General features: G+C 47.4%; 3 protein-coding genes across 5 annotated transcripts in view; all 3 read right to left on the bottom strand.

Annotated features, from left to right (window-relative positions):
- Positions 1–10,914: 10,914 nt before the first annotated feature.
- Positions 10,915–22,670, bottom strand: LOC120933601 (zona pellucida sperm-binding protein 3-like). 2 transcript variants are annotated; one of them, XM_040346891.1, is made up of 8 exons: positions 22,157–22,670; positions 21,546–21,658; positions 15,526–15,629; positions 15,274–15,451; positions 15,067–15,187; positions 14,893–14,984; positions 12,124–12,257; positions 10,915–11,160 (listed from the first exon to the last, which is right to left on the bottom strand). In XM_040346891.1, the coding sequence occupies exons 1-8, from the start codon at positions 22,643–22,645 to the stop codon at positions 10,931–10,933; spliced, it is 1,461 nt and encodes a 486-aa protein (XP_040202825.1). In that variant the 5' UTR covers positions 22,646–22,670; the 3' UTR covers positions 10,915–10,930. The 2 variants fall into 2 exon arrangements, with proteins under 2 accessions (XP_040202825.1, XP_040202826.1); XM_040346892.1 differs by having other exon boundaries at positions 10,915–11,148.
- Positions 22,671–28,953: 6,283 nt separating this feature from the next.
- Positions 28,954–42,149, bottom strand: LOC120933592 (zona pellucida sperm-binding protein 3-like). 2 transcript variants are annotated; one of them, XM_040346879.1, is made up of 8 exons: positions 41,620–42,149; positions 40,895–41,007; positions 39,907–40,010; positions 39,650–39,827; positions 39,443–39,563; positions 39,270–39,361; positions 31,825–31,958; positions 28,954–29,191 (listed from the first exon to the last, which is right to left on the bottom strand). In XM_040346879.1, exons 1-8 carry the CDS (start codon positions 42,118–42,120, stop codon positions 28,974–28,976), a joined length of 1,461 nt encoding a protein of 486 aa, XP_040202813.1. In that variant the 5' UTR covers positions 42,121–42,149; the 3' UTR covers positions 28,954–28,973. The 2 variants fall into 2 exon arrangements, with proteins under 2 accessions (XP_040202813.1, XP_040202812.1); XM_040346878.1 differs by having other exon boundaries at positions 28,954–29,203; positions 41,620–42,148.
- Positions 42,150–67,369: 25,220 nt separating this feature from the next.
- The window catches only part of LOC120933595 (zona pellucida sperm-binding protein 3-like), an 8,078-nt gene continuing 3,855 nt past the window's right edge, over positions 67,370–71,592 (bottom strand). Inside the window, exons 7-8 of the mRNA XM_040346883.1 lie at positions 70,463–70,596; positions 67,370–67,619 (exon numbers count right to left, since the gene is read on the bottom strand). Coding sequence (XP_040202817.1) covers positions 67,390–67,619; positions 70,463–70,596 — 364 coding nt within the window. The 3' untranslated portion in view covers positions 67,370–67,389. The remainder of the gene's footprint in view (positions 67,620–70,462; positions 70,597–71,592) is intronic.

The raw sequence follows: 71,592 nt of genomic DNA, 5'->3' as shown, positions 1-71,592 counted from the left end.
GACCCTCATAATGAGCACACCCTTAGGTCTGGTATGGATTTTGAGCGCAACCATACGCCAATATGTAAAAAAAAAAGTGGAGTCCCCCAAAAACCATACCAAACCCATATCTGAGCATACAGCCTGACAGGCACCGCCCTGAAACATGCTAGGCCACATGCCCTCAACATGGGGGGCCCTGCCTCCCACCCCACCCCAAAGAAGTTTTTCCGCATGTTGATAGGGACAAGGACATCTTCCCCTTTTGGTAAGCCTCAGTCCATGTGGTGGCGGATCACGTTTATGTTATCATCTTCACACTGGGTGTTGTTTGTCCTGGATTTCACCGTTTTGGACTCTAATATTGCATATGTGCATGTATTAAGGACCTATTTGCACATATATTGGTGCGATTTTTTTCTTTCTTTTTTAATTTGATTATTTATTTGTGGATACACAAAGGACTTTACCCTTTCGTCTTCCAGGACAGCCCTGTAGATGTAGCTCCTCCCTCCGGGACAGGAAACACAATCACCCCCAATCATAAAAGGCGGTCCTCCAGGTCCTCTCCTCAGTTTTTTTGTGTTTCCTGCCGGACGGGAGGAGATACAATCAGGGAACGTATTTTTTTGTTTTTTGATGTGAGAGAACCTACCTCAGCCTTCAGCACTCCTCTGGCCCTAGGGGTAGAGAGCATAGCTGGAGTCTCCTCCGCCGTGAGCTCGGCGAGAGTCGGACCCCGTTGACGGCGGGATCCGTCCCCTGTAGTGATCCGGGTGGCGTGGCTGCGAGGGTGAGAGACGCCATCGATTCGGCGCGCCACTTCCGGTATTCGATGAGGGGGCGGGTTCCATGCGTTCCAAAGAGAGGAAGGAGTATTCTCGGCGGAAGCGCGTCATCAGGGGGCGCCCGGAAGTATCGTTCCTACTTCAAAAAAGGGCGCGGAGGAGACTCGAAGGACCCGGCGCTGGTGTTTGTTCAGGGAGACTGAAATCGATTACACAGGACCATGGAGGCAGCAGCGGCTATTTCCGATCCTGGTCCAGCAGGCACCGGTACCTCTCAGGTAAGGCCTGGTGACGGCACATGGCTTACTCTGATAGGTAGGGGATTGTTACCCCAGATACCCCCCCCCTAGGTGGTGAACCTGTTTGGTGGAGGTTTTTCTTTTGCACCTTCTAGGAAACCTTGTCACAGTGGTGAATGAAGGTTTAGCTGGTTGTAATGTGGTCAAACTGTGTTGTTTATTTTAACAGGTCAAGGCCCATGATAAGAACCAGCCTCCTAGGAAGAAATGTGCAGTGTGTGGGACAAAGCTAAGTTCTAATTGGGATAAGCCTTTATGTCCTGACTGTGTTAATAGCTTGGTTAAAGAAAGTTCGTTAACCACTTGTAACCAAATGTTATCATCTTTTAAAGATGAGATGGCATCCACATTTCAGTCGTTTAAGGGACTGATTGACAGGATGCAGGCTCCAGCCCCGTCCCTAACTAGGGCCTCTAGTACTCCTTCCTTACAAATTCAGGAGGAAGAGGAGGAAATTAGAGACAGAACTCCCAGATCAGTTGTTTCCTCTCAGGCAGGTTCAGCATCTGAATCAGAGGGAGAGGAGGATTCCTCCAGGGCGGCCAGATACAAATTATCATTAGATGATGTGGGGGATCTCCTGAATGCCATCTATGACACTTTGGATATCCAGGAGGAACAGGTTCAGCTCTCACGGCATGACCTCATGTATCAGGGGAATGCGACCAGAACCAAGGTTTTTCCGGTTCATAAGTCTTTGATTGATATGATTCTGCGAGAGTGGGAACAACCTGAAAGAAGACCATTTTTTTCAGGCAGCCTCAAACGTAGGTTTCCATTCGAATCAGATGTGTCTCATCCTTGGAACAAGGTTCCTAGACTGGATGCCCCTTTAGCCAAGGTCTCCAGGAGGACAGATTTGGCATTTGATGACCTAGGTTCCCTTAGGGACCCAATGGACAAAAGGGGGGACCTACTATTGAAAAGAGCTTGGGACGCCTCTGCGATCAGTTTAAAACCAGCTCTATCGGCTACTTGTGTAGCAAGAAACTTAGAGTGTTGGCTCACCCAGTTACAGGCACACATCTTGGCCGGTACCTCTAGACAAGAGCTTTTAAAATCTTTTCCACTCTTGTTCAAGGCAGTGGGTTTTCTAGCTGACGCCTCAGAGGAGTCAGTAAAGTTGGCTGCCAGGTCAGCAGCCTTGGTCAATGCAGCCAGAAGATCAGTATGGCTAAAAACTTGGACGGGAGATGCCGCCTCAAAATTAAAATTGTGTGGTCTTCCGTTTTCAGGAGATCACCTTTTTGGACCCGGCCTCCAAGAGGCTTTGGAACGTACTCAGGACAGGAAGAAGGCCTTTCCTGAGAAAAAGAAAAAAGCCGAAGGAAAGAGTTTTTTTCGTGGCTTCAGGGGTTCAAACTTTTGGCAAAACCAGAAGAAGGAAGGCCAACCTAAGAAGCATTGGGCAGGCCACAAGGGGCGTGGTAGAGGAGGAATCCTGTTTAATCCTCCTCAACCCCCCCCAAAACCACAATGACTCCTGTGTCCCCGTGGGAGGAAGGTTGGGGCAGTTCCTCCCACAATGGACCAAGGCAACTTCAAGCCCGTTCATTCTAAATCTAATAGAGAACGGATACAAACTGGAGTTTGCGTCACTGCCTCACTGGAACTTCAGGGTGACTCATCCACCCAGGGAAAAGGCAAAGGCAGAAGCTCTCATGCTGTCGCTAGGAGAATTAGTGGATCAGAGAGTTCTAATTCCGGTACCCCTGGAGGAGCAGGGACAGGGAGTATATTCCCATGTCTTCATAGTAAAGAAACCATCAGGGAAGTTCAGGATGATCCTGAACCTTCGGCCCCTGAACAGATTTGTAAAGTACAAAAGGTTCAGGATGGAGTCGATCTTTACAGTTGCAAGATGTCTGTTCCCGGGGTGTTACATGGCGACCCTGGATCTCAGGGATGCTTATCTGCACATCCCTATACATCCAGATTACCAGAAATTTCTCAGGGTAGCAGTGAGGGCAACTTTAGGGATTCAACACTTCCAGTTCCAAGCTCTGCCCTTTGGTCTATCCTCGTCTCCGAGAATTTTTACCAAGGTTCTGGCAGAAGCTCTTGCCCCTCTCAGAGATCAAGCTATCACGGTAATCCCATATCTGGACGATCTACTGTTTGTAGCCAGATCGGCTCAACAGTTAGGAAAGGATTTACTGGTTGCACAGGAATATCTCTCCTCACTCGGGTGGATAATCAACCGGGACAAATCCCAGTTGGTGCCATCCCAGGAAGTGGTTTACCTGGGGTACAAGATATCTTCGGTAAAGAGAAAAATTTATCTCCCCGAGGAAAAGGTTACCAAAGTAAGTCAGGCCGTTGCCCAACTACAGTCCAATCAGTGGATTTCAATCAGAGAGGTAATGAGAGTCCTGGGGTTCATGACATCCTGTTTCCCTGCAGTTCCTTGGGCAAGACATCATCAACGCCCATTACAGGAACTTATGCTCCGTCTCTGGAGTGGCCAAAGTCAAGATTTAGAGTCGCTGATTCCAATCTCAGCCAAAGTAAAAAGGAAGTTGTGGTGGTGGCGAAGACATCACAACCTGAGCAAGGGTCTAGACTGGTCCTTCCCGGTGGAAGTAATAGTGACTACGGACGCAAGTGCCTGGGGCTGGGGAGCCCACCTAGGGGAAGCAGTAGCCCAGGGAGCATGGTCTCCAGCGGAGGCAAGTCGTTCTTCCAACCAAAGAGAGCTGTTGGCAATTCTAAGAACCATAGACTCATTTCAGGGAAGGTTGGTAGGACATCACCTGCAAGTTCGTTCGGACAACGCAGCGGCTGTTGCGTACCTGAACAAGCAGGGAGGGACAAGAAGTCCGGCTTTGCAAGAAATATCCAACAAAATCCTCTCCTGGGCGGAGACCAACTTGTTTTCACTGACAGCAGTCCACCTAAAGGGTACTCAAAACTCTCTGGCAGATTACTTAAGTCGCCAGCCAGTGAAACAGGACGAATGGTCCCTGAACGAAGAAGTATTTGCTCAGATAACACAAAGGTGGGGTCTTCCGGAAATAGATCTTTTTGCCTCAGAAAAGAACAGGAAAGTAACCCAGTTCTTCTCAATAGATCCCAGAGATCAGGCCTTAAGGATAGACGCATTTTCCAATCCCTGGAGGTTCAACATTTGCTACGCCTTCCCCCCAGTAAGGATGATAGCAGCAGTGCTCCAGAAATTTCGGTTGGAGGCGACAGACTTGATTTTGATCGCGCCCTGGTGGCCAAAGAGGCCTTGGTTCGCAATCCTGAAGGAACTATGCATTTTTCCTCCATTTCCCCTTCCAATCCGGAAGGATCTGATCTCGCAGGGTCCAATCCTACACCCGCAGATAGACAGATTGAGTCTAACTGCGTGGTATCTGAGGAAGAGTTATTGAGAGCAGACTGTTTCTCAGAGAAAGTAATAAACACCCTATTACAGTGCAGAAAGCCAGTTACAAGAGCAATCTATGCCAAATTCTGGAAGAGATTTTGTTCCTGGATGAGAGAACAAGAATTGGATCATCCAGGTATTCCAGCTATTCTAGATTTTTTGCAGGCCGGGGTAGATCTGGGTCTCTCCCCCAGCACTCTAAAGGTACAGGTAGCAGCCCTGAGTGTCTTCTTGCAGTGTTCCCTCCAGCAGAATTCATATGTTAGGAGTTTTTTCAAGGCCTTATCAAGATCTAGGCCAGTGAGGGTCTCGACCTGTCCTTCTTGGGATCTTTCATTGGTGCTCAGAGCACTCTCAGGCAAACCTTTTGAACCTCTGGAGGAATCCATCCTGAAATGGGTCACACTTAAAACGGTCCTCTTGGTGGCAGTGACCTCAGCCAGACGGGTGAGTGAGCTACAGGCTCTTTCAATCTTGGAGCCTTTTTTGTTGATTTTTGATGATAGGATTATTTTGAAAACAGACCCCAGTTTTCTTCCTAAAGTTGTGTCCAAATTCCATAGGACACAGGACATTGTCCTTCCTTCCTTTTGTTCCACCTCAGACTCAGAGGGAGCACCCCAAAACTTACTAGATGTTAGGAGGTGCCTTTTAGTTTACTTAGAAGCTTCCAAAGAGTTTAGGAAGAGTGATTCCCTTTTTGTTAATTTTTCAGGTAGTAAGAAGGGTCATAAGGCATCAAAATCCTCTATTGCCAGATGGATCAGAATGGCAATAGAGAAGGCTTATGAGTTAGAGGGCCTACAAGCCCCATTTGTTAAAGCACACTCGACTAGAGCAGTTTCGAGTTCATGGGCCGAGAGGGGCGGAGCCTCACCAGAAGAGATTTGCAAGGCGGCAACGTGGTCAAGTTATACTACCTTCGCCAAGCACTATCGACTGGACTTGATGTCTGAGAAGGATCAGGCATTTGGTAGGAGGGTCCTCCAAGCAGTAACCCCACCCTGATAAGTAAGTTTCTTGTCTATCATCTACAGGGCTGTCCTGGAAGACGAAAGGGTAAAACCGAAGTTAGGCTTACCGGTAACTCTGTTTTCAAGAGTCTTCCAGGACAGCCTGGCTTCCCACCCGGTGTATATTATTCTAAACTGGAAATGGAAGTTTGTACTAACGATGTGTTGGTAAGATTATGTTTTTCAGAGTCCGTCAGGAATTCTTGGATGAACTGAGGAGAGGACCTGGAGGACCGCCTTTTATGATTGGGGGTGATTGTGTTTCCTGTCCCGGAGGGAGGAGCTACATCTACAGGGCTGTCCTGGAAGACTCTTGAAAACAGAGTTACCGGTAAGCCTAACTTCGGTTTTATTGCTTATTACTTGGTTGGCGCAATTTTTTTCTTTTTTCTTCAGTATTTTGTGTTAGGTCACGCTATTGCTGCCTCCGTATTTATTCACTTAACTGATTCATTGTTTTGTTAGCTCAATTTTTTCTTTTCCATCTTCCCAAAGATCCTGGACTGTGGGGGTCTGCAGGCAGGGGGCTTATCAGAATCTGGAAGCCCTCTTTAACAAGGGAGCCCTTAGATTTCAACCCCCCTATACGAATGAATATGGGGTACATAGTACCCCTACCCATTCACCCAAAAATAAAGTTTAGTATAAGAAAAACAGGAGACAGTTTTTGACAAGTCCTTCCTTCATTAAAAATGTCCCCCATGATAACTCCAACATTAATCACGATAACTGTCGCCGACACAAAAAAACACAACAATAAAGTCTCCCACCGTTTTGGCAGTGCCGGTGTCTGACAATTCTTATATAGTATGGGGTGTGGTAATATCATCCAGAGACCCCGTCCCTTGCAACATCACTAACTCATCATGCTCAGGCAGTGATGTCACATGGGGTGGGGTCTCCGGTTGACATAACTGTTTGGCCACATCCAATAGCTATATAAGAACTGTCAGAAGGGCGGGAACCTTCATCAGGGTAGGAGTGTTTTTTTTTAATCGGGTCAGCGGACATAGTGATCAACGTTGGAGCTACCACGGGGACATCAAATTTTTAATAAAGGAGTTGTCAGAAACTTGTCTTTACCTGATTTGGGGGCTCGATTACAGTCAGGATCGGCACAAATATTAGTAGAGTGTATTACACACAGGGTGTACGCTCTCACTGAATGGCAAGCTCCCTTTTCTGGCTGAAACATACCTGATGCACTCTTACATTGGGGCTACCTGTGCACTGTTCCTTCGTCTCCCCCGGGGGCTTTGGGCTACACGTTCCATGTTTCTCAACTGCAATCTGGTAACAATAGGATCTTCTGAGAAAGCTGCAAAGCGAAATACATAGCAATCCCTCTGTACTCCGATTTCCTCAATGTTTGCCCCGATATGTAGGACCTTCTCTATAGGCCCACCATAGATTCCATCATATCTATGGGTATACACTCAGGTTCTCTTAGGACACATTTATTTGGGACAATACCATGTATATACATTGAAATACTTGTTTTCTATGTCTGTTCTTACATAATGGTTTTACCATGATAATAGAATACAAATCAAATTTATTGTATAGAGTGCTCTCTTTTATTTGGGTCTACCAAAGTCCATATTCACCTCTGGTTCTTTCTCTGAGTTGCCAGAAACTGTCTCCCATTTTTCCTATACTTTGTTTGGGTGAATGGGTAGGTGTACTATATACTCCCTACACTTTCACATGGGGCCCCCTTTTTCTGGCCTGCCAGGCTGCATACTCGGATAAAGGGTCTGGTATGGATTGGGGGGCGGTCCATCTTTTTTCTAATACATTGCCTCTAAACCAGGGGTCTCAAACTGGCAGCCCTCCTGCTGTCGCGGAACTACAAGTCCCATCATGCCTCTGGGAGTCATGCTTGCAACTGTCAGCCTTGCAATGCCTCATGGGAATTGTAGTTCAACAGCTGGAGGGCCTCCAGTTTGAGACCACTGCTCTAAACACATGTTGCAAATTGGATCAGTTAAAAAGGTGATCAGACTTCCATTAAATGCAATGGGCTGAAATTGGACCCAAGTCAAACCAAAAGTAGTGCAGTAACCTTTTCAAAAGTTAGACCAGTTAAGACGGCTCTCATAGGGAACATTGATTTTATATGTCATGCGACATGTGCTCTCAAAGTCGGAGCGCATGTTGCACCAGTGTGAACTGGGCCTTACTCAAATCCGTACCAATACATTGGGGGAGATTTACCAAAACTGGTGCAACTGTGCATAACCAGCTTCTAACCCAAGCATGTTCAATTGAGTCTTTGACAACCTATCAGCTGGTTGGTTACTATAAACAGCTGCACCAGATTGTGTGCACTAGTTTTAGTAAACCTTAATTTAGTTAATTTATCACTAAAAAGGCCTTGTGTTCATTTCCTGGCACAAACTCACAGCCAAGTTAAGGAACAACTGGGTACAGACGCCGTACAGTCCTGCTGCCCCTCCATCACATATTTGTCCCAATTCTCTTAACCTAGTTTTCAGAGTAGTACTGACTGCAGTAGTAGCTGTAGGTCTCAGGTCTGTTGACAGCATTTCTCTAGGGGCTGAATTCAGCCTGGTCAGGCCACACCCAAGTGGAATTGGGGTTCCAGTATGAATGGTGTGTCTCTACTTGTCTGAAACCTCTTCCTGATGCCAAGCACTGTCTGAGACAGGTGACCTGTCCCTACGTTATCCACAAGGATAATGTGCGCCAAACCCAGGGTCTTGATAAACTGCCTGACCCAAGATCGCCTCAGACACAAGCATCTAATCTGATGCTTCCTCTAACCAAGGAATGAGGTTCCCTTCGATTTCACCTGCATTGAGGCTACATATGAATGCCACCAGTAGTGGAGAATAGACTACAGACCTAAGGTATCCTACGATTGTTAATGCAGATCCTCTCATTACTCGCCTAGCAACTCACCTGCCACACACCATGACATCACCCGACACACAGTGCGGATTTTCACTTGCCACCTGCTGTGTTCTAGAGTGAAGTCAGGCAGCAGAGAGATGATGCCCATGGGCGAGTGTTCTGCCCACATGCTCCTGTCACCTCGGCAGCAGGCTCCCTTCTCACAGTGGGATAAGCAGCAGAATGGGCTGGCTGATGGATGGCAGTTCTGCCACTGATCTTGGACATCAGTTTGCCACCCCCCTGAAAGTGCCGCTCAGGACCCATTGTAGGGCCGGCACTGCCAATATGGGATGACATTAGTTATGGGGAATTAATGAAATTGGAAGGGTCTGCGGTATATAGCACAATCATTTCAGAAAGACCTTTGTACAATTAAGTATATAATACGGAAGCCCATACCAAAGATTTTTTTTTTTAAGTCTCAGACATAGCCATTCCCATGAACTTAAATCTATAAATATCACTAGGAATGGGATCTTTGCTTTTTTCGTAAATTAGGGAAATTCGTAATTCTGAATTTTTGGATTTCGGAAAAAAAAAAAAATAATATTTTTTTGGAAGTTCTAAAAAAAAAAATTCAGAAAATTTCCCCATTTTCGAACTTTAGATTTTTGAATGTTACAATTTCGAAAAATCGAAAGTGAAAAAAAAAAAAACATAAATTCGAAATTTCTAAAATTCAGAATTTAAAATTCGAAAATATAAAACGAAAGTGTTCGTATTTCCAAAAATCCGAATTTACGAAATACGGAAGTCCGGAAATAAAAAAAGTTAATACAAAAATTCGGAATTAATGAATTTCCGAATTGGTTAAAAAATGAATTAGAAACTAAATGAATTGCACATGTCTAACCAATACCCATTTGTGTGGAGACCCCCTTAAAGTCTATGCCAGACCCAAAGGGCCTGGTATGGATTGGGGGACTCCATGACACACACACCAAGCAGCAGCCCTAGTTGGCCAATCAGCAGCCATCAAATGTACTGTGATTTAACAGTGCATTATGGGGAGCTCTGTGGCTGGCAAACTTGCTGCGAGCGCCCATATGTTAGTTTGTTCTACGAATGAACGCCAGGTGTTTGAGTCAAACTTACATGGGACTCAAACATCAGGACCATCCCTAAATATCACTACTGGATAAAAATACAAAACATGGTCTCACTTCACAATATGGTATACTTAATAAGTTCCAAGAAATCGATGGACTTGCCATCAAGGACACATTGGGTACAAGACTGGGGTCTATATCAGATGACCAATGGGCAGCAGTACCATCAGCAGTTTCCATGGTCTTTTTAGCCCTATGCAAAAATCTAACAAAGGACATATACACCCGAGAAGCTTTTTCAATGGAAGCTTAGAGACACAACCCTATGCCCTAGATCAGGGGTGTCCAAACTTTTTTCAAAGAGGGCCAGATTTGATTACGTGAACATGCGTGAGGGCCGACTATTTTGCCTGACATTCTTTGAACCATTAAAATTCGGTCTAAGTGTGTTCGTCTGAGCACTAATACACTGCCCAACAAGAATTCTCTTGCCTTTGTGGCTGTGTGTGGTGAAGAGATGAGCTTGGGCGTGTTATTTGGATATACTGTATATATTTTTTTTGTGGCCCCAACGAATCCCAGAGCGCTGCTTAGGACTAAGGATGAGCTTGGGCGTGTTATTTGGATATAGCGTATTTATCGGCATATAACACGCACATGCTTACCATTGCCATGAATGCAGCCTCACCATTGCCATGAATGCAGCCTTACCATTGCAACCTCACCATTGCAACCAATGCAGCCTCACATGTGGCATGAATGCAGCCTCACATGTGCCATGAATGCAGCCTTACCATTGCAACCAATGCAGCCTCACATGTGCAATGAATGCAGCCTCACGTGTGCCATTAGTGCAGCCTGAACGATGCCCATCTGCAGCCTCGGAGGGCAGAGGGAGGGGGCGGGACGAGGGCTGACAGATTACAAACAGGAGAATCTCTTGTTTACCCTGTGGCCTCTTTAATACAAAGTCCTGCCTCCTATGATAGACAGAACAGTCGTCCAATAGCATCCCAGGAGACGGGACTTCCAATAGAGACGCTGCTGAGTAAACAGGAGATTCTCTTCATCTAATCTGATGGCACTTGTCCTGCCCCCTCCCTGTCCTCTCCAAGGCAGTGCAAATAAATACAGTATATATCTTTTGTGGCCCTGGGGGCCACAAACAATATATATATCCAAATCCCCAGGGGGGCCATATTAAATCAACAGGGGGCCCGCAATTGGCCCCCGGGCCGGACTTTGGACATGCCTGCCCTAGATGTAATGAGCGCCCAGCTAATTTAATGCTCGTTATGGAGATGCCCAGACTCCATTGTTATTGTCAGGGGGTTGTCTCTACTATCAACAGCATCTTTAGGCCAAAGATGCCGATCGAACCAGGTATATGCCTTTTGAGCATGTTAGACAAAGCTAGGGACCCAGGAAAATACCTTTATACCAATAGTAAGAAGTCCATTTCAGGCTCGCAAGCTCATAGCATTAAAATCAATAGGATGATTAAATGAGTTTATTTTTTCACAGACAGCACATAATGTGGCTTTTTCAGAGATTTCCCAATGAACACTGCACACACCATGACAACAAGAAGACTAAGACATCCGACAGCCACCAACACCCAGAGCTCCGCAGGGGCAGACTCTTCCCTCGTCACTGCAGCCGCAACATTCCTTTGTGAAGGTCCAATCACAAGCAGAGGTCCCAGAGTGGTCACAGTTTGTCCCTCTTCTGTGTGGGGTTCTTAAGAAAAGAGAGATCAATAGACACATTTCTGTACAATTCCATGCAGGTTAAGAGCTTGCAGTCAACAATCTAGCTTTTACACAAATCTCCAAAAGTTAGCACCCATTTTAGACCTTCATATACTAAAATTGTTCCTTCAGTGAATATTGGACAGAATTGGGATGAAACTAATGCTTAACTATCTAGGTTGTGGTATGGAGTGTTGGGGGGGGGGGGGATTTCCCCCCCCTATTCTAGTTAGAGTAGGTAATAGTTACACACCCCCCCCCCCCCCTCTATGGCAAAAATGTAAGAACTTGCAGTCAACAATCTGCCTTTACACAAATGTACAGAATTTAGCACCCATTTTAGACCCTTAAGTCCTAAAGTTGTTCCTTCAGTCAATATTGGACAGAATTGGGATGAAACTAATGGGTAACTTCCTAGGTTGTGGTATGAGCAATTGGGGGGGGGATTCCCCATTCTAGTAGGGGATAGTTTGCTTCCCTCCCCCTCTATTATGGCAAATTTGTAGTCTACCCCCCTTTCAGATCAAGGTGGGGCTTCATTTGCATATGGCATTTAATGTGGCAAGTCAGCACACCCCCCATGCTCCAGCACCTCAGTTTGGGACAAAACTTGTCGGTAGAAGGGACATGCCGACCTCACCGTGCTGCTAGAATCCCGGAAGGATGGGAGTTTACACTATAGCCGGCCTTTTTACACTTGTGCATTACATTTTTTAATGAATGTCAAATTGATCTTCACCCTATGGCGAGTCTTTTTTCCTTTCTGGTTTAAGTCCCCCCCATTGTTTATGTTCATTATGGACTTTATAATTTTAGGTAAATAGCGCATCTTTTCTTTACAGCACAATTTGAAAGTCATGTCAAAAGTTACTCCAATACCACTTAATGTTCTTTAGGAGACATCACCTACATTCATAACATTGTAGCTAGCAGCTGCCAGTTAGTAACTCACCATCCAAGACGTCCCTCTTGCCTCTTGGTCTTCCAAATCTGCCCCTTCCTCCAGAAACCAGAGCAGTAGGGTTGCTGCAGGTGCCTGTACCACAACACTGGCAGATACCGCTGGGGCCCTCAACTGCAGACCAACTAGAGAAGACAATTGTTAGCCAAGTCTACATTTAGAAGCAAGACTTGAAGTTCTGGTGAACCAATGCTGTAGAGTAGCATTTGTTAACTTCATGGGGCCAATGCCTACCAGATGCAATAGTGCACTTGAGCTACAGCAACAAGTGCTAAAGATATGCTTTTTTTAAAAGGCATTATAAACCTTACTTTCACGAGTGCATAGATCATGTAGTTTGTGTTGGCAATACAAGATTCCCCATTCCTTATAGTTTGTACTCAAGACATGGCACTATACAGGTTAATGCATGACCTCTGTAGCACAGAGACCTGATATTTTCTAAAAGATAGATATATCTATCCATCCAACAATTCCTGGACCTGATTTTTGCAGTGAAACTAGTAAATTGGATATGAAACCAGCACAGCTAGAACAATGAAGTTCAAATTAAAGCCCCATGAGGCATGCATACCTCTCAACTTTGAAATGGGAATGAGGGACACCTATCTGCAAAAGTATGCAGGCATAGGACACACCCCTTGCCACACTCCCTTCGAGAATTTTCCAAAAGAAAAAAAAAAAAAAATTGGTTAAACCCACAAGTGCTTTTTTACCACTACTATTCCTTTATATTGCTCTTGGAATTTACAGATGCAGCAATTTAGAAATCAGATGAATGTTTTACAACGTTCATGTGATCTCCAAGGTTTTGATCACGTGGCATCTGTGGATGGACTTGGAGCAGCATACACATCACAGCAGTTCACTGGCAGATCGGCCAATAGCTACACTTGGGGCAGCAGCCATTTGACACCATTGTAGATGCCTTTTATCGCCAGTTAAGGAACTGAGTGATTTTTTTAAATCTTGAAACTGGGCTTACTGTATGTTTTTACACTAATAAGAAGCGAGCAAAATGTTGTTCTGATTGACCACATTACAGGTCTGCCTAAAAACATTAGCTTCTGCAGTTGCCTTCAAGCATTGGCAAGACAAAGTAGTAGAGAAACACAGGTTTAACATCCTACCCAGGTTTGCCCTTTCCTAAATATATTTTGCTTTACCAACCCTCTTCCCCAATCCAGAAAGAAGTGCATAGGCAATTATAATAAATAGCTAAAAGAAGCTCATGTCCAAATGGTTGTTTCTAGACATGGCTGCATGCCCTAAGACGCAGCTAATGCAGGGGTCTCCAACACCCAGAACATTATTGGTCTGTGGCCTGTTGATAACTGGGCTGCACAGTGGCAGCAGGCCCGGAATTTCCCACAAGGCCAGGCCTCGGGGCGGCAGGGTGCCAAGGGGGCGGCAGTGGCATGGAGTCCCGACTGCCGCAACATACAGTTGAGGGCGGTAAGTTGCTGTGTGGGAGAATTGAGCGGGGGAATCCGCTCGCTAAGTGATTGCGGTGATGTCACCAAAATCACTTGTGAAATGTGTGCTGCCATCTGTCCTACCCTCCCCCCACATACCTTTCTCTGCCTTCGGGACTCCTCCGTCCTCCCCCCAGCTGCAGAGTCTGTCTCCTGTCCCTGCCGCCGATGTACAGTGAGAGGGGTGAGCTGTGCTCTTCACAGGAGTTCTAGCACAGCGCTAGGACTTCTGTTTTGGAGGTGACAGGGTCAATAAAGAGAACCTGTCACCTCCAATTGCCATCACACAGGGAATGGTTTTCTTTTGTGTGAGAACTTTATTGCCAAAAGAAGAAAAAAAAAAAAAAAAAAAAAAATTTAAAAAGTAAAGCATAAGAAAAATATTCAAAATAAGAAAATTACACAAAAAAATATATAAAGTAAATGACAAGCTACAAATACAAAAACAAAACAAAAAAATATTTGAACTAACCGTGCCACCCCTGTCCCCTCCGGTTGCCATTCTCCATTGATTGGGAGGGTTCAGTTGGCAGGGAGGGGGTGCATTGTGGAACCTGGCCTTGGGGTGGCAGGGAGAGCAAATTCGGCCCTGAGTGGCAGGCAAGTGGCGATCATGGCCTGACTGCAGTCACCACTCCCCTAAGGCCATGCGGCAATGGCTGTCTTCTGGATCATATTAACCTCTCCTCCTGATCTGCAGCTCCTCCTGCCCCCGACAGGAGGACATTGTTGGCCAGGTGGGTGACCCTGTTGGCCAGGCTGAAACCTGTCTCTGCCCTGCCAAAGCTAGGACTGCAAGGGAGGCAGAGTGTAAAAGGGGCACCAATTACAGAGAAAAGGGGGCATGACTGAAATAGGGGACTGATATGAAGGGAACTGCACTGACGGACTCTGAATATTCCATCACCAACTGCCCCCACTGCCAGGAGATTAAAAAAAAAAAAAAAACCTGCAGCTTTAAAACCATCCAGTGTGCATGTGGGGGCGGCTCCAATCCTCTTGTTGGGAAGTGCTAACACCAAGGTGTTTATCCTAAAAAGCAAACACATGCTACTATATGGATCATGCTGGCAACAGGTATTACCATTAGCCCATGGATGTTTTTCTCCATATCTTGTAAAATGATCGCTGGCCAATTTTCCCATAAAATCGGCTGTTTATACCCATTATTTCAGAAAGCCACCATGTTATTGGTTCACAAAGTCATTGTTCTAGGCCTAGTGCCAGAGAAATGTGTGCAATAATCCATGGAACAACAAGCAACCATTTCAGGTTACCATCTCACCTTTGTGTGGCTTTGCTATAAGAACAGGCCTTGTTCATGGCATCAGGGACCTGGGTGGTTGCAGCAGCTCTCAGGTAACAGGTTATGTAGATCTGGATTGGGAAGTATTTAAATTAGGTTATCAGTTCTTACAAGGCACCCCCATCTGTATCAGTCAATGCAAACTGTCCTCACCAGAGAGGCATCATTTCCTAGAAATCGGAAAGCATCCACTGTGAACTGGAGCTTGTCTGGCTCAACCCTCGGGGTGATGAAGGCTGAAGAGGAGTCATCTTGCATTCCATCAACTAGACAGCTGTAGAAAATGGTCAGTTAAGAGTGGGGTCATTATGGCAACAAACAACCCCACAACCCCCACCAGGAAAAAAAAACACCCCATACCCATTTTCTTCAATGAGGCCATAATTAGGAGAAGAGGTGGGATCAGGAGATATGGTGGTCACACATCGGTCAACATACAGGATCAGTCCAACGTGGTTCTGAGTGTCCACAGAGGCCTCTATGTAGAGAATATCTCCAAGCTGATAGATGGGAGAACTTCTAGGGCCACTCCAGTCCTCTATAGACAAGACAGGGGATTACATTGTAAAGTTCAGACAACACTCCCCCCTCCCAATTATTTTCTTAACTCACCAGTCATTAGCCTCAAGGAGAAGGACAGCCTCTCTTCTATGGACACTGTGGTGCTGAATGGAACCCATGTTGGCTCAATGGCTTTGCTGCTTACATTGGCATGCCTATACAGAGAACAGGAGTGTCAGTAACGAAATCATGTTAATTCCAGAGATCCATATTAACCGTATAACCACTTGCCGCCCGCTGTCAAAGGATGGCGGGGTTGTTTGGCTCTTGTTCTGGGACGCCGTCATATGAAGGCTGTGACGGACTTTTTACCTATATGCTTCAGTTTAATCCTCCCTGCTTGTTTAAGGCTGTTAATTGTAATTACTCTTCTGCAGCTAGCCCTGTTTCAAATGTTAATTGTTCTAGCCCTGTGTTTACTGGTTACTGTGATTAGATAAGTGGCTTGTGTTAATTATGCTGATTGCTTCCTTGTGATAATTATCTCTCTATATGCGGTGCCGAACCGGCTAGCTACTGAGTAGTTCAAAGAAATATCTTTATTTCAAAGGAGCTGTATTGAAGACCCCCCACTGTGTGAGGGGGGCGGAGATTTGTCATTGTAACAGTTGTAACCACATATAAGCTCTGGTTTCTTATGATTAAAACTCTGTGTTGTTCAAGCAGTAAGCTGGTCTCATGTGTGGCTTTCTGGGCGATTCCAGGGATATCCCTCCTCGTGGAATATTGGGGTGATTTTCGTTATGGGAAGAAGGGAACGTTGACGGGGATATCATACCGATACCGTCACAAATTGGTGGCAGCGGCGGGATCTTCCCTTCTACTCTCCTTTACACCCGGATTCCAAGCAGACACTGGAAGAACTACTGGAAGTTTCGTGGAAGGATTGCTAGCAACAAAACCAAGCGGGTCATCATAGCAGAATCAATGGAGATAGACCAGGAGGACGGGATTGCAGCAACGCCAGCAGTACAAGAGATGGAGACACCAGTGATTCAGGAGGAGTCACCAACCAACAAGCTAATGAGAGAGAAGCTAGCGTGGTTCGGCCCGAACCCAACGCCGGATGTGGTGCTGAAAGTGATGGACCTGTTAGCGGAGGAGGCCAAACAAATAAGAGACGCAGAGCTACAGAAGGATAAACAAATAAGAGACGCAGAGCTACAGAAGGCTAAAGAAATAAGGGACGCAGAGCTACAGAAGGATAAACAAATAAGAGACGCAGAGCTACAGAAGGCTAAAGAAATAAGGGACGCAGAGCTACAGAAGGCTAAAGAAATAAGGGACGCAGAGCTACAGGAGGCTAAAGAAATAAGGGACGCAGAACTACAGAAGGATAAACAAATAAGGGACGCAGAGCTACAGTTAAAACTGGCAGCAGTCCAACAAGCAGCCGCACCTTCTACGAACAGTGAGTACAGCACAGCAGACACAAGGAAGATTCCGTTTAGCGCTTTTAAAGCTTTTGATGAAAAGGACTGTGAGATTGATAACTTCCTGGCGGATTTTGAGCGACAATGTAACCTGCACCGAATAGCTAGAAGAGAGTGGGTTGCAATATTGTCAGGCAAACTGTCAGGCAAAGCTTCTGATGCTTTCCGGACCGTGCCAGATCAGGATATCCATAGCTACGCCCGGGTTAAAGAAGTGCTCCTGGCTCGTTATGCAGTAACCCCAGAGTCCCACCGACAGAAGTTCAGGGACTCACGCAAAACCACGAAAGACTCTTACGCGGAATGGGCATGCCAGCTGTCCCTGTCGGCCTCTAACTGGGTTAACAGCAGCCAGGCCACCACCGCAGAGGACATTTTGCAACTAATGCTCCTGGAGCAATTTTACAATCACATCCAGACGGATGTCAAAGATTGGGTGAGAGATCGCAGGCCCATGACTCTACCAGAGGCCGCGAAGTTGGCGGATGAATATGCGGATACTCGCAAGACAAACCAGGTCACACCACGGGTACAACCTCCACAACCAACGTCGCCCTCACACCCACCAGCCGCTAGATACCAACCGCCTAACAGACCGATGACATCTAGCCCTCGCTATCCACGCCAGGAGGACAACGAACAACGCTGCTTCCGGTGCAAACAGTTGGGTCACTTCAAGCAGAATTGCCCCATGAATGACAACACCAGGTCAAATTGGTCTCAACCTGGGTACCGCCCGCCAGCAGCAGCCCATTGTGTAGACTCGGCTTGGGATCCCCAGGAGCTGGGTCAGGAAGAACCATTGGGCACCCCTTACGAAGCCCTCATGGTACAATCTGTTATTACGGACAACAGGGAACACCATTGTCAGCTGGTCATGGGCGACAGCCATGAGCCGGAGGGGCCCTGGAGGGAGCTGGGCAGAAAGAGGCACCGCCAGCTACCCTCCAAGAAGAAGAGGTCCTGGAAGTCATATAACCAGCGGACCTGGGAGGAGAAGAAGCGACTGGAGGAGATGGAATCGCAGCGGGCGCCCCAGATGCGGGCCGAGATGTTCGCCAAGGGCCCACCGGTGGCCCCTTACACCACCACCCAGTTCCTGATGATGAAGGACCACGTGGAGAGCCTGCAGGACATGAGCAAGCAGGATCTGATCCGTGAGTACATAGAGCTGGAGGAGTGCATAAGCCGCATGGAGGAGGAGAACAACCACCTGAGGTCACAGCGGGCTGACCCCCCCAGGCTCCATGAACTGGAGATGGAGCTGGAGAAGCTCAAAGAGGAGAACCGGCGGCTGCGGAGGGAGCAGGGGGTGGCTGACCTTATGGGGCTCTGAGTCCCCTCTCCCCCCCCCCCCCGGACTCTGAGCACCAGTGCTACAACATTTCAACAAATATAACTTTTTCTTTTTATGAATCTCCTGTGACTGTCACTTCAGAGCCATAACCTGCCCCTCCCATAGTGGGACACCTAGATGGTGGCGCACAGACCCATTCGCCGTCTTCACACTGACTTCTGGTGACTTTGCAGATCGCACAAAGACTTGGGGGACTGACCGGCGTGTGATCTGACGACCCGGTGGCATACCTGAGTCGGGAGCAGTTGTCAAGGGAGGTCAGTCATGCCAAATGGAGTTAACCTCGGACTTAAAGCTCTGAACCCGTCAACCCTACTGGACCAGGGAAGGTCCAACCGGGTTTGCCGGAGCAGGGAGAAAAAAGGGGGCCATTGTGACGGACTTTTTACCTATATGCTTCAGTTTAATCCTCCCTGCTTGTTTAAGGCTGTTAATTGTAATTACTCTTCTGCAGCTAGCCCTGTTTCAAATGTTAATTGTTCTAGCCCTGTGTTTACTGGTTACTGTGATTAGATAAGTGGCTTGTGTTAATTATGCTGATTGCTTCCTTGTGATAATTATCTCTCTATATGCGGTGCCGAACCGGCTAGCTACTGAGTAGTTCAAAGAAATATCTTTATTTCAAAGGAGCTGTATTGAAGACCCCCCACTGTGTGAGGGGGGCGGAGATTTGTCATTGTAACAGTTGTAACCACATATAAGCTCTGGTTTCTTATGATTAAAACTCTGTGTTGTTCAAGCAGTAAGCTGGTCTCATGTGTGGCTTTCTGGGCGATTCCAGGGATATCCCTCCTCGTGGAATATTGGGGTGATTTTCGTTATGGGAAGAAGGGAACGTTGACGGGGATATCATACCGATACCGTCACAAAGGCATTCCAAAACCGGCACGCAGCGCGACTGCACCGTGTTGCTAGGACATGGCACGACCGATCTCTGTAAATAGCTGCAGGTCTTTAACCATGCGATCGACTGTGTCCAATCGCAGCCGGTCACTAGTAAAACACAGATGCCAGTAATCGGCGCTCCTCGCCTCACAGCATGTGGCGAGGATAGCTGATCAGCAGCATCTTTTGCATGGGGACAAACATGTAATCAGTGCCCATCATTTCCAGTTAGTGCTGCCCATCAATGCCACCTCAGTGAAGGAGAAAAAATTACTTATTTATAAAATTTACTGACAAAAATATTTTACCAAATTTTTGATTTAAATAAATTAAACCCTCAGCAGTGAATATCACCAAAAGAAAACACTATTTGTGTTAAGAAAATGATAAAGATGTAATTTGGGTACAGTGTTGCATGACTACACAATTGTCATTCAAAGTGTGACAGTGCTGAAAGATGGCATGGGCAGAAGTGGGGTGTAAGTGCCCTGTAGGCAAGTGGTTTAAGTGGTTTTAAAAAGGAACATAAAGAACAGCATCATGGTAGCTGCCATTGCCAACTTAGTTGCAGATTACAGGTTGTCATCCTGGAAACAGCCATCTAGCAAGTTACTGACATAACTAGTATGAAGGATGGTAGTTCAAAAATGGCTCCTTCCTTTCGCTGGAAAGCAACTCACAAGATAGTGACGCCAGTTTCAGTACAACATCCCTGAAGCTTGTACTTCTAAATTCAAGTGAGCAAAAGCATATCCATCCTCAGATTCATATTACCTCAACATCTAGCCCAGGTTACTATAGTCACTCTTACACCAAGGAAAGTGGAGAAACCAGATAGACAACTGAGCACTGCAATCCGCCATGATGTTTGCTTAAGCCACGAGGTCACCTAATGGTATCCCATCATTGTCAATGCTGATCCTTTCACTATCACACTTTTGCCCAACAGAGGCCATTGTTGATCACTGCGGTAGAGATGCCAAGTTGTAGGTACAGGCTACATGTCTACAAATACCTACATCAGTACAGACCAAAGTGGAGTTCAGTTGTACCTAAAAGCAAAGACTTATGGACCCATTTAGACTTTAGTATCAAAATGGTTTGCCAATACAAAATAAGAAATGGCTAAACCTCACGTGGACACCAACTAAAGTTTATTGGAATAACATTTTTCTCACCAGGACGACACCAGCAGTGGTCAAGGTAGACAAGTATAACCAAATGGGTTGCCAATACAACCAGCCAAAAATCAGATTTAAGCCAAACCTCTGGGTTGTGGTGCACGGCCTTCAGCCATTTGGTAGGGGGGCATTGACCCCACAACTGATAAGTGAATAGGCCACAAGTTTGATAGCTTAGAAGGTTTGAGGCCCATCAGTGTTTCCCCCCTGTCTGTACCCCCCCCCCATTAAGGATGAGCTCAGGCATGTTCAGAGCCAGAAATTCAGCACTGCACAGCGCTAGCCTCAAGCAGGGGTGTGGCTAGGTGGTGTTAAAAAAAAAAAAAAAAAGAAAAAAAAGGAGGGGTTTTAGTCCAAATTACAAGGCCAGAAATGGGGGGGGGGGGGGTGTATGTGGTGCAGGCTTTTTTTTTTTGGCTGGGCCGTGACCTACCTCCGCCATGGTGTTACAACAGCCAGTCATCAGAGGAGGAGCCAAGAAGCCTGGAGGAGAGGAGAGCCGCCCGAGCACTGATGTGGCGCGGTGGCCGCATTGCAATTCACGCCTTTGAAAGACATCACATGTCCCGCCATTGAACCAGTGGGACGTCCATCATAGGCGTTGCACAAGCTCTAGAAGGCAGGACCTGCTATGGCATTGGGCCACACCTGGGATTAGATCAGTCCTGTTGCTCGCTCGGGGCCAACAATGGACACCTGAAATTATGAGACTCTGGGCATTTGGGGTCACATTCAGGGCTCCATCCCCCCCCCCCACCCCGATGCCCCTGATCACAAGCAGTGAGATTTCCCGATCTCTGCAGCCCTACATCCGGACAATGTCTCACTGCTTCTGATTAGCCCTGTGCAGTGCCGACTTCCTAGCGGGCTCTGCACATGCGTCTTCCAAACACATCTGAACCCATCCTTAGCCAATAAGCAGATTAGTTACCAACAGGAATGAACCCAAGGGAAATCCCCAAACATTTTTGGAGTGGTAAAAGGGGCCTAGGAGGCAATCAGCACAATGGACACACTAATTGCAGTGACTTGTCATTGAAGAGATTCTCGGTTTTATTTGTCAAAACAGGAAGTGAAGGGGAATGTCTTGAATTGGGACAGAGGCAGAAAACCTGACCAGGGGTGCGGGTTCACTGTTGAAATGTTTTTGCCTTAAGATATTTACCAGGAAAGATGCATTGTTAGGACCTGCATTGCATCCTAGTGTAGACTCACCGGTAGTAGTAGCACATTATGGGGACCACGGCTGGGTTGGTTCTGATGATTGGAATGGAGGAGGTTGGGCTGTAGGTCAAGTTGGTAGCATAGATCACCCAGTCTTGCATCATCTGTAGAAAAGATCAGATTATAGACACTGCGGTGATACTCATGAGTTAGACAAAGGGCACATCAATTGTTTAGAAAGGGAAACAATGGATGTGTCCCATAGCCAAGACCAGTCACCCAACCATCATGCTTATGAGGATTAATCTTTTAGAATTCAAAAACTTAGGCTAGCAACTCAGAACAGCCACGTAATTCATTTTCAGAGAACTCCAACAGGTCTGCTTTAAAATCATTTCAGGTTCTAAAAATCCTGAAAGAAAAAAAAAAAAAAAAATCCTGTAAACAAAACGTGACTAAAAGTTACCGCCATTACAAGCATTTGAAATGCCTCTGAACATCCATTCTGAACACTTTTTTGCTTAAAAAAAAAAAAATTCTGAACACACACACACACCTTAAGACGGCACTGCAAAGTGCAATAACCCATAGCAACCAGGTTTTAGTTTACTGAAGCAAATACAGTTAGAAATAAAATAAGTGGGTTAAGTGTGGAGGATTACCTGCACAGTGTTGCCACAGTCCTGGAGACTAATCTGGAAGATAACTTCATCAGCACTTTGGGTGTTCGGCTTGCAGCCTTGGGGTCCCAGGCTCAGATCAGAAGATTTCACCAGCTTTCCATTCCCATAAAAATCCATCATGACACTGACCACCATGCGGTCCTCTTCACACTGGACACTGATGGGGGAACTAGATGAAATTACAGTCGGGGGCTGCTGGCGGAGCATCCCACCAGCACGTCCACCTGTTGAACCCCTCTGAGCCCCACCTCTAGAAGCCCCGAACCCATATACTGCATTAGTCCCTCCAGAACCCCCTCTAGAAGACCGCTGGCTCTGGCCAGGTACAACCCGCTGGTTATTCCTCCACCAGTCTGATTGGCGCCTATGTCTCACCAAGGCTCCATCCCCACTACATCCAAACCCTGGACCATAAACCAGGGCCAAAAGCAACAGCCAACTACAGTAGCTCCTCACTCCTAGACCCATCCTGCCTGCAAAACCAACAGCACAATGAGGCAGGAAGACAAAGCTTCCCTTTATACCCCTCCCACCAGTCACTAATACCCCCAGCTGGGGCAAATCATCACCACACCCAAATGGCTTCCTCAAAAAAACATGGTTGATCTCTTGATGTTGAGACAGTTAACCACTTGCTGACAGCCGCCTCATTTGAGTGGAGCTATACAGGAGAATTTCAGTAGCTTAGTCCCGCTACTATATTTGTTATGGATTAATCACTAGGAGTAGCAAGTGATCAAAAAACTGATGATACAAATGTCTCTCCATGGAGTACACTTTACAACCAACATGCATTAGCATAATCTCACATGACTGATCAATGTTTCAATCATGTGCAATTGAAAGCTACAAGATGCTACTGAATACCACCAGTGTAGCTATACCATAGGGGGCGATATATTTCAAGGCTTTATATTTGGGGGCGTGTTTAATGCAAATGGTGATCATTTGCTAGTCCTAGTGACTTTCATCCAGCGATGTTGTTGGCAGGATTGGGTTTGTAAACTCTCCTATATCTCTGGGATCTGCTTAGATCTTGTTCTCCTGCAAGGTCCTATTGATTGTTGTCACCTCAAAAAGTCAGTCCACCAAAAACTGATATTTTAGTCACAGTGGAGACTGGTAGGCTGAGTTAGTCATGTTTTTTTTTTTTATGTTCTCGGCGCTCCAACAGTGAGATCAGAATCCATAGTTTCCAACTTTGTTCCTGTTCACTTGGAAATGTTGGTTGTCCCTGCTAACCTTTCTGTGTCCTAGGTCCTCCTGTTACTTTGTCCAGAATACAAAATCTCAGCAGGGATGGTGAAAGCCCCTCATAATTGACTCAGCAGCTGTGAAGACCTGGGAAGTCAATGCAAGGATGGTGGGAGCCCCTCATGATGGACCCAGCAGCTCAGTAGACCTAGGAAGTCAGTTCAGGGATGGTGGGAGCCTCTGATAATGGACAACATAGCTCAGCAGACCCAGAAACTCTGCACATGGATGGTTGAAGCCCCTTATAATGGGCACACCAGGTGTTCAGACCCAGGAACTCAATAATGGCACAACAAGTGTCCAGACCGCTCAGACCTGAATGGTGGGAGCCCTTCATAATGGGCACAGTGGCTGTGAATACCTGGGTACTTGGCACAGGAATGGTGGAAGCCCCTCATAACGGGCACAACAGGTGTGCAGACCTGGGAACTCAGCGCAGGAATTGTCAGAGTCCCTCATCCTGGGCACAACCATTGATCAGACCTGGAACTCAGCACAGGAATGGTGGGAGCCCCTCAGCAGCTGTGACTACCTGGGAACTCAGCACAAGGATGGTGGGAACCTCTTATAATGTCCAAAACAGGTGTGCAGACCTAAGAACTCAGTGCAAAGATAATGGAAACCCCTGAAAATGGACAACATAGATCTGCAGAGACAGAAATACTTCATGTGGATGGCAGGAGCTCCTTATAATGGGCACAACAGGTGTGCAGACCTGGGAATTCAGCACAGAAAAGGCATGAACCCATTATAATGGGCACAAGTGTTCAGACTGCTCAGGCCTGGAACTCCACACAAGAATGGTGGGAGCCTCTCATAATGGGCACAGCAGCTGTGAATACCTGGGAACTCAGCACAGGAATGGTGAGAGCCCCTTATGTTGGGCAAATCTGGGAACTCCGGGAAATAATGATGGAAGCCCCTGAAAATGGACAACCTAGGTCTGCAGTGCTAGAAAGATTTCATGTGGATGGTGGGAGCCCCTCATAATGAGCACACCCTTAGGTCTGGTATGGATTTTGAGGGGAACCCTATGCTAATATTTAAAATAGTGGAGTCCCCCAAAATCCATACCAAACCCTTATCTGAGCATACAGCCTGGCAGGCACCCCCTGAAACATGCCAGGCCACATGCCCTCAACATGGGGGGGCTCTGCCCCCCCCCCACCCCAAAGAACTTTGTCCCCATGTTGATGGGGACAAGGGCCTCTTCGACACAAATCTGGACTGTGGGGGTCTGCAGGCAGGAGGCTTATCAGAATCTGGAAGCCCCCTTTGACAAGGGGCCCTTAGATTCCAATCCCCCTATATGAATGAGTATGGGGTACATAGTACTCCTACCCATTCACCCAAAAAAAACAGTTTAGTGTAAGAAAAACAGGAGGCAGTTTGACAAGTCCTTCATTAAAAATTAATAATGTCCCCCATGGTAGCTCCAACGTTAATCACGATAACTGTCGCCGACACAAACCCCCCCCCAAAAACAAAGTCTCCCAATGTTTTGACAGCTCCGTTGTCTGACAGTTCTTATATAGTATGGGGTGTGGTGATGTCATCCAAAGACCCAGTCCCTTGTGACATCACTAACCTATCATGCCCGGGCAGTAGTCACATGGGGTGGGGTCTCCGGTTGACATCACTGCTTGGCCATGCCCAATAGCTATATAAGAACTGTCACAAGGGCGGGAACCTTTGTCAGGGTAGGAGTGTTTTTTTATTTTTTATTGGGTCTGCGGACATCGTAAACGACGTTGGAGCTACCACGGGGGGACATCAAATTTTTAATAAAGAAGTTGTCAGAAACCTGTCGTTACCTGATTCGGGAGGCTCGATTACAGTCAGGATCAGGGGAGGGCTGGCAGCCTTAGGCCTGGGGGGCAAGTCCAGTCAAGTGGCCCATAGAGCGTGGAAAAGTGATGGATCGAGAAAAACAGTCTAAGATTTTCCATGATCACAAGAATCCGCACAGAACCCCTTTACATCAGAGACCGCACAGAGGCCCCCTTACATCAGAGGCCCCCCTTACATCAGAGTCTGCACAGAGACCCCCCTTACATCAGAGTCCGCACAGAGGCCCCCCTTACATCAGAGTCCACACAGAGGCCCCCCTTACATCAGAGTCCGCACAGAGGCCCCCCTTACATCAGAGTCCGCACAGAGGCCCCCCTTACATCAGAGTCCGCACAGAGGCCCCCCTTACATCAGAGTCCGCACAGAGGCCCCCCTTACATCAGAGTCCGCACAGAGGCCCCCTTACATCAGAGTCCGCACAGAGGCCCCCCTTACATCAAAATCCGCACAGAGGCCCCCCTTACATCAGAGTCCTCGTGTCTGTGCCGAGAGAGAAGGGGATGTCGGTGCTAGTGTGCGCTGAGGCTGAGCTATGTGTGAGACGAGACATAGCTCAGCTCTGCAGCCATCTACCTCAGAGCTGACACAGGCATGGCTGCACAGTGGGAGGTGAGCAGCGGCCGTGACCTGTGTTAACAGAGCTCCAGCAGGCATATTCCTGCTCTGCAAAAACAGCATTTGGTAGTGGCGGCCGGTGGATGTGCATAGTGTCACCAGCCCGGAGGGAGATTTCCACCCTGCCCCCCCTGCCAGCCCTCCCCTGGTCAGGATCGGCACAAATATTAGTAGAGTGCATTACACACAGGGTGTATGCTCTCACTGAATGGCAAGCTCCCTTTTCTGGCTAAAACATACCTGATGCACTCTTACATTGGGGCTACCTGTGCACTGTTCCTTCGTCTCCCCCGGTGGCTTTGGGCTGCGCATTCCATGTTTCTCAACTGCAATCTGATAAAAAATAGGATCTCCTGAGGAAGTTGCAAAGTGAAACGCATAGCGATCCCTCTAATCTGATTTCCTCGATCTTTGCCCCAATATGTAGGACCTTCTCTATAGATCTACCACAGCGTCCATCATATCTATGGGTATAACCTCAGGTTCTCTTTTGTTCCCTTAGGACACATGTATTTGGAACAATACCATGTATATACCGTACATTGGAATACTTGTTTTCTATGTCTGTGCTTACATATTTTTTCCATGATTATATAATAAATTATATTTTTATTCTATTGAGTGCTCTCTTTCATTTGGATCTACTGGTGGCTACCAAATTAAAGTCCATATTCACCTCTGGTCCTTTCTCTGAGTTGTCAGAAACCGTCTCCCGTTTTTCTTATACTTTTTTTGAGTGACTGGGTAGGTGTACTATATACCCTCTACTCATTCTCATTGGGCCCCCCTTTTTTGGCCTGCCAGGCTCGTGTAAAGGGTCTGGTATGGATTGGTGGGATACCCCCCATTTTTTCCAATACATTTTACATTGCCTCTAAACATGTTGCATGTCACAAGTTGGATCAGTTAAGATGGTGATCCAACTTCCATTAAATGCAATGGGCTGAAATCGACCCAAGTCAAACTAAAGTAGTGCAGGAACCTTTTCAAAAGTCAGACCAGTTAAGACGGCTCTCATAGGGAAACATTGATTTTATGGGTCATGCGCTCTCAAAGTCGGAGCGCATGTCGCACCAGTGTGAACCGGGCCTTACTCAAATCTGTACCAATACATTGGGGGAGATTTACCAAAACTGGTGAAACTGTGCATAAACAGCTTCTAACCTAAGCATGTTCAATTGAGTCTTTGACAACCTGCAAGCTGGTTGGTTACTATACACAGCTACACCAGATTGTGTGCACTAGTTTTAGTAAACCTCCATTCAGTTCATTTACCACTAAAAAGGCCTTGTGTTCATTTCCTGGCACCAATTCACAGCCACGTTAAGGAACTGTACACTGGGTACAGACACCCCACCATCCTGCTGCCCCTCCATCACACATTCGTCCCGATTCTCCCAACCTAGTTTTCAGGGTAGTACTGACAGCAGTAGTAGCTATAGGTCTCAGGTGTGCCAACAGCATTTCTCTAGGGCACAGGTTTCAAACACAAGGCCCGCGGGCCGAATATGGCCCTCACACCTCTCCTGCAGCTGCAGGAGAGCTCCAGCCCTCCTCTGGTCCTCAACTTCTGATGGTGGGGGGTGGCTCTTGACATTTAATGTAAGGGGAGGGGGATGCACTGGACATCTACATTTTACAGATACAACCACCCTTTTAAGGGCAATCATAATGCTGATGCAACCCGCAACAAAATGGAGTTTGACAGCCCTGCTCTAGGGGCGAATTCAGCCAGGCCACACCCAAGTGGAAATGGGGTTCCAGTATGAATGGTGTGTCCCTACTTGTCTGGGACCTCTTCCTGATGCCAAGCACTGTCTGAGGCAGGCGACTTTTACCTACTTTATCCACAAGGAAAATGTGTGCCAAACCCAGGGTCTTGATAAACTGCCTGACCCAAAGATCGCCCCAAAGACACCAGCATCTAATCTGATGCCGCCTCTGCTTGCCACATGTTGCGGATTGTCATTTGCTACAATATTACCTGCCGCACGTTGCGGATTGTCACTTTCCACCAGCTGTGTCCCAGAGTGAAGTCAGGCAGCAGGGAGATGTAATCGCTCTGCTGCCCACGACTGCACAGTGAGGGCAGAACTGCAGTGATGCAGGGCAGGCGGTGAGGTGTCTTCTCTCTGCGCCCCCACCCTTAGGCCCGCAAGCCCACTCACCTGCTCCCCCTGGGAATCTAGTGTTCTGCCCACATGCCCCTTTTACCTCTGCTCTGGGCTCCCTTCTCACAGTGGGATGCGGAGCTGCATAACGGGCTGGTTAACGGCAGTGAGCCTTTAGTGTGGGGTGTGGATTTCGCACCCGAGCCAATATTGGCCAAAGGCACCCTGCCTTTGGCCAATCATGGCTCACAGAAAGCACATCATGCTGTGATGGGCCAAAGCATGCAGGTCAGGTGCACGCTTCTGCCAATCAGCTGCTGTCAATGCACTGCGATTTCACATTGCATTATAGGGCACTCTGGCTGGAAAACTTGCAAGCGCCTCATGTTTGCTGGAACGACTGCCCGATGTTTGAGTCAAGCTTACATTCAATGAACATCGGGACAATCCCTAAATATCACTACTGAATAAAAAGGAATACCAAACATGGTCTCATTTCACAACACGGTATACTTTATAATAAGTTAAAAAAATCTGCCATCAAGGACACATTGGGTACGGGACTTGGGGTCTATCAGATGACCAATGGGCAGCTGTACCGTCAGTAGTCCCCATGGTCTCTTCATCCCCTATGCAAAAGGCAACATAGAACATATATACCTGAGAAGCCATTTAAATGGAAGCGTAGCCACTCAACCCTATGCCCTAGATGTAATAGACGCCTGGCTAATTTAATTAGCATGTTATGGAGATGCCCCAAACTCAATTGATATTTTTCTGTGGGTTGTCTCTACTATTAACGGTATCTTTGGGCCAAAGATGCCGATGGAGCCAGGTATATGCCTTTTGAGCATGTCAGACAAAGCTAGGAAAAAATACCTTTATACCAATAGTAAGAAGTCCATTTCAGGCTCGCAAGCTCATTGCATTAAAATGAAATCAATAGACGATGATTAAATGTATTTTTATTTTTCCACAGACAGCACATACTGTGGCTTTTTCAGAGATATCCCAATGAACACTGCACACACCATGACAACAAGAAGACTAAGACATCCGACAGCCACCAACACCCAGAGCTCCGCAGGGGCAGACTCTTCCCTCGTCACTGCAGCCGCAACATCCCTTTGTGAAGGTCCAATCACAAGCAGAGGTCCCAGAGTGGTCACAGTTTGTCCCTCTTCTGTGTGGGGTTCTTAACAGGAGAAAAGTGAGAGGTCAATAGACACATTTCTGTACAATTCCATGCAGTTTAAGAGCTTGCAGTCAGTCTAGCTTTTACACAAGTGTCCAGAAGTTAACCATGCTAACTTCATAGGTTGTGGTATGAGCCGGAGATTTATTTCCCCCCTATTCTAGTTATGATAGAAGTGACAGTGGGAAAGTTTCCTTTGGTGACACGCAATATAAAGCCATCAGGATTCTAGACTTTCCAGACAGGTTTTAGACCTTCCACTGGTCCTAGTGAAAGATGATCAGCCACGGAGGCTTACCTAGAACCTTCAGGCCCCTGGTTGAGGGGGGGATCCCTAATCTAGGACACTACAGCAAAATAGCCTTCAGCATTTGATCCAAGCAGATACCCATCCTAGAGAGGTTTCGTGAAAAGGGTTATTCTAATGAAACCCTGTGCGCCACTCACAATCAGATCACCCAAATCTGGAGGATTTGCTTGAAGGAATAATGCAGCTCCCATTTATTACCACCTTTTCTGTGAACACCGTTTTGTCCACAAAACCTCAAGTGATCTATAGGGGAGCTCCCTCCCTTAAATAAAAATAAAATCAAGATTGGCAACCAATGGTTTCAATTCCCCTCCATATCAGGAAAGCTAGCTTCTTCCAAAGCCTTATAGCAGGGGTAGACAACCTTGGCCCTCCAGCTGTGGTAAAACTACAAGTCCCATGATATATTGCAAGACCCTGACACAGGCATGATGGGATTTGTAGTTCACCACAGCTGAAGGGCCAAGGTTGCCTACCCCTGCCTTACAGGCCTTTAATGTAGGAGATGCCCTTGGTTGTACAATTAGGAGAAACCCCAAATTCATCTCCACAAGTACATCAGTGAAATTTGAAACTAAACCCTTCATTACATGCTCTACAACAGGAGTGGTTTATCTTCAGTGCCTGTGTGGGCTACAATATGTGGGCCGAACTAAACATCCATTATATGGCTGACACATAACGAACATTTTGAAAGTTTTTAATAACCACTCTGTATCCAAACACTACTTATTGGTACATAAGCCTAAACGTCTTTTTGGGATAGATCAATTTAGCCCACATTGGGGGGGGGGGGATGTAAGGGAAATCTCCAGATTAGAAATGTCATGATCCATAGGGTTAAATCATATGGTTTGAATGTTGATGTCAATGCCTGCCAATTACCGAGTAGAGAATTTAATCACTTGTGCCAATAAACGTAGCGTGAATCTCGGGTGGCAGGTAATGTTCAATTTGTTACTCTTTCAATTATGCCATTGGTTTTAATATCTAGTGGTTATTTAGGTTGAGGGCTAAATGACCCAACATTAAGTATCAATTATACATTTGATGTTGACCATGGGGGGGGGGGGGGGTCACTTTACCCTGTGAGACCACAGTGATAACCCGATTATTGTTCCAATCCAATCTCCTGCCCCCCCCCCAATTTAGTACTTGCCAGGACGACAGTATTGCCATTTTTAATGCTATTGTGTATACACACACACACACACACACACACACACACACACACACTGGTACCATCTTAATATGGTAATTATGCACCCATTATTGGTGTGGGTGTGGTTTTGTTTACCAACCACTGGTGGCAGTAGTGGTTTGCCAATAGTGTTCTTACTGTACTAGTGACTGTTGGGTCCTTTTACGAGGATTTCCGTTTAGTATGATCTTGTATAATGGTTCCTCCAATTTTGTTCTTATTTTAGTCTAAGTTTGTCTGTATGTTTATACCGGTTTTGCTCAATAGAAAAACTAGGGGGGGGGGGGTAAATTAGGTCCTTGTTTTATACCAAAGTTGTCTCCTTATGATCGGCAATTAGAGACTCTTACAATTTTTATTCATAGCACATTACAAAATGGTAGGTTAGTTTCTCTCCCCTCCCTCATTATGCCAAATTTGGGGTCTACCCGCCCAAGGTGGGGCTTTAGTTGCATATGGAATTTAATGCGGCGAGTCAGCACACCGTCCGTACCACAGGACATCAATTTGTGAAAAAACACATCGGTAGGAGGTACATGCCGATCTCACTGCGCTACTAGAATCCCGGAAGGATGGGTGTTTATACTATAGCCGGCCTTTTATGCTCTTATGAGCAAGTGCATTACCTTATTTTTATTAAGTGTGCAATTCAATATTATGGAGAGTCTCCTTTCTGGGGCAACTTTGAGTCCCCCTCATTGAATGAGATTGGCTTCTTCGGATCTGGCTCAAGGACCTAGACCATCTGTCCTGCTCCATCATAGGAGAGGCCTTTCCCAGATGAGAGCCATCATCACTTGCTATCTGGTTAGCGTGCAATGTGGTGGAGAGATTTGTGAATCATCGGCATCACGAGAGGACTCTGAAAAGAGATCCACCAACCTTAATTTTGAAGAGCGATTCACCAGTTTAATTTTGGCTTTTATGCCCATTATGTAAATTGTCATTTAGGTAAATACCGCAGCTCTTTACAGCATACCAATTTGAAAGTCATGTCAAAAGTTACTCCAATACCTGTTAATGTTCTCAGTGAAGATCACCTTTAGGAGACACCTAGAGATCACCTACATTCATAACATTGTATCTAGCAGCTGCCAGTTAATAACTCACCATCCAAGACGTCCCTCTTGCCTCTTGGTCTTCCAAATCTGCCCCTTCCTCCGGAAACCAGACCAGTAGGGTTGCTGCAGGTGCCTGTACCACAACACTGGCAGATACTGCTGGGGCCCTCAACTGCAGACCAACTAGAAGACAATTAGACAAGTCTATATTTAGAAGCAATACTTGAAGTTCTGGTGAACCAATGCTGTAGAGTAGCATTTGTTAACTTCTTGGAGCCAATGCCTACGAGATGCAATAGTGCACTTGAGTTACAGCAACAAGTACTAAAGATATGCTTTTATTAAAAAGGAATTATAAACCTTACCTGCACAAGTGCATTGATCATGTAGTTTGTGTTGACAATACAGCCCCCCCCCCCTATTCCTTGTAACTTACACTCAAGACATGGCACTATACAGGTTAATGCATGACCTCCGACTGTAGCAGAGACCTGGTATTTTCTGAGAAGCTTTATATATCCCACAATCCCTGGATCTGAGTTCTGCAGTATAACTAGTAAATTGGATCAAATTGAAGCCCTATTAGGCATGCCTCATGCATGCTCTACTTCCCTGAAGATTGGCCACTAAGCAGTGCTCATGAGATCTCCAAGGTTTTGATCACGTGGCATCTGTGGATGGACTAGGAGCAGCATACACATCACAGCAGTTCACTGGCAGATCGGCCAATTGCTACACTCACTTCCACTGAGGTGACAGGTTTATAAAATTCTGGGTTGAAGGGGGAAGGCATCAGTGGGTCAGCAGCTATTTGACACCATTGTAGATTCCGTTTATGACCATAAGGAACTGAATGTTTTTTTTTTTTAAATGTTGAAACTGGGTTTAGTGCGATTTTATACTAATGGGAATTTTGTTTTACCGTGGTCTCAGTGAATGGTACATTAAGCCTTAGAATTCGCTAGACAAAACCAACACAGACCATAAAACCCTATTGGTCAAAGTTTGAAGACTAGCACTCTGTCAGATTTGTATTGCCATCTGTATCCCTGCTGCAGATTTCTTCCCTCCCCACACTTCACATCTGGTGAAATGGTTGTACTGAAATGAAACCGGTCTAATGGTGCTTTAGTAGGGGGGGGGGTTCCCAACATTCTTACACAACCAATTTTGCAGCAAACATATCTATCTCAACTGGTCCAGTAAGACATGCAGGAGCTTTTCACCCAAAACTAAGAATTTAAATGATAGATTTAGTAGTGAGCCACTAGATGCCCAATACTGTAAGTGAGGCTCATGATGCCCAGTAAGTGTGGATTGTGAGTATGCTGATTTTTGACACCGAATACCTTATGCTAGGCCCAATTCTGATTGACCACATTACAGGTCTGCCCAAAACATTAGCTTCTGCAGTTGCCTTGAAGCATTGGCAAGACGTAGTAGAGAAACGTAGGTTTAGCATCCCACCCAGAAGGTTTGCCCTTTTTTACATATATTGCACTTTACCATCCCTCTTCCCCAATCCAGAAAGAAGAAGTGCTTAGGCAATTACAACCTGAACAGATTAAGGCAGTTTATGTCCAAATGGGCGTTTGCCACTTCCAAGCTCAGACATGGCTGCATGTTTTAAGAGATAGCCAATGCAGGGGTCTCCAACACAGACCGGTATTGGGGGGGAAATGGCTAGACAGCAATCGCCACTCCAACACTATGCGGCAATGCCCGCCTTCTCCTGGTTCTTTGAAAGGAGCCGTTAATATGATTCAGATCTGCAGCTCCTGCCGATAGGATGACTTTGTTGGCAGTGTGGGTGACCCTGCTGAGGACCGGCTGATACGGCCCCACTCCTGGAAGAAAAAAAAAACATCCAGTGTGCTTGGAGGGGCAGCTCCAGTCCTCTTGTTGGGAAGTGCAAACACCAAGGTGTTTATCCCAAAAAGCAGATGCATGGTACAATATGGATATGCTGGCAGCAGGTATTACCATTAGTTTTTTCTCCATATGTACAATTGCTGGCCAATTTCTCCATTAATTTCAAAAACCGAAGTTAGGCTTACCGGTAACTCTGTTTTCAAGAGTCTTCCAGGACAGCCCTGTAGATGTAGCTCCTCCCTCCGGGACAGGAAACACAATCACCCCCAATCATAAAAGGCGGTCCTCCAGGTCCTCTCCTCAGTTCATCCAAGAATTCCTGACGGACTCTGAAAAACATAATCTTACCAACATATCGTTAGTACAAACTTCCATTTCCAGTTTAGAATAATATACACCGGGTGGGAAGCCAGGCTGTCCTGGAAGACTCTTGAAAACAGAGTTACCGGTAAGCCTAACTTCGGTTTTACCCTTTCGTCTTCCAGGACAGCCCTGTAGATGATAGACAAGAAACTTACTTATCAGGGTGGGGTTACTGCTTGGAGGACCCTCCTACCAAATGCCTGATCCTTCTCAGACATCAAGTCCAGGCGATAGTGCTTGGCGAAGGTAGTATAACTTGACCACGTTGCCGCCTTGCAAATCTCTTCTGGTGAGGCTCCGCACCTCTCGGCCCATGAACTCGAAACTGCTCTAGTCGAGTGTGCTTTAACAAATGGGGCTTGTAGGCCCTCTAACTCATAAGCCTTCTCTATTGCCATTCTGATCCATCTGGCAATAGAGGATTTTGATGCCTTATGACCCTTCTTACTACCCGAAAAATTAACAAAAAAGGGAATCACTCTTCCTAAACTCTTTGGAAGCTTCTAAGTAAACTAAAAGGCACCTCCTAACATCTAGTAAGTTTTGGGGTGCTCACTCTGAGTCTGAGGTGGAACAAAAGGAAGGAAGATGTCCTGTGTCCTATGGAATTTGGACACAACTTTAGGAAGAAAACTGGGGTCTGTTTTCAAAATAATCCTATCATCAAAAATTAACAAAAAAGGCTCCAAGATTGAAAGAGCCTGTAGCTCACTCACCCGTCTGGCTGAGGTCACTGCCACCAAGAGGACCGTTTTAAGTGTGACCCATTTCAGGATGGATTCCTCCAGAGGTTCAAAAGGTTTGCCTGAGAGTGCTCTGAGCACCAATGAAAGATCCCAAGAAGGACAGGTCGAGACCCTCACTGGCCTAGATCTTGATAAGGCCTTGAAAAAACTCCTAACATATGAATTCTGCTGGAGGGAACACTGCAAGAAGACACTCAGGGCTGCTACCTGTACCTTTAGAGTGCTAGGGGAGAGACCCAGATCTACCCCGGCCTGCAAAAAATCTAGAATAGCTGGAATACCTGGATGATCTAATTCTTGTTCTCTCATCCAGGAACAAAATCTCTTCCAGAATTTGGCATAGATTGCTCTTGTAACTGGCTTTCTGCACTGTAATAGGGTGTTTATTACTTTCTCTGAGAAACCCTCTGCTCTCAATAACTCTTCCTCAGATACCACGCAGTTAGACTCAATCTGTCTATCTGCGGGTGTAGGATTGGACCCTGCGAGATCAGATCCTTCCGGATTGGAAGGGGAAATGGAGGAAAAATGCATAGTTCCTTCAGGATTGCGAACCAAGGCCTCTTTGGCCACCAGGGCGCGATCAAAATCAAGTCTGTCGCCTCCAACCGAAATTTCTGGAGCACTGCTGCTATCATCCTTACTGGGGGGAAGGCGTAGCAAATGTTGAACCTCCAGGGATTGGAAAAAGCGTCTATCCTTAAGGCCTGATCTCTGGGATCTATTGAGAAGAACTGGGTTACTTTCCTGTTCTTTTCTGAGGCAAAAAGATCTATTTCCGGAAGACCCCACCTTTGTGTTATCTGAGCAAATACTTCTTCGTTCAGGGACCATTCGTCCTGTTTCACTGGCTGGCGACTTAAGTAATCTGCCAGAGAGTTTTGAGTACCCTTTAGGTGGACTGCTGTCAGTGAAAACAAGTTGGTCTCCGCCCAGGAGAGGATTTTGTTGGATATTTCTTGCAAAGCTGGACTTCTTGTCCCTCCCTGCTTGTTCAGGTACGCAACAGCCGCTGCGTTGTCCGAACGAACTTGCAGGTGATGTCCTACCAACCTTCCCTGAAATGACTCTATGGTTCTTAGAATTGCCAACAGCTCTCTTTGGTTGGAAGAACGACTTGCCTCCGCTGGAGACCATGCTCCCTGGGCTACTGCTTCTCCTAGGTGGGCTCCCCAGCCCCAGGCACTTGCGTCCGTAGTCACTACTACTTCCACCGGGAAGGACCAGTCTAGACCCTTGCTCAGGTTGTGATGTCTTCGCCACCACCACAACTTCCTTTTTACTTTGGCTGAGATTGGAATCAGCGACTCTAAATCTTGACTTTGGCCGCTCCAGAGACGGAGCATAAGTTCCTGTAATGGGCGTTGATGATGTCTTGCCCAAGGAACTGCAGGGAAACAGGATGTCATGAACCCCAGGACTCTCATTACCTCTCTGATTGAAATCCACTGATTGGACTGTAGTTGGGCAACGGCCTGACTTACTTTGGTAACCTTTTCCTCGGGGAGATAAATTTTTCTCTTTACCGAAGATATCTTGTACCCCAGGTAAACCACTTCCTGGGATGGCACCAACTGGGATTTGTCCCGGTTGATTATCCACCCGAGTGAGGAGAGATATTCCTGTGCAACCAGTAAATCCTTTCCTAACTGTTGAGCCGATCTGGCTACAAACAGTAGATCGTCCAGATATGGGATTACCGTGATAGCTTGGTCTCTGAGAGGGGCAAGAGCTTCTGCCAGAACCTTGGTAAAAATTCTCGGAGACGAGGATAGACCAAAGGGCAGAGCTTGGAACTGGAAGTGTTGAATCCCTAAAGTTGCCCTCACTGCTACCCTGAGAAATTTCTGGTAATCTGGATGTATAGGGATGTGCAGATAAGCATCCCTGAGATCCAGGGTCGCCATGTAACACCCCGGGAACAGACATCTTGCAACTGTAAAGATCGACTCCATCCTGAACCTTTTGTACTTTACAAATCTGTTCAGGGGCCGAAGGTTCAGGATCATCCTGAACTTCCCTGATGGTTTCTTTACTATGAAGACATGGGAATATACTCCCTGTCCCTGCTCCTCCAGGGGTACCGGAATTAGAACTCTCTGATCCACTAATTCTCCTAGCGACAGCATGAGAGCTTCTGCCTTTGCCTTTTCCCTGGGTGGATGAGTCACCATGAAGTTCCAGTGAGGCAGTGACGCAAACTCCAGTTTGTATCCGTTCTCTATTAGATTTAGAATGAACGGGCTTGAAGTTGCCTTGGTCCATTGTGGGAGGAACTGCCCCAACCTTCCTCCCACGGGGACACAGGAGTCATTGCGGTTTTGGGGGGGGTTGAGGAGGATTAAACAGGATTCCTCCTCTACCACGCCCCTTGTGGCCTGCCCAATGCTTCTTGGGTTGGCCTTCCTTCTTCTGGTTTTGCCAAAAGTTTGAACCCCTGAAGTCACGAAAAAAACTTTCCTTCGGCTTTTTTCTTTTTCTCAGGAAAAGCCTTCTTCCTGTCCTGAGTACGTTCCAAAGCCTCTTGGAGGCCGGGTCCAAAAAGGTGATCTCCTGAAAACGGAAGACCACACAATTTTAATTTTGAGGCGGCATCTCCCGTCCAAGTTTTTAGCCATACTGATCTTCTGGCTGCATTGACCAAGGCTGCTGACCTGGCAGCCAACTTTACTGACTCCTCTGAGGCGTCAGCTAGAAAACCCACTGCCTTGAACAAGAGTGGAAAAGATTTTAAAAGCTCTTGTCTAGAGGTACCGGCCAAGATGTGTGCTTGTAACTGGGTGAGCCAACACTCTAAGTTTCTTGCTACACAAGTAGCCGATAGAGCTGGTTTTAAACTGATCGCAGAGGCGTCCCAAGCTCTTTTCAATAGTAGGTCCCCCCTTTTGTCCATTGGGTCCCTAAGGGAACCTAGGTCATCAAATGCCAAATCTGTCCTCCTGGAGACCTTGGCTAAAGGGGCATCCAGTCTAGGAACCTTGTTCCAAGGATGAGACACATCTGATTCGAATGGAAACCTACGTTTGAGGCTGCCTGAAAAAAAAGGGTCTTCTTTCAGGTTGTTCCCACTCTCGCAGAATCATATCAATCAAAGACTTATGAACCGGAAAAACCTTGGTTCTAGTCGCATTCCCCTGATACATGAGGTCATGCCGTGAGAGCTGAACCTGTTCCTCCTGGATATCCAAAGTGTCATAGATGGCATTCAGGAGATCCCCCACATCATCTAGTGATAATTTGTATCTGGCCGCCCTGGAGGAATCCTCCTCTCCCTCTGATTCAGATGCTGAACCTGCCTGAGAGGAAACAACTGATCTGGGAGTTCTGTCTCTAATTTCCTCCTCTTCCTCCTGAATTTGTAAGGAAGGAGTACTAGAGGCCCTAGTTAGGGACGGGGCTGGAGCCTGCATCCTATCAATCAGTCCCTTAAACGACTGAAATGTGGATGCCATCTCATCTTTAAAAGATGATAACATTTGGTTACAAGTGGTTAACGAACTTTCTTTAACCAAGCTATTAACACAGTCAGGACATAAAGGCTTATCCCAATTAGAACTTAGCTTTGTCCCACATACTGCACATTTCTTCCTAGGAGGCTGGTTCTTATGGGCCTTGACCTGTTAAAATAAACAACACAGTTTGACCACATTACAACCAGCTAAACCTTCATTCACCACTGTGACAAGGTTTCCTAGAAGGTGCAAAAAGAAAAAACCTCCACCAAACAGGTTCACCACCTAGGGGGGGGGTATCTGGGGTAAAAATCCCCTACCTATCAGAGTAAGCCATGTGCCGTCACCAGGCCTTACCTGAGAGGTACCGGTGCCTGCTGGACCAGGATCGGAAATAGCCGCTGCTGCCTCCATGGTCCTGTGTAATCGATTTCAGTCTCCCTGAACAAACACCAGCGCCGGGTCCTTCGGGTCTCCACCGCGCCCTTTTTTGAAGTAGGAACGATACTTCCGGGCGCCCCCTGATGACGCGCTTCCGCCGAGAATACTTCTTCCTCTCTTTGGAACGCATGGAACCCGCCCCCTCATCGAATACCGGAAGTGGCGCGCCGAATCGATGGCGTCTCTCACCCTCGCAGCCACGCCACCCGGATCACTACAGGGGACGGATCCCACCGTCAATGGGGTCCGACTCTCGCCGAGCTCACGGCGGAGGAGACTCCAGCTACGCTCTCTACCCCTAGGGCCAGAGGAGTGCTGAAGGCTGAGGTAGGTTCTCTCACATCAACAAAGAAAAAATACGTTCCCTGATTGTATCTCCTCCCGTCCGGCAGGAAACACAAAAAACTGAGGAGAGGACCTGGAGGACCGCCTTTTATGATTGGGGGTGATTGTGTTTCCTGTCCCGGAGGGAGGAGCTACATCTACAGGGCTGTCCTGGAAGACGAAAGGGTAAAACCCACCTTATTGGTTCACAGAGTCATTGTTCTAGGTACAGTACCACAGAAATGTGTGCAATAATCCATGGAACAAGCAGCAACCATTTCAGGTTACCGTCTCACCTTTGTGTGGCTTTGCTATAGGAACAGGCCTTGTTCATAGCATCAGGGACCTGGGTGGTTGCAGCAGCTCTCAGGTAACAGGTTATGTAAATCTGGATTGGGAAGCATTAAAAATTAAGTTATCAATTCTTACAAGGCATCCATCTCTACCAGTCAATTCAAACTGTCCTCACCAGAGAGGCATCATTTCCTAGAAATCGGAAAGCATCCACTGTGAACTGGAGCTTGTCTGGCTCAACCCTCGGGGTGATGAAGGCTGAAGAGGAGTCATCTTGCATTCCATCAACTAGACAGCTGTAGAAAAAGGGTCAGTTAAGAGTGGGGTCATTATGGCAGCAATGACCCCCCCCCCCCCCCCGAGAAAAGAAAAATATCCATACCCATTTTCTTCAATGAGGCCATAATTAGGAGAAGAGGTGGGATCAGGAGATATGGTGGTCACACATCGGTCAACATACAGGATCAGTCCAACATGGTTCTGAGTGTCCACAGAGGCCTCTATATAGAGGATATCTCCAAGCTGATAGATGGGAGAACTTCTAGGGCCACTCCAGTCATCTAGACACAATACAGGAGATTATATTGTAAAGTTCAGACAACACCCCCCCCCCCTAATTATTTTCTTTGCTTAACTCACCAGTCATTAGCCTCAAGGAGAAGGACAGCCTCTCTTCTATGGACACTGTGGTGCTGAATGGAACCCATGTTGGCTCAATGGCTTTGCTGCTCACATTGGCATGCCTATACAGAGAACAGGTGTCAGTAATGAACCAGAATGGAAATCATGTTATTTTCAGGAAATCCATATTAACCATTTAAACACCGTCAAATGACAGTGCGACCCTGTGGCTCCCATTCTGGGACTGACATACGACATCATCCCGTGTTGCTAGGAGATGGAACACCACTGATCTCTGTAAAGAGCCGCGTATGTGGCTCTTTAACCATGTGATCGACTGTGTCGAAGTGCAGCCGACCACATGTAAACACAGAATGCAGGTAATCAGCACCTCACATTGACTGTGGCGAGGAGAGCCGATCAGCATCTCCTTGCAGGGGACAACAAAACATGTAATCAGGGCACTGCTGGGGCGGGGGGAAGATTATGGGAATATGAAAAATGTCCAAAAAAAAAAATTACACCAGCAGTGGTCAAGGTAGGACTGGTATAACCAAATGGGTTGCCAATACAACCAGAAAAAAAACAAAAAAACAAAGACTTAAACCGAGCCTCTGCGCTGTGGTGGAAGGCCTGCAGCAGTTTAATAGGGGGCATTGACCCCATAACTGATACGTGGATAGGCCACACATTTGATAGATTAGAAGGCTTATCAGGTTTTTTTTACTGTCTGTTTCCCCAATAAGCAGATTAGTTACCAACAGAACTGAACCCAAGGGAAACCCCAAACATTTTTGGAGTGGTTAAAGAGGCCTAGGAGGCAATCACCACAATGGACACACTTGTTGCAGTGGCAAGTCATTGACGAGATTCTCAGTTTTATTTGTCAAAACAGGATGTGAAGGGGAATGTCTTAAATTGGGACATGTGTGCCGTTCCCTGTTTAAATGTTTTTGCCTTAAGATATTTACCAGCAAAGATGCCTCGTATCCTAGTGTAGACTCACCGGTAGTAGTAGCACATTATGGGGACCACGGCTGGGTTGGTTCTGATGATTGGAATGGAGGAGGTTGGGCTGTAGGTCAAGTTGGTAGCATAGATCACCCAGTCTTGCATCATCTGTAGATAAGATCAGTACATTAGAGACACTGCTGTGCTACTCATGAGTTAGACAAGGGGCACATCAATTGTGTGGAAATGGAGACCATGGATGTGTCCCATATCTAAGACTAGTCACCCAACCATCATGCTTATAGAGGGGTAAAACACACACACACACACACACACACACACACATACTTAGAGGACTCCAACAGGTCCGCTTTAAAATGGTTTCAGGTTCTAAAGACCCAGTCACAAGGGGAAAATAAAAAAATAAAATAAAAAAGGGGAAGGGGAGGTCCATTTACTCTGCTGTCCCAGCTCCTCCACTTTTCATACAGCTACTAGGTAAAAGGTTGATACCAAACTACCAAGTAACGGCTCAGAGTATGCTGACATCACATCCAAGATGGCAGCAGTAATTGAGGAGATGTGAACAAGGTCAGCAGCATACACACACCCCCACAGAAGAGCAACAACGGAATATTAACATGGATTATCAGCTACACAGTCCTTAAGATGACACTGCAAAGTGCAATAACCCATAGCAACCAGGGTTTAGTTTACTAAAGCCAATAAAGTTGAATAAAAAAATAAATAAATAAGGGGGTGGGGGGGGGGTAGGATTACCTGCACAGTGTTGCCACAGTCCTGGAGACTAATCTGGAAGATAACTTCATCAGCACTTTGGGTGTTCGGCTTGCAGCCTTGGGGTCCCAGGCTCAGATCAGAAGATTTCACCAGCTTTCCATTCCCATAAAAATCCATCATGACACTGACCACCATGCGGTCCTCTTCACACTGGACACTGATGGGGGAACTAGATGAAATTACAGTCGGGGGCTGCTGGCGGAGCATCCCACCAGCACGTCCACCTGTTGAACCCCTCTGAGCCCCACCTCTAGAAGCCCCAAGCCCATATACTGCATTAGCTCCAGAGTAAATCCCTCCAGAACCCCCTCTAGAAGACCCCTGGCTCTGGCCAGGTACAACCCGCTGGTTACTCCTCCACCAGTCTGATTGGCGCCTATGTCTCACCAAGGCTCCATCCCCACTACATCCAAACCCTGGTCCATAAACCAGAGCCAAAAGCAACAGCCAACTACAGCAGCTCCTCACTCCTAGACCCATCCTGCCTGCAAGACCAACAGCACAATGAGGCAGGAAGAAAGAGCTGCCCTTTATACCCCTCCCACCAGTCACTAATACCCCCAGCTGGGGCAATTCATCACCACACCCAAATGGCTGCCTCAAAAAAACATGATTGATCTCTTGATGCTGAGACAGTTAACCACTTGCTGACAGCCGCCTCATTGGAGTGGAGCTACACAGGAGAATTTCAGTAGCTTAGTCCCGCTACTATATTTGTTATGGATTAATCACTAGTAGCAAGTGATCAAAAAACTGATGATACAAATGTCTCTCCATGGAGTACACTATACAACCAACATGCATTAGCATAATCTCACATGACTGATCAATGTTTCATTAATGTGCAATTGAAAGCTACAAGATGCTACTGATTACTACCAGTGTAGCTTATACCATAGGGGGCGATATATTTCAGGGCCCATTTTTATATTTGGGGGCGTGTTTAATGCACATGGTGATCATTTGCTAGTCCTAGTGACTTTCAGCCAGCGATGTTGTTGGCAGGATTGGGTTTGTAAACTCTCCTATACAGGGCTGCCATCAGGGGGGTACAGGCAGTACACTTGTAAGGGGCCCGGATGGCAACCCCCTAAAAAAAAAAAAAAAAAAAGGGGTCCGAAGGTTCCCAGGGGCCCGGAGGCCCACAGGGCCCCAGATGGCAACCCCCATTTTTTTTATTTATTTTTTATAAAAAAAAATATATATTTGTTTTAATTTTATTTTTTATTAAAGGGCCAATTTTTTTAAATTTCTTTTTAGGGGTCCGGAGGTCCCCAGGGGCCCGGGGGTCCCCAGGTGACAACCCTCCTTTTTTTTATAATATAATATAATATAATATATATATATATATATATATATATATATATATATATATATATATATATATATATATAAAATATAAAATAATAATAAAAGGGCTCAGAGGTCCCCAGGGCCCCATGGGGCAAACCCCCCCCTTTTTTTATAAATGTTTATTTTTGTTTATATATTTATTTTTTATTAAAGGGCCCAGAGGTCCCCAGGGCCCTGGATGGCAACCCGCCCTTTTTTTTTTATATAAATGTTTATTTTATTTTTTTATATATATATTTTATTTATTTTTTTATTAAAGGGCCCAGAGGTCTCGGATGGCAACCCCCCCTTTTTTTTATTTTTATTTTTTTTTATAAAAATAAAAACTAATAATTTGTGTGTATATATATATATATATTTTTTTTATTATTATTAAAGGGCCCAGAGGTCCACAGGGCCCCGGATGCCCCCCCCCTTTTTTTATATATATTTCTCTTTATTTTCTCCTTTTTTTTGTAAAGGGCCCCCCCCTCGCTTCTCAATCTCAGGCGGCAGCACCCCCCCCCCCCCCCAGGTTCTCTGCTCCAGGAGGGCCCATGCCTGAAGCTGTGTAAGGGGCCCCAAAATTCCTGATGGCGCCCCTGCTCCTATATCTCTGGGATCTGCTTAGATCTTGTTCTCTTGCAAGGTCCTATTTATTGTCACCTCAAAAAGTCAGTCCACCAAAAACTGATATTTTAGTCACAGCGGAGGCTGGTAGGCTGAGTTTTTTTTTTTTATGTTCTCGGTACTCCAACATTGAGATCAGCTTCCATAGTTTTCAACTTTGTTGCTGTTCACTTGGAAATGTTGCTCATCCCTGCTAACCTTTCTGTGTTCTAGCTCCTCCAGTTATTTTGTCCATAATACAAAATCTCAGCAGGGATGGTGGGAGCCCCTCATAATGGACCCAGCAGCTGTGCAGACCTGGAAAGTCAATGCAATGATGGTGGGAGCCCCTCATGATGGACCCAGCAGCTCAGTAGACCTAGGAAGGCAGTTCAGGGATGGTGGGAGCCTCTGATAATGGACAACATAGCTCAGCAGACCCAGAAACTCTGCACATGGATGATTGAAGCCCCTTATAATGGGCACAACAGGTGTTTAGACCCAGGAACTCAGCACAGGAGTGGTGGGAACCCCTTGTAATGGCACAACAAGTGTCCAGACCGCTCAGACCTGAATGGTGGGAGCCCTTCAAAATGGGAAGAGTGGCTGTGAATACCTGGGTACATGGCACAGGAATGGTGGAAGCCCCTCCTAACAGGCACAACAGGTGTGCAGACCTGGGAACTCAGTGCAGGAATTATCAGAGCCCCTCATACTGGGCACAACCATTGATCAGACCTGGAACCCAGCACATGAATGGTGGGAGCCCCTCAGCAGCTGTGACTACCTGGGAACTCAGCACAAGGATGGTGGGAACCTCTTATAATGTCCAAAACAGGTGTGCAGACCTAAGAACTCAGTGCAAAGATAATGGAAACCCTGGACAACATAGGTCTGTAGAGACAGAAATACTTCATGTGGATGGCAGGAGCTCCTTATAATGGGCACAACAGGTGTGCAGACCTGGGAATTCAGCACAGGGGAGGTGTGAACCCCTTATAATGGGCACAAGTGTTCAGACTGCTCAGGCCTGGAACTCAGCACAAGAATGGTGGGAGCCTCTCATAATGGACACAGCAGCTGTGAATACCTGGGAACTCAGCACAGGAATGGTGAGAGCCCCTTATGTTGGGCAAATCTGTGAACTCAGGGAAATAATGATGGAAGCCCATGAAAATGGACAACCTAGGTATGCAGTGCTAGAAAGATTTCATGTGGATGGCAGGAGCCCCTCATAATGAGCACACCCTTAGGTCTGGTATGGATTTTGAGGGGAACCCTATGCTAATATTTAAAATAGTGGAGTCCCCCATAATCCATACCAAACCCTTATCTGAGCATACAGCCTGGCAGTCACCCCCTGAAACATGCCAGGCCACATGCCCTCAACATGGGGGGGCTCTGCCCCCCCCCCACCCCAAAGAACTTTGTCCCCATGTTGATGGGGACAAGGGCCTCTTTGACACAAATCTGGACTGTGGGGGTCTGCAGGCAGGAGGCTTATCAGAATCTGGAAGCCCCCTTTGACAAGGGGCCCTTAGATTCCAATCCCCCTATATGAATGAGTATGGGGGTACATAGTACTCCTACCCATTCACCCAAAAAAAACTGTTTTGTGTAAGAAAAACAAGAGGCAGTTTGACAAGTCCTTCATTAAAAATTAATAATGTCCCCCATGGTAGCTCCAACAATAATCACGATAACTGTCACCGACACAAAACCCCCCCAAAAACAACACAGTCTCCCAATGTTTTGACAGCTCTGGTGTCTGACAGTTCTTATATGGTATGGGGTGTGGCCATGTGGTGATGTCATCCAAAGACCCCGTCCCTTGTGACATCACTAACCCATCATGCCCGGGCAGTAATATCTCCGGTTGACATCACTGCTTGGCCATGCCCAATAGCTATATAAGAACTGTCACAAGGGCTGGAACCTTTGTCAGTGTATGAGTGTTTTTTTTATTTTTTTAATTGGGTCTGCGGGCATAGTAAACGACGTTGGAGCTACCACAGGGGGGGGACATCAAATTTTTAATAAAGGAGTTGTCAGAAACCTGTCTTTACCTGATTTGGGGGCTCAATTACAGTCAGGATCGGCCCAAATATTAGTAGAGTGCATTACACACAGGGCGTATGCTCTCCCTGAATGGCAAGCTCCCTTTTTTGGCTGAAACATACCTGATGCACTCTTACATTGGGGCTACCTGTGCACTGTTCCTTCGTCTCCCCCGGTGGCTTTGGGCTGCGCGTTCCATGTTTCTCAACTGCAATCTGATAAAAATAGAATCTCCTGAGGAAGCTGCAAAGTGAAACGCATAGCGATCCCTCTAATCTGATTTTCTCAATGTTTTCCCCAATATGTAGGACTTTCTCTATAGATCTACCACAGAGTCCATCATATCTATGGGTATACCCTCAGGTTCTCTTGTTTTCCCTTAGGACACATGTATTTGGGACAATACCATGTATATACCGTACATTGGAATACTTGTTTTCTATGTCTGTTTTTACATAATGGTTTTACCATGATTATATAATAAATTACATTTTTATTCTATTGAGTGCTCTCTTTTTCATTGGGGTCTACTGGTGGCTACCAAATTAAAGGTAATATTCAACTCTGGTTCTTTCTCTGAGTTGTCAGAAACTGTCTCCCGTTTTTCTTATGTAGCGCTCACCCCCGAAGGAGCCGCTGGTTGATTTGGGATCGGCGTATTAAGTTACCAAATTCTTCTGTCTAGGGGTAGTACTTGTGAGTGTAGATAAAAGAGCAAGTGTCCAGCCAGTAGCGTGAGTTTTCAATGCTTTATTCCAAGGCCAAACATCAACATGACACACAGTAGAGAAAAGGGTTGATGAGTAGGAAGAACTTGTAGCATCAGGCCTTGGATATCAGAAGCATAGAGAGCAAGCCTGCTCTCAGCACAGACGATTCAAAACATTGCCACCCTCGCCAGGGTGGGTAAATGCCCCCTGGACAGGCAATTAACTTGAACCTGGCAGCCAAAGGGTCACTTGCAATAATCAAATCACTGGGAGGAAACCATGCCTCTGCCACAGGCTTAGTACATTTTTCAGTATAGTCAAAGGATAACGAATCCTCCCAGTAAGTCCTATTCTGTAGTGTCACCTACTGACAGCAAAAAGGGGTACCTGTCATGTGGCGTGGTGACCGGATACCCGGGGGTTCGTCCAGGCCTCGCAAACAACCTCTGTACTTAGGTTCTCCCAAGCCAATCCCCCACTGTTCAGCTCCCAGCTTAGGATCTGGAACGCAGCAAGCCGCTGGGGTTCCTCTCTTCATGAAAAGAAGGCTCCGCGAGGTGCATAACCTCAGCCAGGCCATGAGGACCGGGCCCGTGGATGCCGCACCTGGATCTCGGGCCCCGCAGAGAACAACCGAAAGAAATGGCGGGTGCCACAGATATATCCCCCGCCAGCACGCCCAAAGAGGGAAAAAAAAAAAAACTCTGATTGGCTGCTGGGGAGAACTGTTCTGTCAGAACTCCTATAGTGCCAACTGTCACCCAGGGGTGGCAGCGCATGCCTGGACACACAGACTGGCCAACGAGGCAGTTCCGAACTGGCAACAGCACAGACTAACAATTAGTGAATGGGAGCAACTGAAAATCTCCCATTCCCCACTAACTTTAGCGTAACGCCCCACTAACTTTAAAAGGGGGGGGGCACTACACATATACTTTTTTGGAGTGAATGGGTAGGTGTACTATACACCCCGTACTCATTCACATTGGGCGCCCCCCTTTTCTGGCCTGCCAGGCTGCATACTCAGATAAAGGGTCTGGTATGATTGGGGGGGGGGGGGGGGAATACCCCCATCCTTTTTTCAATGAAAATTACATTGCCTCTAAACATGTTGCATGTCACAAGTTGGATCAGTTAAGATGGTGATCCAACTTCCATTAAATGCAATGGGCTGAAATCGACCCAAGTCAAACTAAAGTAGTGCAGGAACCTTTTCAAAAGTCAGACCAGTTAAGACGGCTCTCATTAGGGAAACATTGATTTTATAGGTCATGCGCTCTCAAAGTCTGAGCACATGTTGCACCAGTGTGAACCGGGCCTTACTCAAATGCGTACCAATACATTGGGGAAGATTTACCAAAACTGGTGCAACTGTGTATAACCAGCTTCTAACCTAAGCATGTTCAATTGAGGCTTTGACAACCTGTAAGCTGGTTGGTTACTATATACAGCTGCACCAGATTGTGTGCACTAGTTTTAATAAACCTCCATTCAGTTCATTTACCACTAAAAAGACCTTGTGTCCATTTCCTGGCACCAATTCACAGCCAAGTGAAGGAAATGTACACTGGGTACAGACACCTCACCGTCCTGCTGCCCCTCCATCACATATTTGTCCCGATTCTCTTAATACCTAGTTTTCAGGGTAGTACTGACTTGACCCGTGTACTTCGGATAGCCCAATTACCCCCTCAAAACCCAACCCCCATTGTCACCATTACCTTAACCCCCCTATTATTATAGAAACGAGAGACACAAGTAGTTGGAGTTAAATTTGGCCACGACAGCCAAAACTTTTTATTTTACCACAAAATAATATTAAATAAATATTAAATAAAATTACTTAAATCAACAAAACTTTTTCTTTAACACTTTAATAACCACTTTTAATAATAGTAACCCAGCCTATTGGTCTTTGACGGTACCCGGCTTAAACCTCCTTTATTTAACCTTACACTGCGGAAACCATAACCATAACCGGCCCCCAGCCGACCCAGCTCGGAGACGAACCTTTTCCCACCGCAGTGCAACTATACCCGTATTCCAGCAGACACCGTTCCACTGGAATAATCCCCCATAAGGGTCCCATCCCACCGATGAGCCCACCACCATTTTCATCCCGTCTGTACTGCCACCATCAAAGACCACCGAACACCGCCGACCACTCGGCCACCGCTGTCATGACGAACATATCCTTCCGACCTGAAATAGAGAAAAACACACAAACGACACCAAACACCACAAAAATAGGGAGGGTGGGTGGGAAAAACCTGCCTCCTCTGGTCTTTGCTTCCCGCACTTTCCTCCCTGGTCCACGCCTCCCCCTTTTATAATGCTCCTCCCCTCATTGCAAGTCCCTGCATTTCCTCTCCACCAATCAGCTTCCCTCCTTCTTAACCCTTTCTTGTCCTACCTCCCCACAGTCATGCCCGGCCCTACGTTATTGTCTTCTGGCTTTTACTCCGGGCCTCACTTGACCCGTGTACTTCGGATAGCCCAATTACCCCCTCAAAACCCAACCCCCATTGTCACCATTACCTTAACCCCCCTATTATTATAGAAACGAGAGACACAAGTAGTTGGAGTTAAATTTGGCCACGACAGCCAAAACTTTTTATTTTACCACAAAATAATATTAAATAAATATTAAATAAAATTACTTAAATCAACAAAACTTTTTCTTTAACACTTTAATAACCACTTTTAATAATAGTAACCCAGCCTATTGGTCTTTGACGGTACCCGGCTTAAACCTCCTTTATTTAACCTTACACTGCGGAAACCATAACCATAACCGGCCCCCAGCCGACCCAGCTCGGAGACGAACCTTTTCCCACCGCAGTGCAACTATACCCGTATTCCAGCAGACACCGTTCCACTGGAATAATCCCCCATAAGGGTCCCATCCCACCGATGAGCCCACCACCATTTTCATCCCGTCTGTACTGCCACCATCAAAGACCACCGAACACCGCCACAGCCCGAAAGGGTAAAGCCTTACCCTTACGGGCCCCTCCACACCCGCAGGGCCCTCTGTATTCCCTCCTGCAGATCCAAAAACCACAGCTCCATCCCCACATCAGATAAATGAACACCATCCTTACTGAGGTATAAGCCTACATTCTCCTCCAACTCCAAGTGTCTTACCACTAGCCCCCCATGTCTCACCACAAAACGCCCAATCACCTTATTAACCTTGATCCGCCCTTTGTTCACCCTAAATACCGATCTAGCCATGCGCCAAGTGGTCCGAGCAATTATGTCGGACCAAACCAGTAGCATTCCCGGATAGGCCGCGCGGAAGGTCAATACATCCGCCTTAACGGCCGTGATCAAATCCCCGATGGGCCTGATTCCTAAATCGTTCCCCCCTACATGGAGGACTAACACATCAGGAGGACGGTCCAATCGGGCATAATGCTGCACCTCTGGCAGCACCCTGCCCCATCCCATCCCCCTAATGCCCAACCACCGTATCCTGGCCTCTCCCCTAGGGAATCCCAGCTGCTTGCCCTCTGGCCTAGCTTCCGCTCTTCTGGCCCCCCCAATACACATATGAGTGCCCCAAAATCCAAACGAGGCGCTCCTGACCACCATCTGAAAAGACAAACAACAAAATTGAGTGAACAGCATCATGTACCACCTTCCACATGCACCACCTCCCACCTTCCGATACCTTTTTACTCCGTCAACATCTGTGGTCTAACGTATGACCTGAACCTCTTTGATTCCCACCTACCGATACGTTTCACTGCCGCCTCGTCCAACCCGCACCGAGCCGCCTCCGTAGCCGCCCCGATGCGGAAGGAGTGTGAAGCGAATTGTTTTTCATCGAAACCTGCTGCCCTCAGGCATTTCCTGAACACTGCCGTGAATTGAAACTTGGACACGAATGACCCGTCCGCATGCAGTAGCAGGGGCCCTCCCAGCCCCGGGCGTATGGTCAAAAACTCCCTAATCACCTTCACCGGGCAAACTCCTGACCCCTGTAGCGCGTATAAAAACACGTCCACCCCTTTTCCGGCCTGATCCGTTTTTGACCTGCGCAACCTAAACACCACTCTACCTTCCCCCACTTGTACGTCTGTGAACCACAACCCTCCCCCAACTGTTTTTGAGGGACTAACTAATTCACCCACCCGGAACGCCCCAAAAAACGCGATAGTGAACACTGCCCTAAACAAAATAACCTCATACTCACCCGAGCATACCTCCGACAGCACCCCACAAATCGTCTGTAACACCCCAAATGACACCGGTCTCCTCGTGTCCCTACTCCTGTTCCCTTTTCTGTACCCTTTTACCGCTTGTTTTACCCAAAATGACTTTGTAAAATCCAACCTGCCCTGAAGCTTAAATAAAAAGGCCAGTGCCGCCAATTTTTTGTCCAGCGCGGAAACCGACCCGCCCCCTTCCATGTGTCTAGCCGCAAAGTACAGTACCAACAAACCCATTTCGGCATCACCTGGCTTGTCTTCTGAAATGCGCCTGAAAATGTCCCACTCCTTCCAGACTTTGGCATACGCCGCCCACGTAGGCCCACTCACCGAGCGCCTTATCCATGTTGCGGCGATTCCGAAACAATCCCCCACATCCACCCCGGGCAGGGGACCCCTTCTCTGTCCGCGTGCGGGGCCAACTCTCTGAACTTGTCCCACTGAAAGCGAGACAGCGCGTCAGCCAGCTTGTTGTCCACACCCGGAATATGCACCGCATACATAAATATGTTCCATTGCAGGCATCTCAACACCAAATGGCGCAGCAACCGCACCACCGGCAAAGAAGAAGCGGTGATCCGATTGATGACCTGTACCACCCCCATGTTGTCACAGTTTAGCCTGATCTTCATATTCCTGCAACATTCCCCCCACAATTCCATTGCCACCACCACCGGGAATAATTCCAGCAATACCAGGTTCTTCACCAACCCTCCCGTGACCCACTCCGCCGGCCACCCCTCCGCACTCCAGTGCCCCTTGAAAAACGCCCCGTAACCCGTAGATCCCGCCGCGTCAGTGACCAGGTCCAAATCGAAGTTACTCACCGGGCCTTCCATCCACAAGGACCGGCCATTGTATTCCTCCAGAAACGAATGCCACACCCGCAAATCCGCCTGTAGCTCCCTTGTCAGTCTTACAAAATGCGTCGGCACTTTAACCCCCGCCGTAGCCGCCGACAGCCGTCGGCTAAACACCCGTCCCATAGGGATGATGCGGCAAGCAAAATTCAATTTGCCCAGCAGGGATTGCAGTGCTCTCAACTGTACTTTTTGGCGCCCCAACATACCTTTTATCTCCAGCCGGAGATTGTCCACCTTCTCCACAGGTAACCTACACTCCATGGCCACCGAGTCTATCACAATCCCTAAGAAACTCAATTCTGTAGTTGGACCCTCCGTCTTATCTGCCGCCAGCGGCACTCCAAACCTTTCCGCCACATGCTGCAATGTTGCCAGCAATGTCGCGCAAACCCTGGAAGCCGGGGGTCCAACGCACAGAAAATCATCAAGGTAGTGGATGACAGAATTTACCCCTGCCACGTCCCTAACTACCCATTCCAAGAAAGAGCTGAACTTCTCGAACAAGGCGCACGAGATGGAGCACCCCATGGGCAAACACTGGTCCACATAATACTTCCCCTGCCACTGGCAACCCAACAGCCAAAAACTGTCCGGGTGTACCGGCAGCAAACGAAATGCAGCCTCAATGTCCGATTTTGCCATGAGCGCTCCCTCCCCATAGCGCCTGACCCACTGCACTGCCGCGTCGAAAGACGTGTACGACACCGTACAAGCCTCTGGGTCAATCGCGTCATTCACCGATCCCCCTTTTGGGAAGGACAAATGGTGAATGAGGCGGAACTTGTTCGGCTCTTTTTTGGGCACCACTCCCAGGGGCGACACCACCAGCCTGGGCAAAGGCACTTCCTCGAACGGCCCCCCCATCCTACCCAATTCCACCTCCTTGGCCAACTTGTCTGACACTACCCCCGGGTTCTCGAGGGCCGAACGCAAATTTTTAGCCAAAGGCGGCACCTCTGACAATGCGCACGGAATGGTAAAACCCACCGAGAAACCGGAGGCAAGCAGCGCAGCTGCCGCCCTGTCTGGATACCTATTTAGGAAAGGACGCATCCTTTCCCACTTCACCGGAGTCATCCCTCTTGTTCCCAGCTTCCCCTGTTCGCTTCCCTTTTTTAAAACATCGTGACAACGGATGGCTCCCCCCACACGCTGAACACTCGTGTCGGAAACGACAGGTTCCTCCATACGTGCAGGAACCCTCGTTGAACTTCCAGCATAACCCCCACTTTTTTCCGGCCGGCGGTCCCGAGGTGGATGTACCTCCGGCCCCCCCCGAAAAAAACTGGTTCGGCGCCCGTGGAGCCGACATCATGCGCATCCACAGACTGATATCCTTGTGGTCCCACCTGAGAGATGGGCGCACTGCCCTGCGCTGACGAAATTGCTCGTCATAACGCAGCCAACCCGACCCCCCATAAACCCGATGAGCCTCCCCAATCGCGTCCATATAGCAGAACAACCCGGAGCAATGCTCCGGATTCTTCTCCCCCTATGACGCTGGCCATAATGGCAAAGGCCTGTAGCCAGTTCACAAAAGTGCGCGGGATCAGCCTGTACCTCCTCTTCTCCTCGTCCTCCTTTTTGGAGTCATCCGGCTTCACTCTATCCAGATTGAACTTCTCCAAAGGGAGGAGGGAGAAGATTTCCACGTACTCACCTTTAACAATCTTGTCCCGCACCTCCTGCTTCAAATGCACCCCAAGCGGACCCTCATAACAAACGTAGACTTCGCCTTTCGCAGCGTCAGCTATGCGCACCACATCAGATCTGACCACCGCTGGCTTGTCCCCCCCCGCCTTATCCCCTCCTGTGCTGCTATCCGGAACCGGCCCCGACCCCCCGGTGAGGGGGACGTCCGCCACCACCGCGGGGGGTGCTGCCGCTGCAGCCCCCACCCCTCCCCCCACCCACGGCGCCACCTGTGGATATGGTTGTAGCCCCCCCGAAAACCTCTGCACAAGATCCCGCAGTCCCCTAAAAAATTCCCCTAGGCCCGCCGGTGTCCCCGGCGCAGCAGGCGGGATGCCCGCCACCCCAGGGCCAGCAGCGGGGGTTGGGGGCTGGGCGGGCTGCCCACCCCCCCCTGACATTACACCCCCCACAGAAACCCCCATTGCCCCACCCCCAACCCCCAACAATCTACACAAAACAGCAGCTACATCCCCTTCCATAGAATTAGAGTGCTTACCGTGTCGGCTGGATGCGTCTCCCACAGCCCTAGCAGTCCCGATCACCGCCGGCGACGCCACCGCGGGCTCCTCTCCGTCCGACTCTGAAACTTCGCCCTCCGACCTGTCTTCTGAAGCCGGCGTCCGAGACGAATTCAACCCCCCAGGCGGACCCTGCCTGGGGGTCGCAGACCCTGGCCTAAGCGCCGGGCGACCTCTAGGTTGTGACCCGGCTGTCGTCGGGGCGGACTGCCCATCTCCTCTCCCCGGGCCCCGACTAGGCCCCGGCCCTCCATCTTCCTGCAAGGGGGGGTACGACCCCCCTCCGCTCCGGGAACCGGCGGCCGCATGGGAATCCAGCCCGCCAGTCGAATCCCTGCTACTCCCACGCCGAGTCCCCCCCCCTCGATGTCCCTGGGCTAGAGGGGGAGACCGAACGGTCCCTGTGTCCCCGACGGGCAGGCGAGGAACGGGCGCCATCGTGACCCGTAGCCCCGCCCACCGAGCTCCGCCGACGGCGAGGATTCCGGTCCGCCTCACCCCCCGCCGAAGCATTGGCGCGCTTGGCCGGGGGGGGCGCCGGGTCCACATGGGGGCTCCTAACGGGGCGCTGAGCTCTCACCGTAGGGCTGGGCGAGTAACGCTCCGGGGCCCTGGACCTCCGAGCGCGAGGCAGCCGCGCTTCTGTCTCCTGGGACCCACCCGCTTCTTCCCTCAGCAGACCGCCGACTTGCTCCTCCAGCCATCCGGGGTCCCGAGACGCGGCCGCCGCCCGTAGCCTAGCGAAAATCAGGTCAATGTCCATCGCACTATCTACAAGACCAGGAGCAGAGAGAAAAAACCTGCCTCCTCTGGTCTTTGCTTCCCGCACTTTCCTCCCTGGTCCACGCCTCCCCCTTTTATAATGCTCCTCCCCTCATTGCAAGTCCCTGCATTTCCTCTCCACCAATCAGCTTCCCTCCTTCTTAACCCTTTCTTGTCCTACCTCCCCACAGTCATGCCCGGCCCTACGTTATTGTCTTCTGGCTTTTACTCCGGGCCTCACTGCAGTAGTAGCTATAGGTCTCAGGTGTGCCGACAGCATTCCTCTAGGGCACAGGTTTCAAACACAAGGCCTGCGGGCCGAATATGGCCCTCACACCTCTCCTGCAGCTGCAGGAGAGCTCCAGCCCTCCTCTGGTCCTCAACTTCTGATGGTGGGGTGGCTCTTGACATGTAAGGGGAGGGGATGTGCTGGGCATCTAATTTTACAGATACAACCCCCCTTTTGAGGGCAATCATAATGCTGATGCGACCCGCAACAAAATGGAGTTTGACAGCCCTGCTCTAGGGGTTGAATTCAGCCCGGATAGGCTGTGTCCCAGAGTGAAGTCAGGCAGCAGGGAGATGTAATCGCTCTGCTGCCCACGACTGCACAGTGAGGGCAGAACTGCAGGGCAGGCGGTGAGATGTCATCTCTGCGCCCCCACCCATCGGCCCGCAAGCCCACTCACCTGCTCCCCCTGGGCAGTAAGTGTTCTGCCCACATGCTCCTGTTACCTCTGCACTGGGCTCCCTTCTCACAGTGGGATAAGCAGCGGAGCGGCAGAACGGGCTGGTTAACGGCAGTTCTGCCACTGCTCTTAGGCATCAGTTTGCCACCCCCCTCTGAAAGTGCCGCTCAGGGACCCATGGTAGGGCTGGCCCTGCCAATATGGGATGACAGTTATGGGAAATTAATGAAATTGGAAGGGTCTGATTTGTGCAAGGGTAAAGGGAGGTATATTGCACAATCATTTCAGAAAGCCCTTTGTACTAAACATGGGACCCCATACCAAAGATTCTTTAAATGTTTAGGTCTCAGACATGCCATACAGGTGCAGGCACATTCCCATTAACTTAAATCTATAAATAATAGGGATGGGACAAACACCCCCGATTCCGGTCGCACAAACTGGCCAAATTTTTTTTATATATATATATATATATATTTTGCGAACATGCAAATTTTAAAGCCTTATATGCAAGAGATTGCAAAATAGTGTTTGGCAACTTGCAAAGAAATACATTTAAAATTTAAAAAAAAAAAAGTTTGCCCCGGGAGCAGCGATTTAATAATGCTTAAAGTGGGGGGGTTAGTCTTGCTGTAAAGTGGGGCATCCATCTTGCGTTGCACTGTGCCGCAGCAAAATTTCTAAAAAAAAAATTAAACTCACGGCTTTGATGTATTGTAGAGAGCCTTAGTGTGGGGTGTGGACTTCTCACCTGAGCCAAGATTGCCCAAAGGCACCCTGCCCTTGGCCAATCATGGCTCACAGAAAGCACATCACGCTGTGATGGGCCAAAGCATGCAGGTCAGGGGCACGCTTTTGCCAATCAGCAGCTGTCAATGCACTGCGATTTCACAGTGCATTATAGGGCAGTCTCGCTGGCAAACTTGCGAGCGCCGCATTTTCGCTGGAACGACCGCCCGATGTTTGAGTCAAACTTACATGCAATGAACATCGGTACAATCCCTAAATATATCACTACTGGATAAAACAGAATACCAAACATGGTCTCATTTCACAATACGGTATACTTTAGAAGTTAAAAAAATCTGCCATCAAGGACACATTGGGCCTGATTTACCAAGCCTTTACTCCATGACTCATGGAGTAAAAGCAGGAGTAGCAGCCGTTTGGCCATTTACTAAAGAAATACGCTGCTAGTGCAGTGTATTTCCCTAGTTACTAATGTGCTCCGTGCGCCCAGGAGAGGGTGCATTGTGCACCAGTACAGACCTGGCGCACGGCACATTAAACTATAAATTGCGGGGGTTTGGGCGGGAGTTTATTAAGGGGGGAGGTGGGGGGATGCAGGGGAAGTGAAGTGACATGTGTTTTGAAGTGTTTGGCGGGCCGAATTGAAAGGGAAAGTGTTTTTTTGAAAACAGATCCCCGTACGCTTGCACAGTGCGCCTGAACCTCGGGAGGTTCATTTGCATACTGGGCATGCGCAGAGAGAAAAGTCAGGGATTCCCGTGCGCCTTGTCAGTACGCCGTGAAAATCTTGGTAAATACCAAGCGGCGTACCCGTGAATGCGCTGCGTGACGCGGCGCACGGGAATCTCCGAGCTGTTTTCAGCCCTGAAGGGGAACTCGGCGCCAAATTTCAAACTTGAAATCGGCGCGGGTCCCCCTTCAGGGCTACATTAGGCTCTTAGGCTTGGTCCGGAACGTGAGGGGTTAAACCCGCGCCGATTCGGCGCGGGGGGTCCCCCCCAGATCCAAACCAAGCCCTCATCCCAAGCATGCAGTCTGGCCCGGACAGGAATGGGGGAGGGGACGAGCGAGCGGCCCCCCCCCTCCTGAGCCGTACCAGACCGCATGCCCTCAACATGGGGGAGTGTGTGCTGTGGGGGAGGGGGGCACTGCCCCCCCACCCCAAAGCACTCTTGCCCCCATGTCGATAGGGACAAGAGCCTCTTCCCGACAACCCTTGCCATTGGTTGTCGGGGTATGCGGGCGGGGCCAATCGGAATCTGCGAGCTCCCTTTAATAAGGGGGCCCCCAGATGCCGGCCCCCCACCCTATGTGAATGAGTATGGGGTACATCGTACCTCTACCCATTCACATGGGGGAAATGTAAAGTAAAAAAAAAACACCACACAGAATAAAATATTTTATTAATCTGCTCCGGAGCCCCCCCTTTCTTCTTTAGCTCTCTTAGAAGGGGGGGTTTCTTCTCTCCCGATCTTCCGCCGGGACCCTGGGCTTCGGTGATTTCTGCCGGGGGAGGGCGCCATCCCTCGGTCCTCTCCGGAGCCTTCCGCCGGATGCCCCCACCCCATTTAAGCTCTTTTTCATTAGGGAGGGGCATCCGGACTTCGGGGTCTTCTGCCGGGGGATGGCGCCTATCCCCCGGTCTTTCCGGTGCCTTCCGCCAGGGTTCCGGTCTTCCTGGTCTTCTGCCGGGGGTGCGCCAACTCCCCGGTCTTTTCTCTTCTGTCTTCTCTGCTCCCTCTTCTGCCTGGCTCCCCCGCGGAGCCAGGGCTTTCTTCCGTCTTCTTTCTTCTCTCTTCCTTCTTCTGCCTGTCTCCTCCGCGGAGCCCAGGGCTTGTCTCCGCTGTCTTCTCCCTTCTCTTCCATTGGATGTTGACACGACGAGGTCCGGCGCTGGAATGCCGTCTGAGCAGTGGGCATGGACTTATATAGGGCAATGCCACCATGTGACCTCAACCCATGTGACATCACATTCCCATCATGCCCAGGGAATGTGATGTCACATGGGTTGAGGTCACATGGTGGCATTACCCTATATAAGTCCATGCCCGCCGCTGACACGGCATGTCAGCGCGGAACCTCGTCGTGTCAACATCGAATGGAAGAGAAGGAAGAAGACAGCGGAGACAAGCCCTGGGCTCCCGGAGGAGACAGGCAGAAGAAGGAAGAGAGAAGAAAGAAGACGGAAGAAAGCCCTGGCTCCGCGGGGGAGCCAGGCAGAAGAGGGAGCAGAGAAGACAGAAGAGAAAAGACCGGGGAGTTGGCGCACCCCCGGCAGAAGACCAGGAAGACCGGAACCCTGGCGGAAGGCACCGGAAAGACCGGGGGATAGGCGCCATCCCCCGGCAGAAGACCCCGAAGTCCGGATGCCCCTCCCTAATGAAAAAGAGCTTAAATGGGGTGGGGGCATCCGGCGGAAGGCTCCGGAGAGGACCGAGGGATGGCGCCCTCCCCCGGCAGAAATCACCGAAGCCCAGGGTCCCGGCGGAAGATCGGGAGAGAAGAAACCCCCCCTTCTAAGAGAGCTAAAGAAGAAAGGGGGGGGCTCCGGAGCAGATTAATAAAATATTTTATTCTGTGTGGTGTTTTTTTTTTACTTTACATTTCCCCCATGTGAATGGGTAGAGGTACGATGTACCCCATACTCATTCACATAGGGTGGGGGGCCGGCATCTGGGGGCCCCCTTATTAAAGGGGTCTCTCAGATTCTGATAAGCTCTCCGCCCGCATACCCCGACAACCAACGGCCAGGGTTGTCGGGAAGAGGCTCTTGTCCCTATCGACATGGGGGCAAGAGTGCTTTGGGGTGGGGGGGCAGTTCCCCCCTCCCCCACAGCACACACTCCCCCATGTTGAGGGCATGTGGTCTGGTATGGCTCAGGAGGGAGGGGGGCGCTCGCTCGTCCCCACCCCCATTCCTGTCTGACCAGACTGCGTGCCTGGGATAAGGGCTTGGTTTGGATCTTGGGGGGGGGGGGGGCACGCTATTTTTTTGGGCCCCGGTTTAACCCCTTATGTTCCAGACCAAGCCTAAGAGCCTGGTATGCACCTGGAGGGAACCCACCTTATTTTTTTTGGGGGGGGGTCTGGAGTTCCCCTTCATGAACAGCGATCTGTCATTTACACATGTCAGTCCCATCCCCCCCCCTACAGTTAGAACACACCCAGGGAACATATTTAACCCCTCCCTCGCACCTAGTGTTAACCCCTTCCCTGCCAGTGGCATTTTTTGAGTAAGCAATGCATTTTTTACAGCACTGATCGCTAGAAAAATGCCAATGGTTCCAAAAAAGTGTTCGATGTGTCCGCCATAATGTCGCAGTACCGATAAAAATCGCTGATCGCCCCAATAACTAGTTAAAACAACAAAAAAAAAAAATTTGTAGACGCTATACCTTTTGCAAAAACCAAACACTAAACGCTATTTGCGATTTTTTGGAACCAAAAAGATGTAGAATACGTATCGGCCTAAACTGAGGGGTTTTTTAGTTTTTTGAATATATATTTTTGGGGATATTTATTATAGCAAAAAGTAAAAATAATTTTTACATATGTGGGCGGGACTTACGCAAGTCCCGCCCACATATATAAACATCGTTCAAACCACACATGTGAGGTATTGACGCGTGCGTTAGAGCGAGAGCAATACTTTTACCACTAGACTTTCTTTGTAACTATAAACTGGTAACCTGGAAAAAAAAATAAAAGGTCGCCTATGGGGATATTCACGGAATTCATTTTGGCCCCATTGCAGGAGTGTTTCCAATAGTAAAGCGTGACATGTAAGGTATCTATTTACTCAGTGTAACATCATCTTTCACATTATCCCCAAAAATTGGGCTCACTTTTGTGTTTTGTTAATTTTTAACCACTTGAGCCCGGACCATATTTCTGGTCAATGACCGGGCAAGTTTTTGTGATTCGGCGCGGCGTCGCTTTAACTGACAATTGCGCAGTCGTGCGACGTGGCTCCCAAACAAAATTGGCAACCTTTTTTTTCACACAAATAGATTATTAAATGTGCGTGTTTACTTCTGTCTTTAACACCTCCCCTTCAGGCTGGAAAGCATCAGATCAGGGGAAACAAAAAAAAAAAGCTCTCATTCCATTGCAGCTTGGTTCCTACATGTGTGATGAACTGAGCATGCTCAAACACTTAGAAAAAAAATATCCTTTCTTTTTAAAAGGTGAAAAACACTCATTGGATGCTCATAGAGCGTGGTTTGGGTTAATTGCAGGTGTGCCCAATTACAAGCTCACCCAAACTAGAGACTGCAATTTGGTCATGTGATTTCAATTGCTTCATTACTAGCACTGTTATAAAAAGCTTGGATCGATCAGTCCTCAGCTGCCCTCAGAAGGGGCAGGCTGGCAGAAATGCTGTTGCTAAACACAAATGTGGTTTGTTGCATGGGTTTTGTTTTATTTTGCCAATGGTTTTGGTTTATTTTTAAATAATGTTCACTTTGATGTATTTGTCTATGTCGCCTTATTTTATGAAAAATGTGTAAAGCTATGGTTAATTAGAATTTTGAAATGTATTTTTGTTTGTTTGTCTTTTTTTGCTTTCCTTGTTTTGTTGACCAATAAAAATTACTTTAAAATTGTTAAGTTTGTCTTTTGTTACTTTTTCATGCTACATATGTTGACAGCTGCAGCTGAACTAGGTTTGGGCCTAACAAATTATGTGTGATTTTTGTCTAAGCTTCTTTCCTGGTGTGTAATCATGAAATGTTTGCCATGTTTATTCTCCCTGACTTTAAAGACAAAAACTGGTAAGTATTTTATTTATTCTGCAGTGGTCCTCAGCCCTCAAGTACCCCCGACAGGACATGTTTTGGGGATTTCTCTTATCAAGAATTGCTGTCCAGACTATTTTAAAGCACATGTGCAAGATGAAGGAAAACCTGCAAACATGGCCTGTGGGGGGGGGGGGGGTTTGCTATTGGTGGACAGGCTTGACGTGCTGATTTACAGCACTGTGCTTAAATCTAGCGCAAGGCAATCCTATTCAAATTGTGGGTGTTTGAGGGAAGCCAAGTGAGTGTTAGAACCCCTGCTTTGTGTTTTTTTTATTTTTGTGTTGAGCTTTGTGTCCCTTTTCTGAAAATTGGCTTCACTTCCTGTCACACAGCTGAACAGGAAGTGAGGTTAAAACCCTACCAGTGTCATTTCTTGGGGACACCGGTCAATCTAACTAGTGTCCCCATTAAGCAAATTGCACTCCAGCACTGCTGTGTACACCCCAAATCATGGGTCTTCAAACTACGGCCCTCCAGTTGTTCAGGAACTACAATTCCCATCATGCCTAGTCATGTCTGTGAATGTCGGTGCATTACAAGGCCTCATGGGATGTGTAGTTCTACAACAGCTGGAGGGCCGTAGTTTGAGGATCCCTGCCCCAAATGATTATTTAGTTTGGGGTTTAGTAAAGGCAAAGCCACTCTGCAGTACAAGCATAGTTGCTGAAAATCAGAGAGGAAGCACTGATGGTTTTAACATCCAATCCTGTAGAAGCAAAGTTGTTTTGTTTTCTTCCTTGCTTTGCACTTGTAGGAGTGGATTTGCCTTTAGTAAATGGACCCCAAAGTCCAAGATCCCTAATAATTTGGGGTGTACACAGCAAAATGCTAGAGTGCAATTTACATAATGGGAAACTATTTAGATTGATCTGTGTCCACAAGAAAATATATTAGTAAGGTTTTACCCTCACTTCCTGTTTGGCTATGTGACAGGAAGTGAATGAATTAGAAAGGGTGAAGACACCTCACAAATGTTGTCACTATCAGGGGTGCAGACATCCCCAAAAAAATGAGCAGATAATACTTATTTGCAAATTAATAATTTTTTAGTTAACATTGGGTGGGGTGCTCTAACACACACATTCCTACATATTAGCAACGCTCTATCCTGGCCTATTGGCATGGTTATATTTTCTTAGGGCTCTCAATAAAACTCTATGAAATTTGTGCTTAAACTAGAACCAGGGGCGGACTGACAACTCATGGGGCCCCTGGGCAATAGAAGATTATGGGGCCCCTCTGGCTTACAGATGACCACCACGCCAGGAGGTAGTGCAGAGGCGGGCAGCTAAAATCTTGGGATATTCACATTAAAAGCATGTCATTTTCGGACATATCAGGGACAGATCTAAAAAAAACACAGATTTTTACATACTGTCCCTGGTTTTACTGAGCCTGGCAACCCGGATGGGGCCCCCTAGTGGCATGGGGCCCTCGGGCAGTGCCCGAGTGACTCAATGGTCAGTCCGCCCCTGACAAGAACTATAATCAACAAGTTTTATTTTCTTTCATTTTGGATAGAGTGAGGGAGGGTTATAGGCCCTGTCAGTTTATTTTGTATTATCTGTGTCCAATTGGGGAGATTTGCCTTCACTTCCTGCCCCATAGCCAAACAGGAAGTGAGAGAAAAACTATGCAAATTAACCACTTCCCGCCCAGCCTATGGCCGATTTACGTCCGGGAAGTGGTTACACAATCCTGACAGGACGTCCTGCAGGATTTCATGCCGCACGCGCCTGTGGGGGCACGCAGCGCGGCGATCGGTGATGCGGGGTGTCAGTCTGACACCCTGCATCTCCGATCTCGGTAAAGAGTCTCTCACGGAGACGGAGACTCTTTACCACGTGATCAGCCGTGTCCAATCACGGCTGATCACGATGTAAACAGGAAGAGCCATCGATGGCTCTTCCTCACTCGCGTCTTACAGACGCGAGTATAGGAGAGCCGATCGGCGGCTCTCCTGACAGGGGGCGTTCGCGCTGATTGTTTATCAGCGCAGCCCCCCCTCGGATCACCACACTGGACCACCAGGGATGCCCACCCTGGACCACCAGGGTGTGCAAAAACAAAAAAAATATAGAACAAAAAAACAAAAAGCATTAAAAAATAAGAAAAAAGATGCCAATCAGTGCCCACAAATGGGCACTGACTGGGAAAATCAGTGCCACCCCACAGTGCCCATCCATGCACAGTGCCCACCTATCAGTGCCCACCTGTGCCACCCATAAGTATCCATCAGTGCCACCCATAAGTGCCGCCCATAAGTATCCATCAGTGCCACCCATAAGTGCCGCCCATCTGTGCCGCCCATGAGTGCCCATCAGTGCCGCCTATGAGTGCCCATCAGTGCCGCATAGCAGCGCCGCCAATCAATGCCACCTCATCTGTGCCGTCAGTACTACCTCATCGATGTCCATCAGTGCCATCTCATCGGGGCCCATCAGTGCCGCCATATCAGTGCCCGTAATTGAAAGAGAAAAACTTATTTACAAAAAAATTAACCTAAAAAAAGAAAAAGGTTTTTTTGTTTCAAAATTTGCAGTCTTTTTTTAGTTGTTGCGCAAAAAAAAAACGCAGAGGTGATCAAATAACAACAAAAGAAAGCTCTATTTGTGGGGGAAAAAAGGACGCCAATTTTGTTTGGGTACAGTGTTGTATGACCGCGCAATTGCCATTCAAAGTGCGACAGTGTTGAAAGCTGAAAATTGGCTTGGGCGGGAAGGTGCGTAAGTGCCTGGTATGGAAGTGGTTAAGGGAATCCAGTGCCCCCCCAGAACTAGTGTGTGGGTCCCCTGAAAATTACTGGGCGGGGTTATACAAAAACAGGGTGTGACCTTGACAGGAAGGGGTGGGTCATTTTTCTATTAGGAGGTGCAGATATGTAGTCAGGCCTAGGGCAGAACCAAACCTTAATATACTACTGCATATTAGGGCTTATTTAGACCGGAACCGATTTACAGCGTGTTTTTATATTGTGGGAGGAAACCCACGCAGGCACAGGGAGAACATGCAAACTCCATGCAGATGCTGTCACGGGCGGGATTCGAACCAACGACTCTTTTGCTGCTAGGTCAAAGTGCTATACACTACACCACTGTGGTGAACGAACATGATTGCAGCTGAAAGCATGAGATCTTTTTTTTTTTTTTTCAATACCATGCTTTCCAGCCTTATTGACCCCGCCTCTCTCCATAAAGAGGACCTGTCACACACTAGTCCTATTACAAGGGATGTTTACATTCCTTGTAATAGGAAGAAAACTGATCATTTTTTTTTTATTTTTTTATTTCAGTGTAAAACATTATAAAACTAAATAAAAATAAATAAGAAAACCCCAAAAAAAAATTTTAAAGCGCCCCGTCGCGACGAGCTCGCGCACAGAAGCAAACGCATACGCGAGTAGCGCCCGCATATGAAAACAGTATTCAAACCACACAAGTGAGGTATCGCCGCGATCGTTAGAGTGAGAGCAATAATTCTAGCCCTAGACCTACTCTGCAACTCAAAAAATGCAACCTGTAGAATTTTTTAAACGTCGCCTATCGAGTTTTTTAAAGGGTAAAAGTTTGACGCCATGCCACGAGCGGGCGCAATTTTTAAGCGTGACATGTTGGGTATCATTTTACTCGGCGTAACATTATCTTTCACAATATAGAAAAAAATTGGGCAAAATGTATTGTTGTCTTATTTTTTAATTCAAAAAAGTGATTTTTATCCAAAAAAAGTGCGCTTGTAAGACCGCTGCGCAAATACGGTGTGACAAAAAGTATTGCAATGACTGCCATTTTATTCCCTAGGATGTCTGCTAAAAAAAAATATATAATGTTTGGGGGTTCTGATTAATTTTCTAGCCAAAAAATTGTGATTTTCACATGAAGGAGAGAAGTGCCAGAATTAACCCGGTGGGCAAGTGGTTAAAGTACTCATGGCTATAAAGAATAGAGTCATTGCTCATTAAAAAAAAAAGGGGGTCCCTCCAAATTAAATTACCAGGCCCTTCAGGTCTGGAATGGATATTAAGGGGAACCCCGCCGTAAAAACCCCCAAAAAAAAAGACGTGCGGTTCCCGGCAAATATCCATTCCAGACCCTTCAGGTCTGGTGTGGATTTTAAGGGGAACTCCACCCCAAATTGAAAAAAAAAATGGCGTGGAGTCCCCCTAAAAATCCACACCAGACCCTTATCCGAGCACGTTGACCTGGCCGGCCGCAGAAAAGAGGGGGGGACAGAGTGCGGCCCCCCCCCTCTCCTGAACCGCACCAGGCCACATGCCCTCAACATGGGGAGGATGTCCCCATGTTGATGGGGACAAGGGTCTCATCCCCACAACCCTTGCCCGGTGGTTGTGGGGGTATGCGGGCGGGAGGTTTATCAGAATCTGGAAGACCCCTTTAACAAAGGGGACCCCCAGATCCTGACCCCCCCCCTGTGTGAAATGGTAATGGGGTACATTGTACCTCTACCATTTCACCCCAAAAAAATGTCAAAGTGATAAAAATGACAGTAGCCGGTTTTTGACAAATCTTTTAATAAAGTCTTCTTTTCTTCTTTCCTTCGGGGTTCTTCCGCTGCTTCTTCTCGTTCACATCTTGCCCGACGTGTTCTTCTATCTTCTCCGTCCGTCCTTCAGCCTTCTGGTCCCGCATCTTGCCCGTTGTCTTCTCCGTCCGCCTCCTCGTCCGCATCTTGGGTCTTCTGCGGTCTTCTTCTCGGTCCGCCACCTTCTCGTCCCCTGCGTTTGAATTGTAATTGGCCGCCGTTTTCCCGCTCCTGGGACCCGCCCCCCTCTGACGCCACAAGTAAACTCCTTAGAAGGTCATGTGCGTCAGAGGGGGGCGGGGGTCACATGAGTGTGACACGGCGGGAACTTCTTCTCCGGGCGGCGCGATTGAAATTGAATTCCCCCGCTGTGTGACGCTCTGCGACCCCGCCCCCCTCTGACGCACATGACCTTCTAAGGAGTTTACTTGTGGCGTCAGAGGGGGGCGGGTCCCAGGAGCGGGAAAACGGCGGCCAATTACAATTCAAACGCAGGGGACGAGAAGGTGGCGGACCGAGAAGAAGACCGCAGAAGACCCAAGATGCGGACGAGGAGGCGGACGGAGAAGAAGACAGGACAAGACAACGGGCAAGATGCGGGACCACAAGGCTGAAGGACGGACGGAGAAGATAGAAGAAGACGTCGGGCAAGATGTGGACGAGAAGAAGCAGCGGAAGAACCCCGAAGGAAAGAAGAAAAGAAGACTTTATTAAAAGATTTGTCAAAAACCGGCTACTGTCATTTTTATCACTTTGACATTTTTTTTGGGGTGAAATGGTAGAGGTACAATGTACCCCATTACCATTTCACACAGGGGGGGGGTCAGGATCTGGGGGTCCCCTTTGTTAAAGGGGTCTTCCAGATTCTGATAAACCTCCCGCCCGCATACCCCCACAACCACCGGGCAAGGGTTGTGGGGATGAGACCCTTGTCCCCATCAACATGGGGACATCCTCCCCATGTTGAGGGCATGTGGCCTGGTGCGGTTCAGGAGAGAGGGGGGGCCGCACTCTGTCCCCCCCTCTTTTCTGCGGCCGGCCAGGTCAACGTGCTCGGATAAGGGTCTGGTGTGGATTTTTAGGGGGACTCCACGCCATTTTTTTTTTCAATTTGGGGTGGAGTTCCCCTTAAAATCCACACCAGACCTGAAGGGTCTGGAATGGATATTTGCCGGGAACCGCACGTCTTTTTTTTTTTTGGTTTTTACGGCGGGGTTCCCCTTAATATCCATTCCAGACCTGAAGGGCCTGGTAATTTAATTTGGGGGAACCCCTACACATTTTTTTGTTTGTTTTATGAATGAATCCCTTTAGAATTGTCAGAGCCGACAATTCATTATAGCCGCGTGTGAATTTTTAAATGACTTTTTTCCTTCAGAATGTCACTTTGTGCAGGGGGAGTTCTAAGTTCGGGAAAAATGCGCTATTTCACATGCTGACATTACACCCCCCCTAGGTACGAAATTTAAAGGAATATTTCACTTTTATTGTTTCACTTTAAGAATTATTAATTTCACTGCTCCCGAAAAAACGGCCGTTTTAAAAAATAAAAAAAGCATTGATACATGTTCCCTGGGGCAGGACTGAGGTCCCCAAACACTTTTTAGGACAAAACTTGCAGATTAGCCTTTAAAATGAACACTTTTGATTTCTCCCATAGACTTCTATAGGGAGTTCGGCGCGGCTTTACATATTAGTTTCAATGCGCCGGCTGCTACGCTGGTTCATGCGCCTGATTAAGCCTCCACCCGGAGTACTAATTAATGCATGAACCAGCGCAGCGCACATAGCTTAGTAAATCAGGCCCATTGGGTACGAGACTTGGGGTCTATCAGATGACCAATGGGCAGCAGTAATGTCAGCAGTCCCCATGGTCTCTTCATCCCCTATGCAAAAGCCAACATAGAACATATATACCTGAGAAGCCATTTAAATGGAAGCGTAGCCACTCAACCCTATGCCCTAGATGTAATAGGCGCCTGGCTAATTTAATACACGTTATGGAGATGCCCCAAACTCCATTGATATTTTTCTGTGGGTTGTCTCTACTACTATTAACGGTATCTTTGGGCCAAAGATGCCTTTTGAGCATGTCAGACAAAGCCAGGAAAAAAAATACCTTCATACCAATAGTAAGAAGTCCATTTCAGGCTTGCAAGCTCATTGCATTAAAATGAAATCAATAGACGATGATTAAATGTATTTTTATTTTTCCACAGACAGCACATACTGTGGCTTTTTCAGAGATTTCCCAATGAACACTGCACACACCATGACAACAAGAAGACTAAGACATCCGACAGCCACCAACACCCAGAGCTCCGCAGGGGCAGACTCTTCCCTCATCACTGCAGCCGTAACATCCCTTTGTGAAGGTCCAATCACAAGCAGAGGTCCCAGAGTGGTCACAGTTTGTCCCTCTTCTGTGTGGGGTTCTTAACAGGAGAAAAGTGAGAGGTCAATAGACACATTTCTGTACAATTCCATGCAGTTTAAGAGCTTGCAGTCAATATAGCTTTTACACAAGTGTCCAGAAGTTAGCACCCATTTAAAGACCCTCAAATCCAAAAATTGTTCCTTCAGTCAATATTGGACAGAATTGGGATGAAACTAAATGGTTACCTTCATAGGTTGTGGTATGAGCCGTTGGAGATTTTTCCCCTATTCTAGTTATGATAGAAGTGACAGTGGGAAAGTTTCCATTGGTGACACGCAATATAAAGCCATCAGGATTCTAGACTTTCCAGACAGGTTTTAGACCTTCCACTGGTCCCTGTGAAAGATGATCAGCCATGGAGGCTCAACTAGAACCTTCAGGCCCCTGGTTGGGGGGGGGGGGGGCCTAATCTAGGACACTGCTTGGATCAAATGCTGAAGGCTATTTTGCTGTAGATACCCATCCTAGAGATGTTTCGTGAAAAGGGTTATTCTAATGAATCCCTGTGCACCACTCACAATCAGATCACCCAAATCTGGAGGATTTACCTAAAGCAAAAGGAATAATGCAGCTCTCATTTATTACCACCTTTTCTGTGAACACCGTTTTGCCCACAAAACCTCAAGTGATCTATAGGGGAGCTCCCTCCCTTAAAAATATTTTTTTTTGGCACCCAATGGTTTCAACTCCCCTCCATATCAGGAAAGCTAGCTTCTTCCAAAGCCTTACAGCAGGGGTAGGCAACCTTGGCCCTCCAGCTGTGGTAAAACTACAAGTCCCATGAGATATTGCAAGACCCCGACACAGGCATGATGGGATTTGTAGTTCACCACAGCTGGAGGGCCAAGGTTGCCTACCCCTGCCTTACAGGCCTTTAATGTAGGAGATGCCCTTGGTTGTACAACTAGGAGAAACCCCAAATTCATCTCCACAAGTACATCAGTGGAGTTTGAAATTAAACCCTTCATTACATGCTCAACAGGAGTGGTTTACTGCATCTTATTCAGTGCCTGTGTGGGCTACAATATGTGGGCCGAACTAAACATCCATTATATGGCCGACTCAACTGACACATAACTAACATTTTGAAAGTTTTTAATAACCACTCTGTATCCAAACACTACTTATTGGTACACAAGCCCAACAGTCTTTTTGGGATAGATAAATTTAGCCCCCATTGGGGGAGGGCAGTTTTCTGGTAAGGGAAATCTCCAGATTAGAAATGTCATGGATCCATAGGGTTAAAATCATATGGTTTAAATGTTGATGTCAATGCCTGACAATTACTGAGTAGAGAATTTAAATCACTTGTGCCAATAAACTTAGCGTGAATCTCGGGTGGCAGGTAATGTTCAATTTGTTACTTTTAATTTTTTTTTTTTTTTAAACCAAACACCCACATTCCTTTGATTGTTCAATACCTTTTCAATGATGCCATTGCTTTTAATATCTAGTGGTTATTTAGGTTGAGGGCTAAATGACCCAACATTAAGTATCAATTATACATATGATGTTGACCATTGGGGAGGGGGGGGGTCACTTTACCCTGTGAGACCACAGTCATACCCCGATTGGATTAGAATGATAATCTCCTGCCCGCCCCCCAATTTAGTACTTGCCAGGAGGACAGTATTGCCATTTTGAATGCAATATATATATATATATATATATATATATATATATATATATATATATATATATATATATACACATATACACACACACACACATACATACACACACACACATATACATACATACACACACATTGATACCATCTTAATATGGTCATTATGCACCCAATATTATTGGTTTGGGTGTGGTTTTGTTTGCCAACCACTGGTGACAGTAGTGGTTTGCCAATAGTGTTCTTACAGTACTAGTGACTGTTGGGTCCTTTTACGAGTATTTCCGTTCAGTATGATCTTGTATAATGGTTCCTCCAATTTTGTTCTTATTTTAGTCTAAGTTTTTGTCTGTATGTTTATACTGGTTTTGCTCAATAGAAAAACTGGGGGGGGGGGGGGAAAATTAGGTCCTTGTTTTATACCAAAGTTGTCTCCTTATGATCGGCAATTGGAGACTCTTACAATTTTTATTCATAGCACATTACAAAATGGTAGGTTAGTTTCTCTCCCCTCCCTCATTATGTGGGGAGTGGGGCTTTAGTTGCATATGAAATTTAATGCGGCTAGTCAGCACACCATCCGTACCACAGGACGTCAATTTGTGAAAAAAAAAAAAAACACGTCGGTAGGAGGTACATGCCGATCTCACTGCGCTACTAGAATCCCGGAAGGATGGGTGTTTATACTATAGCCGGCCTTTTATGCTCTTACGAGCAAGTGCATTACCTTATTTTTATTAAGTGTGCAATTCAATATTATGGAGAGTCTCCTTTCTGGGGCAACTTTAAATCCCCCTCATTGAATGAGATTGGCTTCTTTGGATCTGGCTCAAGGACCTAGACCATCTGTCCTGCTCCATCATAGGACAAGCCTTTCCCAGATGAGAGCCATCACCACTTGCTATCTGGTAAGCGTGCAATGTGGTGGAGGGATTTGTGAATCATTGGCATCACGAGAGGACTCTGAAAAGAGATCCACTAACCTTCATTTTGAAGTGCGATTCACCATTTGAATTTTGGCTTTTATGCTCATTATGTACTTTGTCATTTAGGTAAATAGCGCAGCTCTTTACAGCACAATACCAATTTGAAGGTCATGTCAAAAGTTACTCCAATACCTGTTAATGTTCTCAGTGAAGATCACCTTTAGGAGACATCTAGAGATCACCTACATTCATAACATTGTACCTAGCAGCTGCCAGTTAATAACTCACCATCCAAGACGTCCCTCTTGCCTCTTGGTCTTCCAAATCTGCCCCTTCCTCCGGAAACCAGACCAGTAGGGTTGCTGCAGGTGCCTGTACCACAACACTGGCAGATACTGCTGGGGCCCTCAACTGCAGACCAGCTAGAGAAGACAATTAGACAAGTCTACATTTAGAAGCAATACTTGAAGTTCTGGTGAACCAATGCTGTAGAGTAGTATTTGTTAACTTCTTGCAGCCAATGCCTACGAGATGCAATAGTTCATTTGAGTTACAGCAACAAGTACTAAAGATATGCTTTTATTAAAAAGGAATTATAAACCTTACCTGCACAAGTGCATTGATCATGTAGTTTCATGTGTTGGCAATACAGCCCCCCACCCCCCTATTCCTTGTAACTTACACTCAAGACATGGCACTATACAGGTTAATGCATGACCTCCGACTGTAGCAGAGACCTGGTATTTTCTGAGAAGCTTTATATATCCCACAATCCCTGGATCTAAGTTCTGCAGTATAACTAGTAAATTGGATCAAATTGAAGCCCTATTAGGCATGCCTCATGCATGCTCTACTTCCCTGAAGATTGGCCACTAAGCAGTGCTCATGAGATCTCCAAGGTTTTGATCACGTGGCATCTGTGGATGGACTAGGAGCAGCATACACATCACAGCAGCTCACTGGCAGATCGGCCAATACCTACACTTCCACTGAGGTGACAGGTGCATAAAATTCTGGGTTGAAGGGGGAAGGCATCAGTGGGTCAGCAGCTATTTGACACCATTGTAGATTCCGTTTATGACCATAAGGAACTGAATGATTTTTTTTTTTAAATGTTGAAACTGGGTTTAGTGCGATTTTATACTAATGGGAATTTTGTTTTACCGTGGTCTAAGGCTTAAAAATGTACCATTCACTGAGAATTCGCTAGACAAAACCAACACAGACCATAAAACCCTATTGGTCAAAGTTTGAAGACTAGCACTCTGTCAGATTTGTATTGCCATCTGTATCCCTGCTGCAGATTTCTTCCCTCCCCACACTTCACATCTGGTGAAATGGTTGTACTGAAATGAAACCGGTCTAATGGTGCTTTAGTAGGGGGGGGGGGGTTCCCAACATTCTTACAGAACCAATTT

Source organism: Rana temporaria, chromosome 3, assembly GCF_905171775.1.
Source record: "Rana temporaria chromosome 3, aRanTem1.1, whole genome shotgun sequence".
In the NCBI taxonomy this organism is placed as follows: Eukaryota; Metazoa; Chordata; class Amphibia; order Anura; family Ranidae; genus Rana; species Rana temporaria.
Note: the sequence above shows the minus strand (reverse complement) of the source record. Positions and strands in the feature narration are given on the sequence as shown.

Coding starts and splice junctions, on each gene's coding strand:
- LOC120933601 (XM_040346891.1), bottom strand. CDS start 22,645: ATGGGTCTAGGAGTGAGGAGCTACTGTAGTTGGCTGTTGCTTTTGGCC. Junction 15,188..15,273: donor GGCCTCATTGAAGAAAATGG/GTATGGGGTGTT, acceptor CATTTTCTACAG/CTGTCTAGTTGATGGAATGC. Junction 11,161..12,123: donor CAAGAGGGACGTCTTGGATG/GTGAGTTACTAA, acceptor TCTTTTCTTAAG/AACCCCACACAGAAGAGGGA.
- LOC120933592 (XM_040346878.1), bottom strand. CDS start 42,120: ATGGGTCTAGGAGTGAGGAGCTGCTGTAGTTGGCTGTTGCTTTTGGCT. Junction 40,011..40,894: donor ATAATGTGCTACTACTACCG/GTGAGTCTACAC, acceptor TTCTCTGTATAG/GCATGCCAATGTGAGCAGCA. Junction 39,828..39,906: donor CTCCTTGAGGCTAATGACTG/GTGAGTTAAGCA, acceptor TATTGTGTCTAG/ATGACTGGAGTGGCCCTAGA.